The sequence below is a fragment of the Macaca mulatta genome, chromosome 5 (assembly GCF_049350105.2).
Source record: "Macaca mulatta isolate MMU2019108-1 chromosome 5, T2T-MMU8v2.0, whole genome shotgun sequence".
Classification (NCBI taxonomy): domain Eukaryota; kingdom Metazoa; phylum Chordata; class Mammalia; order Primates; family Cercopithecidae; genus Macaca; species Macaca mulatta.
Window position 1 is genome coordinate 108,754,190 of NC_133410.1, and position 60,183 is coordinate 108,814,372.

At 37.9% G+C, this 60,183-nt stretch overlaps 1 protein-coding gene across 1 annotated transcript; it reads right to left on the minus strand.

The window, feature by feature from the left end:
• Window positions 1-10,950: 10,950 nt before the first annotated feature.
• Window positions 10,951-30,241, minus strand: ADH7 (alcohol dehydrogenase 7 (class IV), mu or sigma polypeptide). Its single transcript, XM_015138868.3, has 9 exons — window positions 30,085-30,241; window positions 23,810-23,911; window positions 22,792-22,930; window positions 22,386-22,473; window positions 22,071-22,287; window positions 19,154-19,414; window positions 17,616-17,751; window positions 14,120-14,258; window positions 10,951-11,789 (listed from the first exon to the last, which is right to left on the minus strand). The coding sequence occupies exons 1-9, from the start codon at window positions 30,100-30,102 to the stop codon at window positions 11,765-11,767; spliced, it is 1,125 nt and encodes a 374-aa protein (XP_014994354.2). The 5' UTR covers window positions 30,103-30,241; the 3' UTR covers window positions 10,951-11,764.
• Window positions 30,242-60,183: the final 29,942 nt, after the last annotated feature.

Consider the following 60,183-nt stretch of genomic DNA (forward strand, 5'->3'; position numbering starts at 1 on the left):
TCCTCTCAATTCAATTGTGGAATCAGCTAAGAATTTGCCTAGTGTCCTTTGGGTACAACATGTTCTTTTAATACTAGGTACTGTTTTGAGAAAGAACTTAGAACATAATTCTTATTTTCTGACACTTTACATGTAAAATGGAATGGACTTTCAGTGAAGGCATCTGTCACTTTTCTGTACCCTATAGGGTAATAGACAAAGTCAGATGCATGGTGGAAAGAACTACTGGAACCTAAAGCTGGTGGTCTAGGTAATCGAGATTTTCCTTAATGAAGGGAATTTAACTCTGTGAGGGAGTAAGGAATAAAAAAAAATGGACAGGGGGCGGAGCAAGATGGCCGAATGGGAACAGCTCCAGTCTCCAACTCCCAGCGCGAGCGACACAGAAGACCGGTGATTTCTGCATTTTCAACTGAGGTACTGGGTTCATCTCACTGGGGAGTGCCGGACGATCGGTGCTGGTCAGCTGTTGCAGCCCGACCAGCGAGAGCTGAAGCAGGGCGAGGCATTGCCTCACCTGGGAAGCGCAAGGGGGAAGGGAATCCCTTTTCCTAGCCAGGGGAACTGAGACACACAACACCTGGAAAATCGGGTAACTCCCACCCCAACACTGCGCTTTAAGCAAACAGGCACACCAGGAGATCATATCCCACACCTGGCCAGGAGGGTCCCACACCCACGGAGCCTCCCTCATTGCTAGCACAGCAGTCTGTGATCTACCGGCAAGGCAGCAGCGAGGCTGGGGGAGGGGCGACCGCCATTGCTGAGGCTTAAGTAGGTAAACAAAGCTGCTGGGAAGCTCGAACTGGGTGGAGCTCACAGCAGCTCAAGGAAACCTGCCTGTCTCTGTAGACTCCACCTCTGGGGACAGGGCAATAACAAACGCAGCCGAAACCTCTGCAGACGCAAACGACTCTGTCTGACAGCTTTGAAGAGAGCAGTGGATCTCCCAACATGGAGGTTGAGATCTGAGAAGGGACAGACTCCCTGCTCAAGTGGGTCCCTGACCCCTGAGTAGCCTAACTGGGAGACATCCCCCACTAGGGGCAGTCTGACACCCCACACCTCACAGGGTGGAGTATACCCCTGAGAGGAAGCTTCCAAAGCAAGAATCAGACAGGTACACTTGCTGTTCAGAAATATTCTATCTTCTGCAGCCTCTGCTGCTGATACCCAGGCAAACAGGGTCTGGAGTGGACCTCAAGCAATCTCCAACAGACCTACAGCTGAGGGTCCTGACTGTTAGAAGGAAAACTATCAAACAGGAAGGGCACCTACACCAAAACCCCATCAGTACATCACCATCATCAAAGACCAGAGGCAGATAAAACCACAAAGATGGGGAAAAAGCAGGGCAGAAAAGCTGGAAATTCAAAAAATAAGGGCGCATCTCCCCCGGCAAAGGAGCGCAGCTCATCGCCAGCAACGGATCAAAGCTGGATGGAGAATGACTTTGACGAGATGAGAGAAGAAGGCTTCAGTCCATCAAATTTCTCAGAGCTAAAGGAGGAATTACGTACCCAGCGCAAAGAAACTAAAAATCTTGAAAAAAAAGTGGAAGAATTGATGACTAGAGTAATTAATGCAGAGAAGGTCCTAAACGAAATGAAAGAGATGAAAACCATGACACGAGAAATACGTGACAAATGCACAAGCTTCAGTAACTGACTCGATCAACTGGAAGAAAGAGTATCTGCGATTGAGGATCAAATGAATGAAATGAAGCGAGAAGAGAAACCAAAAGAAAAAAGAAGAAAAAGAAATGAACAAAGCCTGCAAGAAGTATGGGATTATGTAAAAAGACCAAATCTACGTCTGATTGGGGTGCCTGAAAGTGAGGGGGAAAATGGAACCAAGTTGGATACTCCTCGAGAAGAGCAACTCCAAGACACATAATTTCCAGATTCACAAAAGTTGAAATGAAGGAAAAAATCTTAAGGGCAGCCAGAGAGAAAGGTCGGGTTACCCACAAAAGGAAGCCCATCAGACTAACAACAGATCTCTTGGCAGAAACTCTACAAGCCAGAAGAGAGTGGGGGCCAATATTCAACATTCTTAAAGAAAAGAATTTTAAACCCAGAATTTCATATCCAGCCAAACTAAGTTTCATAAGTGAAGGAGAAATAAAATCCTTTACAGATAAGCAAATGCTTAGAGATTTTGTCACCACTAGGCCTGCCTTACAAGAGACCCTGAAGGAAGCACTAAACATGGAAAGGAACAACCGGCACCAGCCATTGCAAAAACATGCCAAAATGTAAAGACCATTGAGGCTAGGAAGAAACTGCATCAACTAACGAGCAAAATAACCAGTTAATATCATAATGGCAGGATCAAGTTCACACATAACAATCTTAACCTTAAATGTAAATGGACTAAATGCTCCAATTAAAAGACACAGACTGGCAAACTGGATAAAGAGTCAAGACCCACCAGTCTGCTGTATTCAGGAGACCCATCTCACACGCAGAGACATACATAGGCTCAAAATAAAGGGATGGAGGAAGATTTACCAAGCAAATGGAGAACAAAAAAAAGCGGGGGTTGCAATACTAGTCTCTGATAAAACAGACTTTAAACCATCAAAGATCAAAATAGACAAAGAAGGCCATTACATAATGGTAAAGGGATCAATTCAACAGGAAGAGCTAACTATCCTAAATATATATGCACCCAATACAGGAGCACCCAGATTCATAAAGCAAGTCCTTATAGACTTACAAAGAGACTTAGACTCCCATACAATAATAATGGGAGACTCAACACTCCACTGTCAACATTAGACAGATCCACGAGACAGAAAGTTAAGAAGGATATCCAGGAATTGAACTCATCTCTGCAGCAAGCAGACCTAATAGACATCTATAGAACTCCCACCGCAAATCAACAGAATATACATTCTTCTCAGCACCACATCGTACTTACTCCAAAATCGACCACGTAATTGGAAGTAAAGCACTCCTCAGCAAATGTACAAGAACAGAAATTATAACAAACTGTCTCTCAGACCACAGTGCAATCAAACTAGAACTCAGGACTAAGAAACTCAATCAAAACCGCTCAACTACATGGAAACTGAACAACCTGCTCCTGAATGACTACTGGGTACATAACGAAATGAAGGCAGAAATAAAGATGTTCTTTGAAACCAATGAGAACAAAGATACAACATACCAGAATCTCTGGGACACATTTAAAGCAGTGTGTAGGGGGAAATTTGTAGCACTAAATGCCCACAAGAGAAAGCAGGAAAGATCTAAAATTGACACTCTAACATCGCAATTAAAAGAACTAGAGAAGCAAGAGCAAACACATTCGAAAGCCAGCAGAAGGCAAGAAATAACTAAGATCAGAGCAGAACTGAAGGAGATAGAGACACAAAAAACTCTCCAAAAAATCAATGAATCCAGGAGTTGGTTTTTTGAAAAGATCAACAAAATTGACAGACCACTAGCCAGACTAATAAAGAAGAAAAGAGAGAAGAATCAAATCGACGCAATTAAAAATGGTAAAGGGGATATCACCACCGACCCCACAGAAATACAAACTACCATCAGAGAATACTATAAACACCTCTATGCAAATAAACTGGAAAATCTAGAAGAAATGGATAATTTCCTGGACACTTACACTCTTCCAAGACTAAACCAGGAAGAAGTTGAATCCCTGAATAGACCAATAGTAGGCTCTGAAATTGAGGCAATAATTAATAGCCTACCAACCAAAAAAAGTCCAGGACCAGATGGATTCACAGCTGAATTCTACCAGAGGTACAAGGAGGAGTTGGTACCATTCCTTCTGAAACTATTCCAATCAATAGAAAAAGAGGGAATCCTCCCTAACTCATTTTATGAGGCCAACATCATCCTGATACCAAAGCCTGGCAGAGACACAACAAAAAAAGAGAATTTTAGACCAATATCCCTGATGAACATCGATGCAAAAATCCTCAATAAAATACTGGCAAACCGGATTCAGCAACACATCAAAAAGCTTATCCACCATGATCAAGTGGGCTTCATCCCTGGGATGCGAGGCTGGTTCTACATTCGCAAATCAATAAACATAATCCAGCATATAAACAGAACCAAAGACAAGAACCACATGATTATCTCAATTGATGCAGAAAAGGCTTTTGACAAAATTCAACAGCCCTTCATGCTAAAAACGCTCAATAAATTCGGTATTGATGGAACGTACCTCAAAATAATAAGAGCTATCTATGACAAACCCACAGCCAATATCATACTGAATGGGCAAAAACTGGAAAAATTCCCTTTGAAAACTGGCACAAGACAGGGATGCACTCTCTCACCACTCCTATTCAACATAGTGTTGGAAGTTCTGGCTAGGGCAATTAGGCAAGAGAAAGAAATCAAGGGTATTCAGTGAGGAAAAGAAGAAGTCAAATTGTCCCTGTTTGCAGATGACATGATTGTATATTTAGAAAACCCTATTGTCTCAGCCCAAAATCTCCTTAAGCTGATAAGCAACTTCAGCAAAGTCTCAGGATACAAAATTAATGTGCAAAAATCACAAGCATTCTTATACACCAGTAACAGACAAACAGAGAGCCAAATCAGGAATGAACTTCCATTCACAATTGCTTCAAAGAGAATAAAATACCTAGGAATCCAACTGACAAGGGATGTAAAGGACCTCTTCAAGGAGAACTACAAACCACTGCTCAGTGAAATAAAAGAGGACACAAACAAATGGAAGAACATACCATGCTCATGGATAGGAAGAATCAATATCGTGAAAATGGCCATACTGCCCAAGGTAATTTATAGATTCAATGCCATCCCCATCAAGCTACCAATGAGTTTCTTCACAGAATTGGAAAAAACTGCTTTAAAGTTCATATGGAACCAAAAAAGAGCCCGCATCTCCAAGACAATCCTAAGTCAAAAGAACAAAGCTGGAGGCATCACGCTACCTGACTTCAAACTATACTACAAGGCTACAGTAACCAAAACAGCATGGTACTGGTACCAAAACAGAGATAGAGACCAATGGAACAGAACAGAGTCCTCAGAAATAATACCACACATCTACAGCCATCTGATCTTTGACAAACCTGAGAGAAACAAGAAATGGGGAAAGGATTCCCTATTTAATAAATGGTGCTGGGAAAATTGGCTTGCCATAAGTAGAAAGCTGAAACTGGATCCTTTCCTTACTCCTTATACGAAAATTAATTCAAGATGCATTAGAGACTTAAATGTTAGACCTAATACCATAAAAATCCTAGAGGAAAACCTAGGTAGTACCATTCAGGACATAGGCATGGGCAAAGACTTCATGTCTAAAACACCAAAAGCAACAGCAGCAAAAGCCAAAATTGACAAATCGGATCTCATTAAACTAAAGAGCTTCTGCACAGCAAAAGAAACTACCATCAGAGTGAACAGGCAACCTACAGAATGGGAGAAAATTTTTGCAATCTACTTGTCTGACAAAGGGCTAATATCCAGAACCTACAAAGAACTCAAACAAATTTACAAGAAAAAAACAAACAACCCCATCAAAAAGTGGGCAAAGGATATGAACAGACATTTCTCAAAAGAAGACATTCATACAGCCAACAGACACATGAAAAAATGCTCATCATCACTGGCCATCAGAGAAATGCAAATCAAAACCACAATGAGATACCATCTCACACCAGTTAGAATGGCGATCATTAAAAAGTCAGGAAACAACAGGTACTGGAGAGGATGTGGAGAAATAGGAACACTTTTACACTGTTGGTGGGATTGTAAACTAGTTCAACCATTATGGAAAACAGTATGGCGATTCCTCAAGGATCTAGAACTAGATGTACCATATGACCCAGCCATCCCATTACTGGGTATATACCCAAAGGATTATAAATTATGCTGCTATAAAGACACATGCACACGTATGTTTATTGCGGCACTATTCACAATAGCAAAGACTTGGAATCAACCCAAATGTCCATCAGTGACAGACTGGTTTAAGAAAATGTGGCACATGTACACCATGGAATACTATGCAGCCATAAAAAAGGATGAGTTTGTGTCCTTTGTAGGGACATGGATGCAGCTGGAAACCATCATTCTTAGCAAACTATCACAAGAACAGAAAACCAAACACCACATGTTCTCACTCATAGGTGGGAACTGAACAATGAGATCACTTGGACTCAGGAAGGGGAACATCACACACCGGGGCCTATCATGGGGAGGGGGGAGGGGGGAGGGGGGAGGGATTGCATTGGGAGTTATACCTGATGTAAATGACGAGTTGATGGGTGTAGCACACCAACATGGCACAAGTATACATATGTAACAAACCTGCACATTATGCACATGTACCCTACAACTTAAAGTATAATAATAATAAATAAATTTAAAAAAAAGAAAATTGAGGGAAGTTGGATCACTAATATGTTGCTGGTAGGGATATAAAATGATATAGGCACTCTGGAAAATAGTTCAGCAATTTCTTATAAAATTATGTATGCCTTACCACATGACCCAGCAATTACACTCTTTGGGATTTATCCTAGAGAAACAAAAACTTATATTCACACCAAAACCTGTACATGAATATTCACAGCAGCTTTATTCATCGCAGCCCAAATCTGGAATCTGGAAACAACCCAGATGTCTTCCAAGGAGTGAATGGTTAAGCAAACTGTGGCACATTCATAACAATATAGCAATACAGAGGAACAAAAATGTTTATACACATAATAACTTGCATAGATATCATGCTTTTATCCCTCATGGAGAGTGAGAAAAGCCCATTTTAAAAGGTTGCTACTGTACTATTCCATTTATATGACATTATTGAAATAACAAAATTGTAGGGGTAAGTAACAGATTAGTGATTGTCAGGGATTAATGATGTGGGGAGGGGAAGGGTGTGGCTGTGTGAAGGAGTAGCATGAGGAAAGCTGTGATTGTGAAACCGTTGTGATTCTTGATTGTGGCAGTGGTTACATGAATCTATACATATGATAAAATTGCATAGAACCATACACATACAAATTAGTGCATGTAAAACTTCAGAAACCTAAATAAACTCTACAGATTATACCAATGTTAATGTCTTGGTTTAGATACTGTTCTATAGCTACACAAGTTGTTATCATTGGGTAGGCTAAGTGAAGAATATGTGAGACCTCTCTGTACATTTTTTGAAACTCTAATTCTAAAATTGTTTCAAAAGAAAAAATAAAAATATTTTTAAAAATTAAAAAAAAAGGACAAATACCTATGCATGAAGAAGATGAATACTATAAACTAGTTTATGAGGCCTTGGTTAGTTACTTATTACATAAAAATATAAATAATTCTAGATGTAAAGAGGAATGAGAAACAAAGAAGAAATCTTTGCAGAGACTGGAGTTGAAGCCATGGGCAAGAGGGTACTCTTGGGAATGCTCTTCCTATATAGTCCTTTTTTTCCTCTAAATTAAAATAATTTCATATAAATTTTGGCACTAATCAAATCACATTATCTTCTGGAAATGTAGATAAGGAAGCTGGTTATTGAGATAAATGTATTATTGAGATAAAAACGTCCACAAGGATTTGGCATTTTTTTCAGCTTCATGAACCAAACAATATCACTAACGTTTTGCAGCAAATACCAGCAACACTGGCCCTTTTATAGTTTCCAACAATAAATGGGTGAGTTTTTTCCAAATTAATGACCTTTGGCCATGTTGTTCATTCACCTGAGAAAATTTTGCTCCTCGCTTCATAGAATTGGCTGTAGCTTATCCTTCCATGTAAGCTTAAATTTACCTCTTCAGAGAGGGCTTCAAATACCTTATAGAAAGCTGGAAATACCTTCCTGTTTTCCCTCTTTTATCTCTCTAACACAGCACCTTGATCATTGCCTTATTTATCATTTATAAAAATTGAAGTAATATACTTATATGTTTATTTACTTATTAAATCTCCTACTGTTACAGGATCCTTGGGGTGTCGCCTTGCCAGCCAGAAACCTCTGTGGCCAATGGTGCCTTTGCTTGTGTTTTGCTCTGGCCTGCTGGGCTCATTCTGCCCACTCGACCTGGCAGGCTATGCTCAACTCATGCTACTGGTCTGGGCCCCACACCTGTCAAGGGCGAGCCAGTCACGGAGTGATGAGGGGTGTGTGAGGAAGTGTGGGGTCTGGCAACTGCACACAGCCAGGCATGCTGGCTGCAGCAGGTGGGCAGCTCCAGGTGCTGGCATGAGCACCAGCTTCCTGCAAGTCTGTGGCTGGACCAGACATACCATAAGCAGCTTACACAGCTGACACCAAGAATGCAGTGGTGCCCGGAAGCTTGGAGACATCGGGAACCATAGAGTTCCAAAGAGGGTGTTACAGCCCTGGCTTAGGGAGCTCCCAGGTCTGGGGTCCCCAAAGGGTCACAGTTCTCCTCTCCATCTCTTTTCTCTCCTTGTCGCCCGCAACTTGGTGAGCAAGGGGCATGTTTCAGCCCTGTTGGTGTTACAGCTCTTTTACCCCGGCTATTCGGTGGGCCCCAAGTTTTTGTCCTGAGAACAGGAAGAATGAGGTACGCAGACAACTGAAGGGTGAGCAAGGCGAAGCAGAGCTTTATTGAGTGACAGAATAGCTCAGACGAGACCTGCAGTGGGTCACTCCTTTCTGCAGCCAGGGTGTCCCGAAGAGTGTTCAGTTCCTAGCAGAGAGGAGCTGCTATCACTACTAGACCATATGCTCTACAAGGGAAGATACTTTATCTGTTTTATTCATTACTGTATACCAAACACCTAGCTCAGTGCTTGATACATGGTTGAAATTAAAAAAAAAAAAAAATTGCCCAATGAATGTTCTCCACATATCAGTTAAATGATTAAAAGTCTAGACTATTCTTTAAAGAAGAAGCTGGATATTTCTTTTAGCATTCCTCTAGCTATTTATTGCTTACTTATATTTTGATTTATATTCAAGAACTCAGTTTGACAATGCTTTGTGGTTTCATTGACCAGAAATAAGAAATATGCAAAAATAATCAGATTTCCTGATCTCTTCTTAGAACCCGTGTTTTCAAAATGCTATTCATGTGCAAGTTACCCTGAGAAAGATAGTAGAAGGTCTTTCTCTTCATTATTTGGCCATGACAAGCTCAGACATGAGGAATGATTCCACAAAGTATCATAATAAATACTAAGTACATAAAATTGTCACATACGCAGCATATTTGTCAAATTATAATTTGTAGGAAGTAGGCACAAAGTGGATTTCATTTAAAAAGCTGTGATCTGACAATATAAATGTATTTATTCCTTATTGGATTTATTTCTTTTGATGCACCTATATTTACATATTGCTTTCAGTATCCTTATTTACATGTTTTTCAAAATTTGAGGCAAGAGAATTAAAGGAATTAATCCATTCTACATATTTTTCTTGTTAAAAATGCTTTTTCGGGGGACAGTTTTCCTTCCTTAATGGATTCTGGGATCCTAGCTATAGATATTGATAATGGACAGAGGAAATGTCTCCAAATGATTATTGGGTAGAGATTTTCTATACTTATCTATATCTATCTATCTATCTATCTATCTATCTATCTATCTATCTATCTATCATCTATTTACTGATATAAATACAGATATATATGAATACATAAAATATAATTCTTATAAGCTGTAACTATTCCTACTATTTTGAGAATTGCCATAGCTAAACCCAGTTGATGATGAAGATACTTCAAAATAATTATTTATACTTTTCAGCTATTTTTTTTAAACCTAGATTAAGCCTAGATTGACAAACTGGTAAAAGAAAAAGGAAATTTTACTCCTTGAGTTCATGACACTTTTCACTGGGAAATATTCATCATGTGAAATTGGTTCATAAATACCTGGACATTTTGCAATTTACCATGGTAGAAGTGTCCAATCTATATTATGCCCTAATATTGGAAGCCTCAATTTCTGCTATGACCACCCAACTTCTTATGTGTCTTATAAAGTATTTTTATGTTTTCAGGTGCTTCAACACTTTGTGTTTAACAAATAAAAGCTCAATAACAACATAAAACTGCCGGTTTAAAAATATATCACCACAAAACATTTTATACAATTTTTAAAATTTTCTGTTCTTGTGATAGTTTGCTGAGAATGATGGTTTTCAGCTGCATCCATGTCCCTACAAAGGACACAAACTCATCCTTCTTTATGGCTGCATAGTATTCCATGGTGTATATGTGCCACATTTTCTTAATCCAGTCTGTCACTGATGGACATTTGGGTTGATTCCAAGTCTTTGCTATTGTGAATAGTGCCGCAGTAAACATACGTGTGCATGTGTCTTTATAGCAGCATGATTTATAATCCTTTGGGTATATCCCCAGTAATAGGATGGCTACGTCATATGGTACTTCTAGTTCTAGATCCTTGAGGAATCGCCATACTGTTTTCTATAATGGTTGAACTAGTTTACAATCCCACCAACAGCGTAAAAGTGTTCCTATTTCTCCACATCCTCTCCAGCACCTGTTGTTTCCTGACTTTTTAATGATTGCCATTCTAACTGGTGTGAGATGGTATCTCATTGTGGTTTTGATTTGCATTTCTCTGATGGCCAGTGATGATGAGCATTTTTTCATGTGTCTATTGGCTGTATGCATGTCATGTTCTCACTCATAGGTGGGGACTGAAGAATGAGATCACTTGGACTCGGGAAGGGGAACATCACACACTGGGGCCTATCATGGGCCGGGGTGGGGGAGGGATTGCATTGGGAGTTATGCCTGATGTAAATGACGAGTTGATGGGTGCTGACGAGTTGATGGGTGCAGCACAGCAACATGGCACAAGTATACATATGTAACAAACCTGCATGTTATGCACATGTACCCTAGAACTTAAAGTATAATAATAAAAAAAAACAATTTTTAAAATTTTCTTAAGAATTTTAAACATGTTATAGATATATATAAATACATCAGTGTAGTTGTGAAAAACTAAAAACACTTTATTAAATGGAGTCACTATTAAGCACAGTGAATAGGGACTTAGGGGCTTGCAATTCTACTGTATCAAATTGAACATTATGATAAACATGATAATGTGATTCTAGCTCTATGTTTATATTCGGTATTACAAAAAGGAATATTTTCTAAAATATTAATATATGTCGGCAAATAACCTCAAATACACATATGATATACTTTTTCAGTTTCACCAAGTTATGTAATGATGATTCTTAATCGTTGAAAAATGTGCCCTTCCCTTAATCTTTTCTGCCTTTCTTAATCTAATCAAGTAATATGTATCATGGAATGAACTGATTTCAAAACCTAATCCAAGTTAACTCATAACAAGTGTTTAAAAAGTACACTTATATTCAAATCTAAAAAATTATAGTTTCAATGTGTTAAGTGAATATTACTCTAGGAGATGCATTTACTATATCTTTATATGCTATATCTGTTTTGAGATATATATCTGCAGCAGCTGGTTAAAGCTCTTAAAAATCTCCATTACAACATAGAAATCCAAGTCTATGTTTTTTAAAAAGATACAATTACAGCCTTACAAAATGTAAATTAAAAATATTAACATTGCTATTATACTAATTCCCAGATGCTCACAAGACTTTAAATGTTTATAAAGGTTAATAATCCTTTATAAGGGTTCTATGTCTTCAACAAATCTTCTACTTATGCTTGTATTTGTGAGACAGATACATGATTTCAGATGAGGGAACTGTCAAAAGAGAAACTCCAGTTCACCATGACAACACAGACCTCCTGCCACTTTGGATCTCAAAACGTCAGGACAGTTCGAATGCTGAAATGTAAAATGAGAGTTTTTAATGATTTGTTTTAATATCTTTCAAGAGAGGATAGTTTAAACAATTGTCTTTTCTATCTGTCATAGAAAATTCAAGTAAATTCTGTTATTGGAAATCCTTTGGACTCAAAGTCCTTACCAATTAGTTTTCTTCTTATGCAACTCTGATAAGGGTATCTGAGCTAATTTTGAACACATCAGTATAATTTCAGTATGCCAACAAGAGGAAAGTGGTTTTCAGGCTGAGGAGAAAGCATGAACAAGCCTAGGAACATATGAACAGGAAAGGTAATCCAGTGTGCTTAGATTTCTGGATGCCCAAGAGATCCTGCAAGTAGATGAGACCTACTTCCCTCACTTTATCCCAAAAGCCTCCTGCAGAGGGTGATAGAATGAATGCCAAATTCTTACCTGTTGAAAAAAAAATAGGTTTTAGTTCAATAACAAAGCTTTCAAAACCATGCTAAGACATTGACATTTTGGGGAATCTTGAGCTTGGCAGCTGAGTGAGAGACTAATTGGAATGTATTTTAATACGGAAGGGGCAAAATATATTATCTCACTACCGTGTCCATGTCAGAAATGATTAGACTGAATTAAAGCAATGAGCATGGGCAATGAAATGAGGGATGCTGAAGGAGAAACCAAGGGTTGCATCATCAAGGCTTAGCATTGGTTTGTATGTGGTAGGCAAGAGTGAAAAAGAAGTCAGACATGATGCTATGGTTTCTCATCTGTAAAAGGGGAATGCATAATACAATGACTGAGATAAAAATTACTGGCGAAAAAAATATTTTGAGTGTAGTTGATGTAAGTGGGACATTCAAATGGAGCTGTGCAGGAAGTAGATGGAAATTGAAGAGTTTAGGTTTACAAATATTAGTTTGGCTGTCCCTGCATTAAGATGATATTTGAAGCAAAATTCCTGAAAGCAGAATTTATGTTTCTCTGGAAAACAAATAGTAATTATTTTCCAAGCAGGCCATACTAAGTTTTTAGTTTTGCTTATCTGGGTAAAGTAGTATTGAGTGGTTCTGACAGTTTTTCTTACAGAATCCCATTGTTTACTTGCTTAAAAAAATGTATGTTCATAATATGATGATCCTGTAGGCTAGACCAGATGTGGAGACAAAACACAACATTGTAAAACTCTCAGGTAAAAAAAAAAAAAAAAAAAAATTAGTAAAAATTTGGATCTCAATATATAGATCCTTTTGCTAATGAAATCAAGTCCTTGGCACATAGTGAAAGCTTAATAATTATTTATAGACCCAATGAGTGAAAGTCATTTCATCTTGTAGACAGGCTTTTTGATTGCTGTTTGAGACCTCCATGAGGTGGATGTCGTAGATAAAATTTGCATGAATTCATACTTGACCTCAACCCTTGCCACACCCTCAGAAACAGCAAGAGTAAAAATCATCACACCCATGTTTACCCAGAGCTTGCCAAGCTCTGTCAGAGAAGTTTGTTATGTGGTCAAAAGAGCACAAGTTTTGCAATTAGTTTGTATCCTGGCACTACCCCAGGAGGTTTGATGAGTTTTTATTTGCTTTCACAACCTTAGTCTTCATCTAAAAATGGTAAAAATAATACCTGGCTTACAGGGATCTGAAAAATGCACATTTGAGAAAGCACTTTGAAAACTGTAAAATAAGGAAATGTTGTGGCCTACTTGAAATAACTAGCAGCTTTGTGATGAAATAAAAATAGCCACAATGAGATCAACTAGGTAAACAAACAAAATCCAAAAGATTTTAAAAACTTGATTAATATAGTACAATGGCATACTAAGTTGGTGATATGGTTAGACTTTGTGTCCCCACCCAAATCTCATTTTGAATTGTAATCCCTATAATCCCTACATGTCAAGGGAGAGACCAGGTGGAGGTAATTGAATCGGGGGCAGAGGCAGTTTCCCCCATGCTGTTGTCATGATAGTGAGTTCTCACAAGATCTGATGGTTTTGTAAGGGGCTCTTCCCCCTTTGCTTCCCCTCTTCTCCTTCCTGCAGCCTGTGAAGAAGTTGCCTTGCTTCCTCTTTGCCTTCCACCATGACTGTGGGTTTCCTGAAGCCTCCCAGCCATGCTGAACTGTGAGTCAATTGAATCTCTTTCCTTTATAAATGACCCAGTCTTGGGCAGTTTTTCTTAATAGCAGTATGAAAACAGACTAATACAGTGGGTAAAGAGAAGTAATTAACTGTATCAATCTGGCTAGATTAAATAATTAGAAATAAAATATGAAGAAAACAGGCACATTTATAAGTACTAAATTTTAAAAGTAGCCTGTGGAGAAGAGACAAGATCATCATAAGAAACAGTTACCTTTGTCCTGAGTTGAGTAGCTCAAATCCTTCATTGATTTTTTTAAATGGTAAAACATGAGTTATCAACTGGTCCAGGTCAAATTTCTTTGCCAGGAACTCAGTCACTAGTTTTGGGACATCATCTCTGCTTTTCAAACCTGTAAATAAGGACACATTTTCTCTTTAGACATTACTAAGTAATCTTTACCTTTTATTATCTTATGTTTATTCCTTCTCTTTCCTGTACTATCACCTTCCCTGTGTTAGATAATTCCCAGCAGTGTACAAATAAGCTGTATTTGCCCCAGCATAAGAAACAAAGGTTATGCAGCCATGAAAAAGAATGAGTTCATGTCCTTTGCAGGGACATGAATGAAACTGGAAACCATCATTCTCAGCAAACTAACACAGGAACACAAAACCAAATACTCTATGTTCTCACTCATAAGTGGGAGTTGAACAATGAGAACACATGGACACAGGGAAGGGAACGACACATACCAGGGTGTGTTGGTGGATGGGGGGCAAGGGGAGGGAGAGCATTAAGACAAATACCTAATGCATGCGGGGCTTAAAACCTAGATGATGGGTTGATGGGTGCAGCAAACCACCATGGCACTTGTATACCAATGTAACGAACCTGCACGTTCTGCACATGTATCCCAGAACTTAAAGTAAAATAAAAATAAAACCAAATTAAAAAGAAACAAAGGTTTAAAACAACTCTTTTGATACCCACATCTTTTTCCATTCACCCCATATCTTTGCTCTGTAAAGAGAAATTTCTTTACTTTACAGAAAGAATTGTCTCCAGTTCATTCTTTCTGGATCCTGTTCCTTTCCTCTCATCCTCTCTGAGCCCACTCTGATTATGCTCTTGCCCCCAGCACTGTCCTGTAACAGCTATCATCAAGGTAATCTTTGAGCTCCATTTTGACCCAGACAAGGGTCATTTCTCAGTCCTGCTCTTATATGAACTGTTAGGTAGAATTGATACTGTTGGTGGCTCCCCTTTTCTCAAACACTGTATTCCCTTAGCTTCTAGATACTACATCATCACCATCATCATTGTCATTTTCCTTGCTCACTAGTTACTTCTTCCACAGATCTTTGCTGGATCCTCTACATCTCTCAGACCTCTAACTCTAAAGATTCCTAGGGCTTGGTCCTTGGTCCATTTCTCCTCTTTATCTACATTTACTTCTAGGGTGGCTGCTTCTGGTCTTGTGGCTTTCGATATACTCCACTTAAAACACTTAGGTTTGTATACCCATCCTAAACCTCTACCTGTGCTACAGACTCATACCCAATTGCCTACATTTTATAGACATCTTTATTCAGATATCTCTGTGAGTGTAACCTGCCCCAAACCACTCCTGGTATCTACCACTTCCATCATAGCCCCCAGTCTATTCCTTCCATAGTCTTCCTTCTCAATAAATGATGATAGTGACATGATTCCTGTCGCTTAGGCCCCAAAATCTTGGATTCTACTCTTTTTGCCATGCAATAACTATTTCAGCAAATCTTGTTGGCTGTGTCTTCAAAATGTATCCAAGATCTGATTACTTCTCACCAGCCCCATCACTCCAAGCCAGCATCCTTTCCTTCCAGCATTATAATAACTTCTTCCATGATCTCCCTGCTTGTGCTCTTTGCCCCATATAGAGTATTCCTCATATTGCAGCCAGAGGGAGAGTGTTAAAATGGAAGTCAGATCAGGTGACACTTCTCTCAGAAGCCTCTATGGTTTTATTTCTCTCTCAGAATAAACTCCTAAAACCTTGCAATGGCCCAAAGGCCCCATATAATATAAGGTCCTCTGATCCCAGCTGTGACTGTTCTTCTGTCTTCACTCCATTGTAGCCATACTGACCGTTTCCCCATTCTTATGGTTCTTGCCAACACCCTTTTGTATTTACTATGTTCCCTTCCTGGAATATTCTTTCCCAAGATTTTTGAATATCTTATTTGTGTTTTTGCCTCAATGTTACCTTATCAAGGAGACCTTCCCCGAGCTTTATAAAATAGCATTCACCTCCACCTCCACCCTGGTCCTCTGGCACTGCCTATTACCCATCCTCTATTTTTACCTTTGCACTTGTAACCATATGGTGTACTCTGCATTCATTTATTTATTGTCAGTCTCTCTATACCAAAATGAGAGGATTCTCACACTTCCTGAGATCAGGGACTTGGTATGTTTTGTCTCTTCTCCCTTCCTAGCTCCTGGAATGGTACACTGTATACACAGCGGTGCCTGTACTCAGTATACACTCAACAAATATTTGCTGAATAATTGAATTGTATCTCTAATATTCCTGAATAATCTATAATCTTCCCACTTCCCACAAATAGTCAAAGCAAGGAGGTTTAACTTATATCTCTTATTGTTTTGTTCTTCAATTCAAGTTTTATTTTCCCTCAGAAGCCTTCTCTATAAAATCTCATCCATACCTACTGGCCTCTTGCTTTTGTTATGCCCCAAGTAATGTTGCAGAAAGAGGAAAAATTTTGTTCTCCCATGGACCAGTTTTAAATTTCAGTTCTCAACTTGAGAGCTATAGGGGCAAAAAACTTAATAGTTCCAAGTCTCAGTTTTATTATTCATTAAGTAGCTTCCTCGGAGAGTTACTGAGAAATAAAATAAACTAACATATTAATGTAAAACTTTTAACGTAGAATAAATGCGAAAAAGCTCCTCTTATAATTTGTTTTATAATATCTATAGCTACACTTATTTTCATATCTTTCTTTTATATTTGTTTTTGTATCCTTCACTATATTATGTACTTCTCTAAGTGAAGAACAATCATTTTCTCCTTTTTATACTCTTAACAAGTACTTGAACAGTGACTATTCTCTTATATTGTTTAAGGCAGACTCCAATATTAGAAGTACTCTAAAGCACCCAGTACAGCTCTGTATGAAGGCACTAGAAAACGAGACTTTGTGGAGGAGGGAAATAAAAGGATTCACTGTGTCACCTGCCTTGAGCAGAGTGACCCTGGCTCCATCTTTCCTAAAACAATATTAATTGTTGAGTGATAATCTAAGTCCTTCCAGTGTGAATCTGAACTGTTCCCATAAAATGTGACAATTCTTTTTTAGGTTGTTGTTCGTTTTGGCTTTGGGTCCGGGATTTTTGTTGGTGCTATTATGAATCGAATAAATTCATTTTAATACACATTCTTGCATATATTAATAAAAATGGATTAAATCAGAACTTCCTGTCACATAATTCATCCCTATAGAAACACTACTGGTGTCTCTCATTCAGGCCTTTGGGGAACTTCAGTTGCAGATGCTAATATCAAAAATGTGTCCACCAATATTAGTCCTACATCAAGGTGAGCAGTGGAGAATTATCTTTTGTGTTTTTATTGTCACAGTTCCATTTTAGATCCCTTCATACTCATTCTTGGAAGAAAGGCCTGAGGAAACAGGCTTCTCCCACTTGCCAAGCAACAGAGTGAAAGCCATCACTCCCCATCCAGAGGCTTTGCTTTCCTCACCTCCAAAGACACATCCCTTCCACGTGCGTCCAGTGAAGAGCAACATCGGGTCGTAGGTGAGCATCTTGGCTGATGGAGGAGCTCCTACTACCACGCTGGTCCCATAGTTCATATGGCAGGATGCCAGAGCATCAATCTGAGTTTAAAATAGAGGAGATCATTTGCTTCCTATGTCTCTTATAGTGTAACATAAGCTCTGAAATGACCTATGTACTATGGCAAAGTCATGGAATTAAATTAAGCCATCTTCTGTTTTTTACTTGCTTTAAAAATGTTTCAGTGCAACTTTAGTCCTTAATTAAATTTCTATACACATTTGCCCTTTAAGGCAGAAAACGGCAATCAATGTGGTCAGTGTTCATGGCATTTTCAGTGTACCATGGACTAAAACACAGGGAAAATTCTTGTGATATTTTCATACCAATATCACCACTTCAGATAAGCCTTAGAAAGCCATTTGAACTAAACTAAATTGAATTAATATACCAAATCATTTAGCATAGTTTTCTTTTTTAGTCTCAAAATTAAATAAAATACTAAAATGTGGTACAAAAGAGTCTGTTTTCTTGGGAGCATTTCTGAGACTAATCTCTCATTTTCTGGTCATTAGCTCATCCAGTTATTAATAGTTTAATACTTGCTAGATTGGAGCGACAGATGGCATTGTTTTTAGAGACCAGCCTTCATCAAGTAGCGACTGGAAATCAATAGGCTCTAATAATATATCCAGTATCATGTATGGCTTCATAAACTTATGACCTAAAATGCTATTTGTTGATATGAAATAAATCTAAGTGATTCACTAGGAAAAGAATATGACACAATGATAAATTAAGGACTATTTATTCCTAAATTACCAAAAGCATTAGGTGATTTAATCTGCTACTCAATCTTGAGCAAAAGTGGCTTTATTCCATTTTTCCAAGTCTCCTTACGCTACGCCAGGCTGGAGCTTTCTAGTCCCAGGAACCCTGGATCTGTTTTACAGGTCTAACTGAAGGTCTGGTGTTGCAGGTTGCTATACAGGAGGCATGGTTAGAAAACTGAAGGTTCATATTCTAGGGAAATTCAGATGAGGGCAAACAAAGCTCAGGTGTAAAGAGTGAGAAGGTCGATGGATCACAGATTTGGGGGAAGAGACCACAACATTTGGAATAATCCCTTTTCACCTCTCCTCAGTCACCTTCTGATGCTTACTTTGCTGACATTCAAGAGACAGAATCGCTTTTGCCAAGAAATCTACATACACAAGGAAGGTCATACTTAAAACAATTATCTAGAAGGGTTAACTACCTTGCCCTCTGGTCAGCTGAGAGTTGTATGATATGGTATTTAACTTTGATCCAGCGAACCTGCTCTTAAGTATTTGACTTTTTAGGCAAAATCGCTATGTGATTATCAGTTTTTGCCTCAGTAAAACTGACAATCACAGAGATATTTCCATTATTAACTATTAATAAAGTTATAGAGAATTAAATTTACCTTGTGCATATCTAATAACTTGGGTATTTTGTGGCTTCTCAAATTTTGGGTCTTACCATGGTTTCAAGACGCCCAATAACTTCAAAGGTGTACCCCACATTGTTGCCTGTCATTTCTGACAGCACCTCACTGATGGGTTTGGTAGAGTCCTTGGGGCTGATACACTCAGTGGCACCTACAGCCATGGCCTTCTCAAATTTGTCTTTGTTGAGGTCAATCCCAATGATCCTAGATGCACCAGCTGACTTACAGCCCATGATGACTGACAGGCCAACTCCTCCCAGGCCAAAGACGACACAAGTGGAACCAGGTTTGACCTGTGGAGAGGAATGTTCTTGAACATGTTAGGTGTTAGGGTCAAAAAGTGAAACCTGAAAAGGGCCTCCAGTTAAAACCACAAATCATGAGTGAACTCCCATTCACAATTGCTACAAAGAGAATAAAATATCTAGGAATACAACTTACAAAGGATATGAAGGACCTCTTCAAGGAGAACTACAAACCACTGCTCAAGGAAATAAGAGAGGACAGAAACAAATGGAAAAACATTCCATGCTCATGGATAGGAAGAATCAATATCAAGAAAATGGCCATACGGCCCAAAGTAATTTATAGATTCAATGTTATCCCCATCAAGCTACTTTCTTCACAGAATTAGAAAAAACTACTTTAAATTTCATATGGAACCAAAAAAGAGCCCATATAGCCAAGACAATCCTAAGCAAAAAGAATAAAGCTAGAGGCATCACACTACTTGACTTCAAACTATACTACAAGGCTACAGTAACAAAAACAGCATGCTACTGGTACCAAAACAGATACATAGACCAATGGAACAGAACAGAGGCCTCAGAAATAACACCACACATCTACAATCATTTGCTCTTCAACAAATCTGACAAAAACAAGCAATGGGGAAAGGATTCCCTATTTAATAAATGATGCTAGGAAAACTGACTAGCCATATACAAAAAAACTCAAACTGGATCCTTTCCTTACATCTTATACAAAAATTAACTCAAGATGGATTATACACTTAAATGTAAAACCCAAAACCATAAAAACCCTAGAAGAAAACCTAGGCAATAGCATTCAGAACATAGGCATGGGCAAAGACTTCATGACAAAAACACCAAAAGCAATTGCAACAAAAGCCAAAATTGACAAATGGGATCTAATTAAACTAAAGAACTTCTGCAAAGCAAAAGAAACTATCATCAGAGTGAACAGGCAACCTACAGAATGGGAGGAAATTTTTGTGATCTATCCATCTGACAAAGGTCTAATATCCAGAATTTACAAGGAACGTAAACAAATATACAAGAAAAAAATGAAGAACCCCATTCAAAAGTGGGCAAAGGATATGAGCAGACAGTTCTCAAAAGAAGACATTTATGTGGCCAATAAGCATAGGAAAAAAGCTCAACATCACTGATCATTAGAGAAATGCAAATCAAACCCACCGTGGGATACCATCTCATGCCAGTCAGAATGATGATTACTAAAAAGTCAGGAAACAATAGATGCTGGCAAAGCTATGGAGAAATAAGAAAGCTTTTATACTGCTGGTGAGAATATAAATTAGTTCAACCATTGTGGAAGACAGTATGGTAAATCCTTAAGGATCTAGAACCAGAAATATCATTTGTCCCAGCCATCCCATTACTGGGTATACACCCAAAGGAATATAAATCATTCTACTGTAAAGACACATGCACACATATGTTTACTGCAGCACTATTTACAATAGCAAAGACTTGGAACCAACCCAAATGCCCATCAATGACATACTGAATAAAGAAAACGTAGTACATATACACCATGGAATATTATGCAGCCCTAAAAAGAAATGAGATCATGTCCTTTGTTGGGACATGGATGAAACTGGAAGCCATAATCCTCAGCAAACTAACACAGGAACAGAAAACCAAACACCGCATGTTCTCACTCATAAGTGGGAGTTGAACAATGAGAACACATGGTCAAAGAGAGAGGAACAATACACACCAGGGCCTGTTGGGGGATAGGGGATGAGGGGAGGGAACTTAGAGGATGAGGAGCAGCAAACCACCATGGCACACGTATACCTGTGTAACAAACCTGCACGTTCTGCACATATATCCCATTTTTTAATAGAAGAAATTAAAAAATCATAACTCTGAGTCATTTGTAAATAAATTTAGATACACATATACATTTTAGAAATTTGAATCTGAAGGAGATGTGGAAGAAACAAAAATTAAATCTAGAAATTTAATTTTCAATTATGTTTCTTGATAAAGGTTTTTTCTTTTATACTGTATTAGGTCAAAGATTCTTAATTCCTTGAACTCCAATTTCCTTGTGAAATTCATGTGATTAATTTAAAATTCCAAGGATCCTATCTAACATCATAGTTGATGTAAAAATGTATATTGAGAAATCAGTTTTGGTGAACTGTAACAGCATTACTGATTATAGGCAACAAACACTACTGTATTTTATTTCTGATATGCATCATAGGTGGTAATCCAAATGATTAATGATTTTATTGATCTTTATATTATCTATAACAGGTGATTTGACATAATTATACTTTTTTTCTGAGGAGTTGGTAATGTACTTATGACTCTATTTTGTAGTTATACAATAATTCTTACTTAGCTGACAAGAAACTAGGAGTAAAAGTTCTGACAAAAAGCCTGAAATACTGAGATCATTCTACCTTAACAAACTTAATAGACGGGGAAGGGACATATTTTAAAGATGGAGAAATGGTGCAGTTTGCAAATATAATCAATAAATATTCTCAAGCGTAAAAAAAACAAAAATTCTAATCTGAATTTCGTATTTTTCTTTCAGTTGATTTGGCAGCCTGATATGCAATATATTTTTTAAATCTTTTTTTTTTTCCCAAAACTCTTCAAGATTCCAAGGACATCATTTAAGAAAAGGAAGTAAGAAACAAAGAAACTAGCCTACCCTGTTTCTTACCTTGCCAGTTTTAACAGCAGCCCCATATCCAGTGGAAAACCCACAGCCAATTAAACAGACTTTCTCAGGGGGAGCTGCGTCATCAATCTTAGCAACCGAGGATTCATCCACCACTGTGTACTCAGTAAATGTACTAGTGTTCATGAAGTGATAGACCGGTTTGCCCTTGCATGTAAATCTGGTGGTGCCATCAGCCAGTACTCCACGACCAGTAATACTATTTGATACATCAAATACATGTATTAATTAACTCAATTCAAAAATTAGCACAGGAACAATTTGAATAACATTAAAGTAAAAATGACTGAAACCTACTCGCTCCTAATGCAAAGGTTGCCATCTGGGTTGCGGCAAGCATTGCATTCTCTACATTGTGGCAGAAAGAGAGGGATGACTTTGTCACCTATAGGAAAAAAAATCATGATATAAGATGCTGTTCATTAATGTTAAAATATGAAATTAACAAATGTGAATTGAGCCCATACTGTAGGTAAAACTTTTAAAAAGATAGTCTAAGGTTTATAAAAACCATAAGGTTTGCCTTCTAAAAGTTGAGGTTTTGCCAAATTAAACATTACTCAGTAAAATCCATTCTTGTATCCTTTTATTTCCCTGAATAGCGTTAAGGATCCCTCTAATAATTCCTAGTGTGTGCTATTTCCTTTGATAGGCTAATCAAAGCCTAATTATTTCAAACTTGTGGCTTGACACCTGCATATACCTGGTTGTACTGTAGTCACTCCTTCTCCAATGCTTTCTACAATCCCAGTTGCTTCATGTCCCACAATCACTGGAAACTTAGACACCATTGTTCCTTTTATCACATGGTCATCTGTGCGACAGATTCCTGTGGCCAAAATCTGTGTTCAAAGACAAAAACATTGCACCAATCAACAATCTGATCATTTCATTGTTGGGAGAATATTTAACTTCTTGAGGAAATTATAATTGTTTAGTCAATATCATTGCCTAATGTAACAACATTTACTCTTAGATGATTCTGAGCCAAAAATCAACCATCAGACAAGATCCCTCTCTGATGGAACTTATAATATTGCTCCCTCAAACCCTAGGTTGACTCTTGGTGCCTTTCTATAATAAATTGGTGCTCTTGCGAGGGAACCAGAATGCAGATATTACCATGTGATGGCCCGAAAGTAGATTTTTATAGCTAGGTCCTTCTTGGGCTCTCTTAACAAAGAACAGAGGAAATGACATACAAGAGCAAAATCTTACTGCTACTCTAGTGCTCAGGTAACAGTAAGAGGGTCAAAGAAAGATTGGTAGCAATTCCTACTCAACAACTGATATGCAAAGCCAAGGTTAAGCTCTGTCCAAAGAAAGGGAGGAAAATGTTCCATGAAGTTGTCATTTCTCCAGGCACAAGTGAGTTCTTCATTCTTTGTGAAAAGTAATCTCAAAATAATCTGCTTCCAGAAGATTTTTTTAAAAGTCTTTAGCTATGATTATTAACCATTTTTAAATTAGATGCTATATGAATAAAAATTCAACAAATCAAAGGTATAATAAAGCACGTTGTTTTTTAAAGGGATAATGAACTCATTAATTTCACATCGACTACAACCAGATCCTTAACAATATATAAGAGCAAGTAAAGGAATTAATACTCCAAACATAGGAAGCATCTCCTTATTTAAGAATCCAGTCTCACAATAGTGCTATATTCAATATAAGTTTGATAACGCTTTTGGCTTAAGTTCTCTAGGGCTCACGCTTACCTTAATGCGAACTTCTTTGGTCTTTGGTGGGGCAACTTCTATTTCCTCAATGGAGAAGGGTTGCTTCTGCTCCCAAAGCACAGCTGCTTTGCATTTAATAACCTAAGAAATAGGCAAGTGTTATAATGGGTCCAAATTATGCCTTTAAACACAGACTCCTTGAATAGTATATATATGAACAGAAGAGCATATATAATATTCTAAGTTTTCCAGAATGATTTTCATCAAACACTAGAATTATAAGCCTTGTGTATGCCTTTGTTTAAGGTATGAGAAATGCAGCCCAGAGTGACTAAATGTTGAAGCCATGGTCACCTAGCACATGAGATGCAGAGATGGACTAGACCTGAGGTACTTTTCCCAACTTATTGACTTTTGTTTGCTGTTCACATAATATCCCTCCCCCAAAAAATAGGTTATTTTGTTACAATTTCAAATCTAATAGATTAACAAAATTGTCCTCTGTATATCACTTATTCACAAGAGACAAATTTATAAAACAGAAAATGCTGCTGGCTTGTCTGTATTTAAACCAGTATTTAATAACTGTATATAATCATAGCAATGGTGAAGAAATGAGACTATTAGCATGGTAAGGTTGAAGGGAACCATGAACATCATGAAGCATATAGATTATGACTGTGAGTTCCCAGGTGACTGAATTTGTGTCTGCATCTCTGTATCCCTTTTGCACCTAGCCCAGTTCTTTTTTGTTTTTTGAGACAGAGTCTTGCTCTGCCGCCCAGGCTGGAGTGCAGTGGCGTGATCTTGGCTCACTGCAAGCTCCGCCTCCCGGGTTCACGCCATTCTCCTGCCTCAGCCTCCCGAGTAGCTGGGACTACAGGCGCCCGCCACCTCGCCCAGCTAGTTTTTTTGTATTTTTTAGTAGAGACGGGGTTTCACCGTGTCAGCCAGGATGGCTAGCCCAGTTCTTGCACCTGGTAGGGCTTGATAGGCAGGTTAAAGCTTGTCATCTTATAGTAGTGGAAACTAGGTGTGGAGATACCAGTGACTGGCGTCCAGTTATTCAACTGGTTATGCTGTAGTTATTCAATTAAATGATTTTGTGAAGATTATTGAATTCTGACAGAGAGAGAGAGACACAGAGACAGAGACACACAGAGAAACTGTTTCCACCTTCCTCCCTCCAAATCTGTCTAGGACTCCTATAAAATATTTTAATTAATTTATTCAGATGCAAAATAAGTTACCTTCCTCTTGTCAACAAACACAACGGTCCTAGAGAGCTCCTATGGATTCTTAAGTGGCTCTTTTGTAAAAGATTAAATGTGAAAAATGATACACTGGTAACAGATGGGTGGCTGAAAGCCATCAGTAGTTCACTTTAATATTTACCCTCTGCCTTACTAATGAAAATGTTATGGGTTACAGTGTAATATGACCCAATGTTGAAGTTAGAAATCTCCCACCACATTCCCAAACAAATTCAAGGTGGATTGATTGTTAAGATTTTTATTTTTTTGTTATTTTTTTTTTTTAGATGGAATCTTGTTCTGTCGCTAGGCTGGAGTGCAGTGGCGCGATCTGGGCTCACTGCAACCTCTGCCTCTCAGGTTCAGCAATTCCCGTGGCTCAGCCTCCCTAGTAGCTGAGACTACAGGTGTGCACCACCATACCCAGCTAATATGTTTTTGTATTTTAGTAGAGACAGGGTTTCACCATGTTCGCCAGGATGGTCTCGATCTCCTGACCTTGTGATCTGCCCACCTCAGCCTCCCAAAGAGCTGGGATTACAGCTGTGAGCCACCGTGCTTGGCCTGAGATTTATTTTTAAAGTCAAACTATTTTATCAATCAATGAAGATGTAAATATCAATCATATTGAGCATGGAATAACTTTTATGCTTAAGAGTGATAGAAAAAATAACAAAGGACAAGCAATGGGGAAAGAATGCTCTACTCAATAAATGGTGCTGGGATAACTGGCTAGCCATATGCAGAAGACTGAAGCCAGACCCCTTCCTTATATCATATATAAAATTAACTTAAGATGTGACTTAAATCTAAAACCCAAAACTATAAAACCCCTGGAAGATAACCTAGGGAATACCATTCTGAACATAGGACCTGGTAAAGACTTAATGAAAAAGATGCCAAAAGCAATTGCAACAAAAACAAAAATTGGCAAATGGGACCTAATTTCACTAAAGAACTTCTGTGCAGCAAGAGAAACCAACAACAGAGTACACAGACAACATACAGAATTGGAGAAAATATTTGCAAACTATGCATCCAACGAAGGTCTAATATCCGGCATCTATAAGGAACTTAAACAAAATAGTAAGCAAAAAACAAACAACGCCATTAAAAAAGTGGGCAAAGGATATGAACAGATGTTTTTCAAAACAAAACATATATATGGCCAACAAGCATATGAAAAAATACTCGACATCACTGATCATTAGAGAAATACAAATCAAAACCACAATGAGGTAATATCTCATACCAGTCAGAATGATTATTGTTAAAAAGTCAAAAAAATAAACTGGTGAGTTTGGGGCGAAAAGGGAACACTTATGCTCTACTGGTGGGAAGGTTAATTAGTTCAGTGATTGTGGAAAGCAGTCTGGCCATTTCTCAAAGAACTTAAAACAGGATTAACATTTGACCCAGCAATCCCATTATTGGGTACATACCCAAAGGAATATAAATCGTCCTATCATAAAGACACATGTATGCATATGTTCACTAAAGCACTATTCACAATAGCAAAGACATGGAATCCATCTTAGTGTCCATCAATGCTAGACTGGATAAAGAAAATGTGGTACATATATACCACGGAATACTGTGCAGCCATATAAAAAATAAGATCACGTCCTTTGCAGGAACATGGATGGAGCTGGAGGCCATTATCCTAAGCGAATGAACGCAGAAATGTTGGGGTCTGCGTGTTTCCTAAACAAAGGAATGAACACACAAGACAACACAGGACAATACAAACATGGGGGCCGCGCCGAACGACACACTCTGCTTTGTTTTATACAGTCGCTTGTAGAATGTTGCCAAGTCACAAAGACACATTGTTGTTTTTCTGACCATTCCCTGACTTTCTGGATTTTCAAGATGTTTACACATAAATCAGCCCCCAGGGTCTGCTGTTTGCAGCTGGCTCCTTTGTCCTCCCTGTTTGCAGGGAAGGAACGCCCTGCTTTGTTTGCAAGAGCAGGACTTATCAGGAACGTCTCGTTTGGGAGCATGTGGTCCTCTACACAGAAACAGAAAACTAAATAACTACATGTTCTCATTTATGTACCTTGAGTACATAGGTACTCAAGCTAAATATTGAGTACCTATGGACACAAAGAAAGGAACAATGGATACCAGGGCCCATTTGAGGGTGGAAGGTGGAGGGAGGGTAGGGATCGAAAAACCACCAATTAGGTACCATGCTTATTATCTGGGTGACAAAATAATTTGTACACCAAACCTCACAATACACAATTTGCCTATGTAGCAAACCTGCACATGTACCCCTGAACCTAAAATAAAAGTTAAAAAAAGTCATAAAGGAAACAGCTTCTAAGAATTAAAATTTTGTATGTTGAGAAATAGTAAATTTTCCACATTGACAACAAGTAGTACTGAGGGAAAATATTAAAGCAAAATAGATAAAAGTTACCACATTTGATAAATACAATGCTTACTCAAATTTACAGAGGAAGCGTTAACAACTTCACTCCTAACACTCCTTCCCACTTCCACATACCACACTTACACCCTGGGAGATAACATGGCAGGCAAAGGACCTATGGAAAAAACTGCAACAGATTAATGAATAGATTGTGACATATTTGTCCTCACTCATAAAAATGCCTTTTTTAAAAAATAAAAATTAGATACAATTCTCTGCCTTTCAAGTCTATAATGAAGTTTTAATTTTTTTTTAATACAATATCACACTCTGTTGCCTAGATTGTACTCTAGCTCCTGGGCTCAAGTTATCTTCCCATCTCAGCCTCCCCAGTAGCTGGGACTACAGGCACAAGCCACCGTGCTCTGATAATGACTTTTTACCTAATGAGAACTTAATGAGAATACACAGTATTGTCAGAGAAATAGTAAAATGGGCCATCTTACCTATGTCAACCCTTTAGAAAGTAATTTGCATGGTACATCAAGATACTTAAGGATGTTGTGACATGTTTACCCTGTAATTCCATTTTTAAAGCCTACCTCGAGAAAATACTATCTTTAGAAAAATCTCTCTATATGGTAGATGTAATCACAGCACTATTTATAAAGGAAAATATGTGAACAATAATAGAGGAATGATGAAATAAATTGTGTAAGTGCAGAAAATTAGACATTTAAAAATGTTTATAAATTGTAATAAATTGAAAAAATGTTTAAGTTGGAAAAATAGGATCAAAATATTTGTATATTGTATGAGTACGGCTACTTAAACTATGGATGGAAAAATAGAAGGAAACACACAAACAAAAATGATAGTCTGGGAATGTGATATTATGATTGATTTTTTTCCCTCTTATTTTCTGACCTTCCAAATTTTCTAGAATATTCACTGGTATGGGATGAATTGTGTCTCCCTCCGAATTCATATGTTGAAGTCCTAACCCCCAGTACCTCAGAAGGTGACTGTATTTGGAGATGGGGTCTTTCAAGAAGTAATTAATTTAAAATGTGGTGATCAGGGTGGAACCTAATCCAATATGGCTGGTGTCTTTATTAGAAGGGGAGATTAGGATACAAACAAAAAGGGAAGATCGTGTGAAGACAGGGAGAAGAGGGTCATCCACAAAAGGACACAGGCCTCAAAAGAAACCAACCCTGATGACACCTTAATCTCAGAATACTTGCCTTCAGATGTACAAGAAAACAAATTTCTGCTGTTTAAGCCATTCAGTCTGTGATACTTTGTTATGGAAGCCCTAGGAAACTAATACAGTTATCTTTTACTGTTTTTAATGAAAAAGAACACATTTATTATAAAGAGAAAAAAATCAATCCCAATGTAAAGGGAAACTCCTTTCATGAACTACACTGGGGCACTACAGCACCTTGGGAAATATATAATCCTTATGCAAACTACACTATTGCATGACAATATATCAAAATTATATAGCTTTTATAGTCTTTATATATTATACGTTGTATTATTAATTATAATTGGAAAGCGCTGCCTTGAGGCTACTTTCTACATCATTAGAAATGTTCTTACAAAGGATGAATATCCACTTTCTAGAAATAGTGTAACCAGACCTGAAGCATCTGTTGGGTGGTTAAAGTTGCAAATTTTTAAGATTCCTTTCAGTTCTAAGATTCATTAATTTCCATGGATAGAGTTGCTAGCTTCTGTAGTGCAAAATTAAATTCCTAAGTAATCTAGTTTTGCTGGATTTCTGACCCAAATTAGGATGGTTTTATTCCAGTTCTACTCAATTCTAGTAAAAATTATTTCAAATTCTAACATCATAGAGTTTCCTGACTTGTCACATTACCCAGACTTCACATGTCATCTTTATTTTTCCAAAACCTTAAGCAGGCTAAATGCAAAATTGTTCAAGTTAAAACAAAACAAACAAAAGCACTTAGTCCTTTAAGCAATTACGTACCCATTTAAAGCAAGGAATTATACTGACCTACTTTCAAATAAAAAAAAGAAAGTAAAGCTATTTCTAAAGTTAATACCAACTCTGCTGACTCTGTTGTTTTTAAAACAATAAACATAATTTACCAATAACATAGTTTGATTTTAAAGAATTTTAAAATATATATTTTGATAAAAACTACATTTGTAAGAAACCTAAAAATCATGACACTTTCTTGTCCATTTTGCATCCCAGAATTAGCATTTTCCATTCTTAATGGCAGGAATGTTTCTTCCAACATCTGGGCATGAGACCCTGGTCTCCCATTGAACTACTGCAGTGAGGGCAGCGCATGCTACTGAGACGATTGAAGTGTCCTTGTGGAAACATTTTGCTTCCTGGAGCAATTGCCCAGCTATCCTGAAATCAAATTATGAATAATGACAACATAAATCACATTTCTCTATTTTCCTCCAATGTCTTGCTAACATTGGATACGCTATTTCCAACTTACCCCTGCTTCCACTGACATTCTCTGAAACACTGTACCCAGTGTTTCCCTCACTGTATGCCTGCTCATGAGGCATTTCATTCCTCAAGGAATATCTCCAAGTGTTTAATTACTTTAATGGATTCAAAGTTCTAAGTATCAGTCTCACACCATTAGGTCATGATGAGGAGGAGATAGAAATGTTCCACTTACTTTTCCAGCAGTACCCATCCTGTCTTTGTCTTGGATCTGTATTTCTGCAAACAAAGACTTTTACTGACTGAATCTCAGTTCACTCTGTTGTAAATAACAGCATCTTGTTCCTTCACATAAATAGTCTGGCTCCAAAGTTCTGCCTTCAACAATATGACTCACAGCTGTTACAACTTCCCAATGGTCTGCAAGCCCCACCCTTTGCAAACCAACTTATAAAAAGAAATACAGTAACTACTATGATCAAACCAAGAGGAGGGATCTAACAAAAACAGGATAATCAAAGCTACTGACAAGGGCTGAAAGCATTCATGCCCACCTTATTTTGAAGGATATAAAAACAGGTTAGGTTACATCAGTTCAACACAATCATGAAAAAATGTATTGTGTGTTTAAGTGCAGGGTGCTTTGCCTAGAGATTTTAGAGATGCATGTGTACATTTCTACTTCTTTATACTCTACTTCATTCTGCAAAGACTTGATGTGGTTTCTGGTGTTAAACATAAATGAAAATAGAGCCAAGGAAATGTAAAATAATTGCAACAGTGGGTCAAGTTTCGGCAGGAGAAGTTGAGATGATATAAAATATCAATATGGATGACTATGGTTTCTAAGTATTTTAGGTATAGAAAATTAAGTAAAACTTTCTGTGTCTGCACATAGAGAAATTATCATTTGACCCCGAATCACATTAACCACAGGGTTGTCTCATATCGTTGTACAGTTTGTTTATGCCACCAATGTAACACAGTGCAGGGGCTCAAGAGAAATTGAAATCCAGCCTGCATACTGGCTCTCAAATGCCAGAGGGTTTTCATTTACTTGGGAAAGTACCTAGGTCTTCTTCAGTAGCTGTTTAACCATTACAGACCACTATTTCTTAATATAAGTTGCAATGGCACCAGAAGCTTCTGGATCTACTATTTGATAGGAGAATGTCCAGTATAGATGTTATTTTTGACAGTAGGTGGTCAGCATACTGGTACACCATCACCTCCAAGAAAACTTTACACAAAGGAGATTTTACTCTTGTTAAGTGATCCGGTGAAGCAGGCTTTCTAAGTCTTCAGGCAAAGCTGTTCAAGCTATGAAATCCAGAACCTGGGCTCTTAACAACCCGGAGATGAAATTTGTTAAGAGTTCATTTTTTAGATACAAACAAAAGTTTCTTTTTGAAAATCAGTATACATTTTTTCCACAAATCTCTCTCTCAATATAATATAGTAAATGTACATCCAATTTAACATATATTATGTCAAATTCAGAATTTGTAATTAGAATTTGTTACTATAACTCATTAGCCAAATTAAATCCACCAGGAAAGAGCATTGCCAGTTGATTTGGCTTGTGAGTAAGCACCATCGCTTTAGCAGTAAATGCTGAAGAACTCCAGTATGTTTGCCAGTACGGTAAGACAAAGTTAAACAGGCATGGACAAGAACAGGTATTCTTAGTCTCAACTTTCAAACAAAAACGTGTTTACTTATGCACAAAAGTAAATGCATTCAAACATGGGTAGTGACAGCACAAATGCAAAAGCACTGAATTGATAAACTCCCTCTTAAGGGCTTGGCAAAACTTTGTAGCATATTAATCTAAAAATTGTTTTACACAAAATAATGTATCATGTGAAGTTTAATATCTGAATAAGTCTTATGGTCCTAATCCAGTCTCCATGAGACTTGACTGGATGATAAAGTACCAAAAGCTGAATCTTGGAAGGTAAAAAAAAAAAATTGATCAGTTTGAATATATAGCAGCTAAGTCTTAATTTTAGGTTTAGAGGATTTACCAGATGACTCTTTCTTCTAAACACCATATTTCTATGAAATTCTGGGGAACTCTCAGGGTACTCAATCTCCTAGTTACCGTGAGCCTGGTCCTACTCCCAAAGTTTACAAAAGCCTTTAATGATTACCTCAAAGCACCCATGCAACTGTAATTTCCTCAGTTCAAGATACAGGGGAACTTAGAGGAACTTTGAAAAGTGTGCTACAGGAATATGGGCTTTGGAATTAGATCCACTTGGTTCAGGACCTGGAGCCTTGCTTGAATATGTATGACTTCAGTTTCCATATTCATAAAATGAGACTAATGAATAGCCACGTTACATAGATGTCCTGAGGATTGGTGGTGAGGGTAGGAAAGCACTGAAGTATACTGCCTGGCTCATAATCAGTAGCAGATGTCATTATTATTAACTTGACCACAGTTGGCTGCTTGGATTATTATTATTATTATTATGGATTGGTTGCTCAAATATTCAAATATGTAACCACTTGAGACCAAAAGTCTTGGAGTCCTGGCTCAGTAAAACTGTCTTGCAGCAATTGACTGTGAGGTCCTGGAAGCCACTAGAATTTCCTAAGAGTTTGAGGACTAAGTCTTTTGAACCTGGAAGTGCTACCAGAAATTTAGATGAAACCAAAGAGGCAAAATACGATCCACACAGGGGTTGACCAGCCATTGGTGTGCACAGAATTGAGGGAGTTCCCAGGACGCAAGATTTTCAGTTCCCAAACCAGGAGAGTCCCAGGCAAATGGAGCCTAGTTGGTCACCCTTTCCACACTCTGCATCACCTGTAAGTGTGGGAGTCTGTGAGTGTGGGAAGCTTACAGGGTCATGTTATCAGCGCTACTCTCCCACAGCCTTGCTCCTTCACCCTTTGGTAACGGCTTTCTGTTACGGACTCTGTCCAGAAGTGTTCTCACTCCAGTCTCATAATGACAGCAGAGAAGTGAAAGAGTCACTGCAGTCAGCAGAGCTAGGTATCTGCTCCAGTAGGGACTGGTAGGCACTTATGGTGAGAAAACTAAATGCTCCAACTTTCACAAAGGGAGGAAATAATACCCACTTCAGGGCTTGCTGTAAAGCACAAGTGTGGAAGCGCTTATTAAACTGTCAAACACTCAGTAACTGAAAATTAAATAGGTATTTCCCTAAGGTTAAGAAGGGAAGAAAGGATCTCTGTTTATTGCTAAATCATTCTTAATAGCATAAATAGTTATGCAATTGTACTTACTGAGTGGCATATAACTAGTCACCCAGTATTAGGGTGAATGCTGCTCACTTACACTCCACCTTAGTAAACTCCAAACCTTGAGGGTGGGGTTTTATTCTTGCCATTGTCTCTAAAATTTTCTTTCTCCAACACTGAAAACTCAGGTGGTAAATCCTATGGCTAGATGCAAGCTGAAACTCATTCTTTCATACCATCAATTCTGCCAAGTCAACTGGGAATGAGGCTGTGCCAGGAGTAGGGCAGAGATCGGGCCTCTGCAGCTCTGCCCAGATTTGTCATGCTTTTGCTAATCCTTGTTCAGGCACACTGTGCCAGCTTTCAGAACTGCCATGTGAGATCGTGCCTAGTAGTTTCAGAAAATTTGCTTCTGCACACACACCCTACTCAAGAAAAGAATCCAAAGCAGATTTTTCACAACGTGAGGGCTTCACATCTGCTCCACATAAACTCTCCATTTCACTCAGCTCATGAAATCAGTGTGCTGGCTGATGGGAATTTCATTTCAAGGAGGTCAAGGATTGTGAAAAAAATAAACCCAAGTTTTTTGGGTTTTTTTTCCTATTCATTATCTCCCACCCCCGCCCCCACTAAAAAAAAAACAAAACAAAAAAACAAAACAAAACCACAGGAGAATCAGTTTTGTGATGTATGCGACTAAAGATACGTTGCAAATGACCCCAAGGCGCTAAGGCCTAGCAGTTCTTTACAGAGACTGAGCCTAAGGGTTGTTTCTGGCAGGGAAGGACTGGCATCAAAACACAGCAACTAGAAAGAGAGTGTGCCTAAAAACTGGAAGATGGGAGGCACAACCTTGCGAAGAAGACAGACATGGCTCTGGGAAGTGCTCAGTATCTCATTAAGTCAAGTTAAATGTCCTCTCTTTGCATCTGTTTCTGGAGGTCCCCTCAGGACTCATGTCACTGAAATATAGAGTTGGCACCTGGAATGGTATGGTAGCACCAGAAGTGGCCTTGGACCAATTGTTCATTGCAGAGCTTTGCACATACTTAGTACCTCACCTCATGCTGCAGCAGTGTGGTCGGGGCAAGCCTGGAAGAAAGCTCAGTGACTCCCTACCACACCTCAACTCTTGAAGTTTTGCTTTAACCTGTTTCATATTGGCAAGCCTTTATTTGGAAAAAAGAGGTTCCTCAGGGTTTCTGTAGGAAGGAGGAAGGAACCCCTTGTATTTTCTAAAGCCCGGAGGTAGAAACATGAGTACTCTTAAGTCTAACTTGGTATCTATATGGAGAAGAGATTTCTAATCTTAAATAGGTTAACTTATGAAGGTTTTGAGCTGCTTATCATGAAAAGGTCACAACCATCTGCAAGTAACAATACAGACCAAATTCCTGCATTGTGGGAGAGGTTAGACTAACTTCAGTATTACCTTAGACATGAAAAATAAGAACTGATCATTGGAAATGCAAGGGATAGTGAAGAGTACACATTTAGGCTGCAGCCAGCAGACGTCATTGTGACTTCCTTCATTCACCCCAGTGAGTTGCTATTTCTGGCTGCTAGAGATCGGAAGCCAGAATGGATCCAAACGTGGATCAACATATCCCAGGAGGTGAACTGGAAAGTCTTTGGAAGTCTAAGTCTTCAAAAATAATTATATCACATGAACCTTGAAATGTAGAGTATTTGCAAGAATGGGGGAGGAAGGTAAAAGAGAGGAAGAGGAGGCACAAACAATTTGCTAACAGGTTGGTACAAAAGTAATCCATTACTTTTAATATAAAAACTGCAATTACTAACCTAATACAATATTAAAAATGTGATAAAAACCACAATACTCATTAACTTATTAACCTTTCTCTTTCATCTTATTGAACTGGTGAAAGTTTCACTGCTGTCTGGGCCTTCCGAGAACAAAGGAAATGCTGCTCTCACAGTGAACCAGGGATTTCTGTTTTGCTCTCCAGCCAGGTGCTCCATCAGTTTTATATTGTTTTTAAGGTGGTTAAGGGAAGATCCAGGATAATATTGAATCTCATCTCCTTGGGATTCTTATAGTATGATAAGGTTATCTTGGGTCTAAAAAAAATTCTCAGCTCTGTAAGTTTGAGAGCCTGATTTTGATTAGATTCTGAGTTTGATTAGATTCTGGAATCTGAGTTTGATTAGATTCTGGAATCTGATTCATATTAACCATGTACATGAAAAACTGATAAACAAGGTACCAATTTGTAATGTCTGGCACTATAACTTTGAACAGATTCTGCATAAGAAACATGATTGGTAGATGTAACATTCAAAATATTCAAAATATTTATCAACCCAAAATATATGCACATTGATCAATCAGTGGATCCACAACTTAGTTTAATAGATGCCAGGGCATATTGGATAGATGTCAGCGTTGGAAATGAGTGAGGGTTAATATTTGAGTAATCCTACTACCTGCCAGACACTAAAATATAATCAATTTTTGTGAGTTATTTTATTGAAAACTCACAATGATCCTTTGAGGAACGCACTTAAGAAACAAGGGCATAGAGATTTTAGATAACTTCCTCTTGGTCCCACAGGTAGTAAAATGTAGTTTGAGGAAGGCATTTAAGAAACTGGACTCTCCCTGCTTGCAGATGAAATGATCCTATATCTAGGAAACCCCATCATTTTAGCCCAAAAGCTTTTTAAGCCAATAAGCAACTTTGGTAAAGTCCCAGGATACAAAATTAATGCACAAAAATCGCTAGCAACTGTACACCAACAACAATCAAGATGAGATGAGAGCGAAATCACAAATGAGCTCCCATTCACAGTTGCCACAAAAAGAAAAAAGTATCTAGGAATACAGCTAACAAGGGAGGTGAAAGATCTGTATAAGGAGAACTAAAAACCACTGCTCAAAGAAATCATAGATGACATAAACAAATGGAAAAATATTCCGTGTTCATGGATAGGAAAAATCAATATCATTAAAATTGCCATAGTGCCCAAAGCAATTTATACAGTCAATGCTATTCCCATTAAACTACCAATGACATTCCTCACAGAACTAGAGAAAACTATTTTAAAATTCATATTGAACCAAAAAAGAGCCCAAATAGCCAAGGCAACTCTAAGCAAAAAGAATAAAGTTAGAGGCATCCTGCTACTCAATTTCAAACTATACTACAGGGCCACGGTAACCAAAAAAGCATGGTACTGGTACAAAAACAGACACATAGACCACTGGAACAGAGCAGAGAACCCAGAAACAAGACCACACACCTACAATTATCTGATCTTCAATAAACCTGACAAAAACAAGCAATAGGGAAAGAATTCCCTATTCAATAAATGGTGCTGGAATAACAGGCTAGGCATATGCAGAAAATTAAAACTAGGCCCCTTCCTTAAGCCATGTAGAAAAATTAAGTCAAGATGGATTAAAGACTTAAATGTAAAACCCAAGAGTATAAAAGCTCTGGAAGACAATCTAGGCAGTATCATTCAGGACATAGGCACAGGCAAAGACTTCATGAGGAAGATGCAAAAAGCAATTGCAACAAAAGCAAAAATTGACAAATGGTATCTAATTAAACTCAAGAGCTTCTGCACAGCAAAAGAAACTATCAACAGAGTACACAGACAACCTATAGAATGGGAGAAAATTTTTACAAATTATGCATCTGACAAAAATCTAATATACAGCATTATAAGAAGCTTAAAGTTACAAGGAAAAAACACCATTAAAAAGTGGGCAAAGAAAGTTTGGTAAAATTAATCTGATGTTAGATAATAAAGAAAGAAGCTTTGCTTAAATTGGAAAAAAAAAAAAAAAAAAGTGGGCAAAGAAGATGAACAGACATTTGTCAAAAGAAGACATACATGTGGCCAGCAATCGTATGAAAAAAAGCTCAACGTCACTGATCGTTAAAGAAATGCGATTCCTCAAGGATCTAGAACTAGATGTACCATATGACCCAACCATCCCATTACTGGGTATATACCCAAAGGATTATAAATTATGCTGCTATAAAGACACATGCACACGTATGTTTATTGCAGCACTATTCACAATAGCAAAGACTTGGAATCAACCCAAATGTCCATCAGTGACAGATTGGATTAAGAAAATGTGGCACATATACACCATGGAATACTATGCAGCCATCAAAAAGGATGAGTTTGCGTCCTTTGTAGGGACATGGATGCAGCTGGAAACCACCATTCTTAGCAAACTATCACAAGAACAGAAAACCAAACACCGCATGTTCTCACTCATAGGTGGGAACTGAACAATAAGATCACTCGGACTCAGGAAGGGGAACATCACACACAGGGGCCTATCATGGGGAGGGGGAGGGGGGAGGGATTGCATTGGGAGTTATGCCTGATGTAAATGATGAGTTGATGGATGCAGCACACCAACATGGCACAAGTATACATATGTAACAAACCTGCACATTATGCACATGTACCCTACAACTTAAAGTATAATAATAATAAATAAATTAAAAAAAAAAAAAGAAATGCAAATCAAAACCACAATGAGATACCATCTCACACTAGTCAGAATAGCCGTTATTAAAAAGTCAAAAAATAACAGATGTTGGCGAGGTTCTGGAGAAAAAGGAGTGCTTATACACTGTTGGCGGGAGTGTAAATTAGTTCAGCCATTGTGGAAAACAGTGTGGTGTTTCCTCAAAGACCTAAAGACAGAACTGCCATTCGACCCAGCAATCCCATTACTGAGTATATACCCAAAGGAATATAAATTGTTCTATTATAAAGACACATGCACATGTATGTTTACTATAGCACCATTCACAATAGCAAAGACATGGAATCAACCTAAATGTCCATTAATGGTAGACTGGATAAAGAAAATGTGGTACGTACACACCATGGAATACTATGCAGCCATTATAATGAATGAGATTATGTCCTTTGCTGTGACATGGATAGAGCTGGAGGCCATTATCCTTAGCAAACTAATGCAGGAACAGAAAACCAAATGCCACATGTTCTCACTTATAAGTGGGAGCTAAATGATGGGAACACATGGACACGTAGAGGGGAAGAACACACACTGGGGCTTATAAGAGGGTAGAGGGTGGGAGGAGGGAGGGTATCAGGAAAAATAACTAATGGGTACTAGGCTTAATAACTGAGTGATGAAATAATCTGCACAACACCACCCCATGACATATGTTTACCTACGTAACAAACCTGCACATGTATTCCTGAACTTAATAAAAAAGAAACTGAAGTCAGAGATTTTAGATAACTTGTCCCTGTTCCCACAGGTAGTAAAATGAAGTCTGGTTTTACACACAGGTCCATGTGTACCATACTGTAAAATGTACCTCCTTCTGGTAAATTCACACAGGAAACAAATTTAGATCAAATGGTCAATTAATGCTGATATCAGAGCAAAGAATGTCTTTTTAATGACTGCCAGGGCTATCTCTAAAAAATAAAAGCTAGAATTTTATTTATGTAATTTAGCTGGACAGGGATAGAATATCTAAGCTGTCTGTACCTTCAGGGTTATTATTCTTTATGTGGATCTGGCTGTTTGGCAGTAATTGACAGAAATGAAGCTTAAATAACAACAAGGCCTGTTATTCTGGAGCAATGTTTTTCAACTTCACTGCACATTAGAAAGAATTGAGAAGCCGTTACAAAACACAATACCAGAACAACATCCACATGATTCCCCTTTCAATAAACACAAGTTTTGGGACATCTTCCCAAGTGACCCAGTGTGAAGCCTATCTGGGACCACTATTCTTCCATACTAGCAGTGCCACCCAAAGCATGGTCCTAGCCCAGCATCAACCCTCTGATTATGAGTGGTCCGTGAGGAGATGGACCTCAAAACTAAGAGTGTTTAGAAACTTCTATAGAAACTTGACAAATTAAGTTTATATCTGTTAAATGTCGTAAAAATATAGAGTAGTATTTTGCTTTTCATTTTATTTTTCTAGTAATCCATTTTTATTATATTTTATAAAAGGATCAGTCCGTGATGGACTGGAGGAGGAATAGAATGTGTCTTCACCACGGATAGTTTAAGAAACACAGCTCAAAACCATGTATTAGATCACCCTAGTTCATTCCAAAGACTATGCTTTGTGAGATATGCCCCTGTACTTTCTGTCCTTCCAAGACTGGCACTGCATCCTCTCACTTATTGTGTCATTATCGAGGTAAAGCATAGCATCCTCAAAGGGTTGGCTTGTCTTTGCCAGTTTCCTCTCAGATAACATAGGTGTGCTCTCTCACTTCTTCTATAATTTGCCTGGAAAAAATGGAAATGTATGAGTATAAAATGCACATTTATTCTAACGGATAAAAGCAAAAGGAAGAGTCCAATTGAACCTTAAGGAGTAGCTGCCTGTCTGATATGAAATCTGAGGTTACTCAGCTAAACACACCTCTGGAGGAAAGAGCCCTGTACATTATTGAAGAACTATGGTCAGACAACACTGTGGCCTTGTATATACTTATATATTTTTTGGTCCTAGGAATGAAGTTTTGTGACAAGATTGAGTCTTATGACAGTGCTGACTCAGGACGAGACCAGGAATTATATAACTATGAGGAAGCTGGTGGCTAAATTGAGGTCAGAGCTATAATTGTGTAAGAGAGCTCTAAATTGACAAGAAGCTGTGGTTTGTCCTGGATTTCTTCAAAATGAACAACTTCTAGTTTTAAAATAAAAAGGTTTAACTCCTCCTAAACTACAGCGAAGTAATTAAATAAATTAAAAATCAATGCATAGACTGGTAAAGGCTTTTGGCATTGTTGTTGTTGATGTCACTTCCATATTTGAGACCTAGTGTTGGAAATGTAACTTGGACACTGAAATGGAAGAATTTCGGAAATATTTCAGTGCTTTATGAAAAAAGTAGAACAGGATATTTTATATCAAAAGATGCTTGAAAGTCAGAGATCTGGCCAAATTTGTGCAATTGTGTAAGGAGAGTAGGTAACCTCCTTTTATCTGAAATTATGGTCTGTAATTTGCCAGAAATTACCTTGATTAAATTATGCTCTATATCTTTCTCTTTTTAACTGAATGTTCCTTCAATTAATCATAGCTAATGTTTCTTAGATCACTAAATAATTATCTCATTTGATTATAAAACTCTTACAAAGCAGATGATATTGTTCATTTTAGAGAAAGAGACTGAGACACAATTTAAAATAAACCTCAAGGTATTCTCAAAGGGGAAATGATATGCTACATGGGTGATATGAAACCTATTGGTGGATTGTGGAAATATTTATAAAATAGTTGAACAAAGGGGATAAATAAGAAGAAGGAAAAAGGAGAAAAAGAGGAAAGGAAATGAGCTGGAAGCCAGCAAGTGGTCTAAGTCCTAACACCAAGTTCTAAGTTGAGCCATCATCATTTAATCAAGTAATGGAGTATCCCTTGATTAAAATTATAAGTATTAGGTTTAAATATTTACAATTTTAAGTATTTAAAAGTTCTGCCTGGTAGAACTTTCATCTACTAAGTAGTTTACATTAAGTATCAGTATAGTCAGTATTATCATCATGAAGCCCCCTAAATGGGAGTTTCTGTGTCCTCTGAGGACATCCAGAGAGCCGAAGGCAGTCTCTTGCTCACAGAATCTCAGCATCAAAAGGAAAGAAAGGGCTCCCAAATTCAAACTCAGGCATAGTCAGGCTAGTGTGGGTTTAGCAAACTCTTGGAAAAACCATTGAGATTATTACTCATGGTTCAATCTCCATTTTTTTTTTTTTTTTTTTTTTTTTTTTTGTTCTGCTGAATCCTCAAAGAGCCAGCTACCTGCTTTCCTCCATTGCTGTCATCACCTGGGCCCCTGTAGAAACAAACTTGTAGTCAGGTGCTATAAAAAGAATTTAGATTTAAGGGAAAACAGATCAGAATTTTCATGTCAGATGTATCGGCTACAACACTTCAGACAAATGACTTAATTTCTTGTACCCACATTTTTTCTCATCTGCCAAATGGAGAAGACAATGTAATTTTTATGAGGAGACCACATTGAAGTGTTTAAAAGTTTCATCTCTGGACTCTGACATCCATTTAAGAATATTGTTACCTTTGATAAACTAATTTCTGCAAGTCTCAATTTCTTCACCTGTAAAATGAGGATAATACCAATTTAGTACTTCTTTCACAAAACTGTTACAAAGATTTAATGAGATACCATTTATGAAAGGCTTGAAATATTCTCTAAAAACCTGTTTATGATCAACAAGTGTTAACTTTTATTATCATTACTGAACCTCAGTGATAAGCCTGCCCACTGCAAGCTAATTGCCCTTCTTAGGATACCACCAGGCAAGCTTTGAATAATTTATATGCACATTATTTTCTCTGAGCTGCCACTCTTAAATGTGCATTCAAATGACGAAAGCCTAGCTTTGTAGTTCTTTTCTCTTTAGATAAATGGGCTTGCACATATATATATAGGCTTAGGGTGTGGGCAAAATCTCAAGAAAGCTCGAATGATGCCTTGTGCTCTTGTAAGACCCAGCTGGGAAGAAAGGAGGTGTATTGGATTGAATAGCATTCCTCCAAAATTCATGTATGCCAGAACCTCAGAATGTGGACTTATTTGAGAATAGAGTCCTTGCAGATGTAATGTAAGTAGTTAAGATGAGGTCATATTGAATTAGAGTGAGCTCTAGATTCAAAGATTAGTGTCCTTATATGAAGGCTAGGTGAAGATGCAAAGAGACACACAGAAGAGAACAGCATGTGACCACAGAGGCAGAGATTGGAGTGATACATCCACAAGCCAAAGGATGCCAAAGATTGCTGGGAACTATCAGAAGCTAGGGGAAAGGCTTGGAACAGATTCTGCCTCAGAGACTCCAGGAGTATCCAATCCTGATAACACTTTGATTTTGGACTTCTGGTGTTCAGAAACTATGAGAGAACAAATTTCAGTTATTTTAAGCTACCAAGTTTGTGTACCTTGTTATGGCAGCCCTATGAAATGAACACAAAGGGGGTCTCTAACCGAAAGGAATATTATAGGATCTCTCCTCTCCAGGCAGGGTCAACAAGGAGGAGTGAAGAAAGTGTGTGTATAGGAGTACCAAATGTATCCATAAAAACACAGGACATGAGAAAGTGGGTCCTGGAAGACACTGTAAGGGCAGGTACACATTCTGTTACATCAGTGGCTCATTGGGCAACTGAGGGTAGTTCTGTAATATCCCAAGAAGGGGGCCAGTCATGAAGAGGCAGGGAAACATAATCATATTGAAAGGAACAAAGTATTTATACATGGGGCTGCCCAAGTACTGCAAGGGTGACTCTCCATACAGATTCAGAGTCTGGGCACTCCAGCCAACACTCACTCACAAATCCTTTTAAGCATATAGCAAAAAGATGACCACCTTCTTACACTTCAAAGACGATACTGATACCTAAATGTAAACTACTTAGTAAATGAAAGTTCTACCAGCCAGTTTTAAATCAAATGCTTACAATTTTTTTTTTTTTTTTGAGATGGAGTCTTGCTCTGTCGCCCAGGCTAGAGTGCAGTGGCGCTATCTCAGCTCACTGCAACCTCCACCTCCCGGGTTCAAGGGATTCTCCTGCCTCAGCCTCCTGAGTAGCTGGGACTACAGGTGCGTGCCACCATGCCCAGCTAATTTTTTATTTTTAGTAGAGACGGGGTTTCACCATCTTGGCCAGGCTGGTCTCGAACTCCTGACCTTGTGATCCACCCACCTTGGCCTCCCAAGGTGCTGGGATTACAGGCGTGAGCCACCGCGCCCAGCCAAATGCTTACAATTTTAATCAAAGGATAGCCCATTAACCAAACAATTCATTTTATGAAGTGTTTTTTTTTGTTTTGTTTATTTCACATATCTAGGAGACACCTTACCAAGACCACATTTATTTTAACACTTCCTAGGAGACCTTTCTTGTCAAACTCGACCAGACTTATTCAACAAACAGCAATTCTTATAAGCAGTGGAAAAGAGCTGAGTCACAGTGAGAGTGACAGTTCCCTTTGCAGCTGAAGAAACCACCAGCTGTGATTAACTGCTTGACTAGTCCTCCAGTGTGAAGGATCAGAATGGGATCAAGAAGCCTTGGCTGGGCTTTGAGAAAGAAGAGAACTGACTGAATCGAACTGGAGTCTGGGAAACTCAGTTCACAGGTTCTCCTAAAAGTTACAAATGTCACAAGTGTGAGTGACCATTCATTTACTTAATCAGGCAATAAATCTTTTATTCATTCAATGAGATTTTTTATTAGTTTCTACTGTGGGCCTAGGTGCCGGCATATTGGTGGTGGGGTCAGATACTAAAATGATTCTGAGACAGTTTCTGTTCCAGTAGGCTTAGAATATAATAGATTCTCCACAATCTTTTTTTTTTTTTTTCCATAGTCTCTCATCCCCATATAATCCGATCTTTAAAAGAGAAGAGCCACCTGAGGAGTGGCTGGAGAGCTGTCCATTCAAATTTCCCTTATTGCTGAAATGTTGCTAAATGGAGTTTGACATTGACTTCTAGTTGCCAATCACTCTCTCCAATGTGAAACAGAGCAGCAACTCAGTGCAGGTTCATTTGGGTACTGAAGGACAATCAAAACCTAACTACAGGATGATTGATCTGTGATACCTTCAGAGAACAATCTTAATCAAAAAGAGAAATATGAAAGTGATCAGAATCAAAATGGAATCATGTATGTTTAAAACAAACAAATAAACACAAAAACCCCAACAAACAGAGATGGGGAGGGCTATGAAGAGAGGCTTCTCACACTAATATGCCAGATAACAAAAACTCCCACGAAAGACTCTACAGAAACCACAACGATGCCGAAAAGTCATTACAACCTTAAAAATACTTCTGTGAGGATATCTGCCCAGCAACTAACTGCCTGTCCAAACTCAGACTGGCATCACCTTTGTTATTAATCTTTGTAGCCAAAGATAATTATCTCAAAACAATTATAAAATTCTGCTCATTATTGTTAACGTTTACTTTAGGTTCAGGGGTACATGTGAAGGTTTGTTACATAGGTAAACTCAGTTCATGGAGGTTTGTTGTACAGATTATTTCGTCACCTGGGAATTAAGCCAGTACTGAATAGTTATCTTTGCTGCTCTTCTCCCTCCTCCCAACCTTCACCCTCAAGAACAGCCCAGTATCTGTTGTTTCCTTCTTTGTGTTCATGCTCATCATTTACCTCCCACTTACAAGTGAGAACATGCAGTAGTTGGTTTTCTGTCCCTGTGTTAGTTTACTGAGCATAATAGCCTCCAGCCCCATCCATGTTCCTGCAAAAGACTAATCTCATTCCTTTTTTTATGGTTGCATAGTATTCCATGGTGTATATATACCACATTTTCTTTATCCAGTCTACCACTGATGGGCATTTAGGTTGATATCATGTCTTTGCTATTGTGAAATGTGCTGCAACGAACATGTGTGTGCATATGTCTCTATATAGAACAATTTATATTGCTTTGGGTATATACCCAGTAATGGGATTGCTGGGTAAAATGGTAGTTCTGACTTCAGGTTTTTGAGGAATCACCACACTGTCTTCCACAGAGGTTGAGCTAATTTACACTTCCACCAACAGTGTATAAGCATTGCCTTTTCTCCACAACCTCGCCAGCATTTTTTTTTTCTTTACTTTTTAATAGTAGCCATTCTGACTGGTATGAGATTGTATCTCATTGTGGTTTCAATTTGCATTTTTCTAATGATCAGTGATGTTGAACTTTTTCCACATGATTGTTGGCCACATGTATGTCTTCTTTTGAGAAGTATCTGTTTTTGCCTTTTGCCTACTTTTTAATGGGGTTGTTTGTTTTTATATTGTAAATTTGTTTAAGTTTCTTATGGGCACTGGCTATTAGATCTTTGTCAGATGCACAGTTTGTAACTATTTTCTCCCATTCTATAGGTTGTTTTTGTATTCTGTTGATAGTATCTTTTGCTGTGCTGAAGCTCTTGAGTTTAATTAGATTCCATTTGTCAGTTTTTGCTTATGTTGCAATTGCTTTTGGTGCCTTTGTCATAAAATCTTTGCCCATTCCTATGTCCAGGATGGTATTGCCTAGGTTGTCTTCCAGAGTTTTTATAGTTTCGAGTTTTACATTTAAGTCTTTAATTCATCTTTAGTTAATTTTTGTATATGGCATAAGGAAGGGGTCCAGTTTTAATTTTCTGCATATGGCTGGCCAGTTATCCCAGTACCATTTATTGAATAGGGAGACTTTTCCCCATTGCTTGTTTTTGTTGAAGATCAGGTGGTCATAGATGTACAGCTTTATATCTGGGTTTGCTATTCAGTTCCATTGGTCTATGTGCCTGTTTTTGTACCAATACCATGCTATTTTGGTTACCGTCACCCTGTAGTATGGTTTGAAGTTGGGTAACATGATTCCTCTAGCTTTGTTTTCCTGTTTGTTTGTTTTTGTTTTTTTCCCCTTAGGATTGTGTTGGCTATTCAGGTTGGTTTTTGGTTCCATATAAATTTTAAAATATCTTTTTCTAGTTGAAGAATGTCATTGATAGATTGATAAGAATAGCATTGAATCTGTAAATTGGTTTGGGTGGTATGGCCATTTCAATGATATTAATTTTTCCTATCCATGAACGTGGAATGTTTTTCCCATTTGTTTGTGTTATCTCTGATTTCTTTGAGCAGTGTTTTGAATTCTCATTGTGGACATCTTTCACCTCCCTGGTTAGCTGTATTCCTAAGTATTTTATTCTTTTTGTGGCAATTGTGAATGAGATTCCTTTCTGATTTCACTCTTGGCTTGGTTATTGTTGGTATATAGGAATGCTAGTGATTTTTGCACATTAATTTTGTATCCTGTGACTTTGCTGAAGTTGTTTATCAACTGAAGGAGCTTTTGGGCTGAGACTATGGGATTTTCTTAGATATAGAATTATGTCATCTGTAAACAGATAGCTTGACTTCCTCTCTTCCTATTTGGATGCCTTTTATTTCTTTTCTTGCCCAATTACTGTGGCTAGGACTTCCAATACTATGTTGAATAGGAGTGGTGAAAGAGGGCATCCTTGTCTTGTGCTGGTGTTCAAGGGGAATGGTTCCAGCATTTGCCTATTCAGTATAATGTTGGGTGTGGGCTTGCCATAAATGGCTCTTATTATTTTGAAGTACGTCCCTTCAATACCTAGTTTATTGAGAGTTTTAACATGAAGTCATGTTGAATTTTATCAAAAGCCTTTTCTGCATCTACTGAGATAAAAATGTGTTTTTTCTTTAGTTCAGTTTATGTGATGAATCACATTTATTGATTTGCCTATGTTGAACCAACCTTGGTCATCCCAGGGATTAAGCCTATTTGATCATGGTGAATTAGCTTTTTGATGTGCTGCTGGATTCAATTTGCAAGTATTTTGTTGAGGATTTTTGCATTGATATTAATCAAGGATATTAGCCTGAAGTTTTCTTTTCTTGTTGTGTCTATGACAGTTTTTGGTATCAGAATAATGCTGGCCTCATAGAATGAGTTGGGGAGGAGTCCTGTCTCCTCCATTTTTTGGAACAGTTTTTGTAAGAATGATAACAGCTCTTCTTTGCACATCTGGTAGAATTTGTGAATCCATCAGGTCCTAGGCTTTATTTTAGTTAGTCAGATATTTATTACTAATTCAATTTTAGAACTCGTTGTTGGTCTGTTTAGGAAATCAATTTCTTCCTGGTTCAGTCTTGGGAGAGTGTATGTGTCCAGGAATTTATCCATCTCTTCTAGATTTTCTAGTTTGTGTGTGTAGAGGTGTTTGTTGTAGTTTCTGATGGTTACTTACAGTCCCATGGGGTCAGTGGTAACATTCCCTTCATCATTTCAGATTGTGTTTATTTGGATCTTTTCTCTTTTCTTCTTTATTATTCTAGCTAGTGGTCTATCTTATTAATTTTTTTTTTTTTTTTTTTTAAACAAGCCCTTAGATTCACTGATCTTTTGAATGGCTTTTCATGTCTCAATTTCCTTCAGTTAAGGTTTCATTTTGGTTATTTCTTATCTTCTGCTAGTTTGGGGTTTTTTTCTTGCTTCTCTAATTTTTTTCAGTTGTGATATTAGGTTCTTAACTTGAGATCTTTCTGAATTTTTTATATGGGCATTTAGTGCAATGAATTTCCCTTTGAACACTGCCTTAGTTATGTCCCAGAGATTCTGGAATGTGGTATCTTTGTTCTCATTAGTTTCAAAAGCTTATTGATTTCTGCCTAAATTTCATTACTTATCCAAAAATAATTCAGGAGCACATTGTTTAATTTTCATGTAATTGCATGGTTTTGAATTATTTTCTTAGTCTTGACTTCTGTTTTTATTGCACTATGGTCTGAGAGTGTGTTTGGTATGATGTAGATTTTTTTTGCATTTGCTAAGGATTGTTCTATGTCCAATTACATGGTCAATTTTAGGGTATGTGCCATATAGCAAAGAGAAGAATGTATACTCTGTTGTTTTGGTGTGGAGAGTTCTGTAGAAGTGTATCAGATCCATTTGGTCCAATGTTTAGTTCAGATCCTGCATATCTCTGTACCAGGGTCTAACCTCCCGCTTTGCTGGAGTTGTAAACTTTTGCTGGAAAGCCCAGAGAACTTGAATATCTAAGGATCCTGCATCTCTGATGTCCTCCATCATCTTGCCTGAGCAGCTGCTCTGCTGGGAGTCCACGCAGCTCTGTGTATCAGAAGGCCCCAGTGGAATGGGTTCATGAGGGGATCTCCTGACCCAAGGATTGCAAAGATCTGTGAGAGAAGCATGCATTCTCGAGGTTGCACATTAGCTCACTGCTTCCTGTGAGTGTTTAATCAACTTTTATATCAATAATCTTTTGTCCCCAAATAACTCTACTTTCCAAAAAGAAGAGTAAACATTAAATCTAGGCTAATTTATTCTCAGCAAAAACATACTCTATGAAGAATTACCAGTCCACATTTTTGTATTCTTTCAATGAAAGACATTTTCTTGAACATCATGTTTTAGTCTCTAAAATTGTAATGTCACTTTTGATTAAAAAGTAGTATTTTTCATATTTTAAAGCTTATCTGTTTTTTAAGTCCCTTTGAATTCCCTTAGCATTTCTATAAGCTCAACTGCTCCTCTAGTTTTGGTCTTCTCATATTTCCTTATCAATTTCTCCACTACAGATGAGAGATATTATGAAGGAATGCTAGCCAATGTCATTTATCAGAGAGACAACTAGAATAATACTTTAATCACATGCTGCTTTAAATCAGGCCAGTGCTAGCAAGCAAATTTGGGGTCTGAGTCTAATAGACATTAGTTGAATTCTGACTCTGATACTTAGCAGCTGACCATAATAAGTTACTAACCCCATCTAGATCTCAGTTTAAACTTTTGTGAAAAGGGAATGTTTTAATACCATACAGGGATTATGTAGGAATATGATGAGAACACCCAAAGTGCATAGGTAATTCTGTTATACTGTGCCTCATACAAAGTGACAGCTTTCCTGTTTCTTCATAGAAACAATTTTTATTCTCTTTTATTGTTTTATACAAAATTCCTAAAGCAAACAATCAAATTTATCTTGAGGAGATTCCTTATGACAGTTAGAAATTTTTCATCCAAGAAACAGAAATACTCTAAAATAAAACTCTGTGTGTGTGTGTGTGTGTGTGTGTGTTTTAAAAAATCCAAAATAGCAAGAAGTTTAGAGGTTGGTGATTGCTGACCTTGGTCTAGGACCCTAGTGATGTCAGGACTTTGGGCTGGCTTTTGTCCTTCGTCTCATGCTAGCAAGATGGCTGCTGCAGTTGCAAACATCTCATCCTCACACAAACACAAAAATCCAGAAAAGTACTAAATAGGACATTCCCATTCACATGTCTCCTTCTTTTCATGGAAAGCAATCTTTCATAGAAAACATCCTGGTGATGTCCCTTCACAACTTTTCACCAGAACTAGCTGTGAAACCTAGACTAGCAGCAGGGAAGGGGATACTTGCCTTGAGATGTATGGCAAAAAAAGCTCAGATTCTGTTACTCAAGTAGAAAGGAAATACCTGGAAAATGGTCTGTGAGCCATACCGTTGTGTCTAGGACCACAGTCCTTAATGTTGAAACTATTATGGACAGTAAGGAGAAATAAATCAGTCCCTAAATAAATCAGATCAAATCCAGGAGTTGATCTGACACTCACAGCAAGTTCAGATGTTCTTTGTTAAACTTAAATAACTTCCTAAAATACCAACATTACACAAATCTGCTGTGTGACCATAATGGATTAAGAAAAACATGGCCACTCTATAATCATGTCAGAGCATGCATACACACATGTCAACCTACATGATCATTGTTCAAATCACAAAAGTGACCAAACATCATACTTTCCTAATGTGGAAGTGTGAAAAAAATGTCTGCAGTTTTTGAATCCTCCTCCCCTCAGGAGGTAGAGCTTTCCCTCCTTTGGGTGGCTGGACTTAGTGACTTGATTCTAATGATTAGAATCAGGTGGAGGTGACAATGTGTAGTTCTAAGACTCTATCATAAAACTCTTTGGACCTTATTCCTTCTGTGCTCTCTTCTCCGTCACAATGGGGTATGCCATGTCACGAGCAGTCCTGTAGACAGGAACTGGAGCCTTCTGTCAACAGCCACTTGAAAGAGTTGGAAGCTCAACTTTGGCTCCCGTCTTCTAGGACTGCAGCTCCAGCGGACAGCTTCAATGAGACCTCAAGAAACACCTTGAGCCAGAACTATGCAGCTAATCCTTTCCTGGATATCTGATCCTTAGAAAGAGTGAGAGACAACTAACTGGTGATTGCTTTAAGCTGCTAAGTTTTGGGATAATTTGCTGCACAGAAAAGATAACTACAATATCTGGTTAAATGAGTAACTGCTGCTTCTTTACCAATTACAGGTTCATTTCTACTTTATTCCTCTTGCCTTCTTGATAAATGCTATTAAAATGCCCAATCATAGAATTGCCCCTGCTTCCTGACAGCATACATTCCTAGGCAAAGCTCTACTTCCTTAAACCCTTTGCAGACTCATCTAACACAAACACAACTCTTATAATAACTTCTTTCTGAAATCCTCTTATGAGATACCTCACAGTTCCCAAAGTCATGCTGTCTCTTGTTGCAACAAGCAAACCCAAATCTTTCTTCGATTTCAGGTGTCTCCCTGGTGAACTTCAACTAAAGTAATCAAAAGTAGTTTGGATTTGTATTGGATAATAAGCTTTCTGCACTATGCATAAATGGAAATCAATTCAAACTGTTAAGAGATAGGATTATACAAATGTTAGCTAATATTTATTGAATGTTTATCATGTGCCAGATGCAAGGCTAAGAGCTTTACATGCATTATGTCGTTTCATTTTTATAAAATAACTTTATGAAGTGGTTGATATTAGTATCCCCATATCACAGATAAGCAAATTGAAGTGTTGCTAGGTTAAGTAACTAATCCAATATCACACAGCTAAGCAGTGGTGGAATCTGAATCCAGACTTTATCAAGACCAACATTTCTAACCATTAATAGATTATCCCCCACCAATGTGTACCATAATACTGACTTAAATCTAACAGCCAGTGATTCCATATCTCCTCAGCCTGATAGCCAACTAACTTAGCACCCCACTAACTGGCACTGTTTGGAGTTCTACCTTTTCCGATCATCTAGAAATAGATTTCAAGTGTTCTTTATTGATTCCCCTCAGGGACAGCACAAGGGAAGAGTGGTAAGAATTTTATGGCTAAAGCAATTTTAAAAACCATGTATGAAACCTTCTCTTCTATAATAGTCACAAATCTGGACTCCAAATCCTATACAGACTCGATTCTTAGGATATTTAAATGCAGAAACTTTTTCTGGGAAATAAATATATATTCTATTTCTTTTTCTAATCCAGTAAGTAATCACAAGAAGAAATCATAAATATATTAAACAATTTTACTGTTTCTTATTTGTTTCTATGTATTACTTTTCACAAAAGGCAATTTCCCCCTAGAGCTGGAAAAATAAAGGAGCAGAGGCCTGGAGACTCTTGGCATGGTGGAGGAGCACAGGAGGTGAGGACAGCCTTGGGGTAAAGGACAGCCCCCAAGGAAGATGAGCTGCTTCCAGGGAACAGACTCTGAGAGAAGAGGTATACACATTTTAACCAAAAGAAGAAAACCAGGAAATTGGAGTTGTCTGAATGAGCAATCATTCCTAAGGAATGCTGTGAGGTGAAACCTGATTCCTGTCTCAGACTCCCCCAACACCTTCCTATCTCTGCCTTAGTCTGCAAAGATTCTTAACTACCATTCCTTCATTCCACTCATTCATTTAGCTACCAATTACCCTAAAAGTGGCACAACATTGTACTATGTGCAACATAAAGGACACATTTACAGTATAGCAGAGAACATAAGACATTGTCCTATGAAAAGTTTAGTAAGACAATAAGCAACTAACATTAATCAAACAAGGAGCATTGTATTCATTCAGAGGCAAGGGCACTGGAATCTGGGATGGGCTTGGAAACAGGTGAGCTCACAGAATGACTCTTGCCTGTGGCTAGTGCCAGATATAATTATGCATATTTAGTCATGAATCTCCTGTTTCCTTAGTTTCTGCCTTGTCTGCCCACTAGATTGCCTCACACAACACACACACACAAAAGAGCTCCCTCCTTGAAATGTTTTGAGATCTAGGTCTTTCTTACATCCTCTCTCCTGACTTATAACCTTCCTTCTGTTCTTGTTTTGCTCCATGTAAGGAGAGAGCTCACCAACCCATCTGACAAACTAATTTGGGCTCATGGATTAAAATGGCACTATGCTGGGAAATGTGCCAGCTAAAGGTTGATTCTGTTATTGGGACTTTGAGAAAGGCATCGAGTCGGTCTGAGGCCGTCATGCCATGGTTGCACCATACCCTGCCTATTCTGTTCCTTTGGGGAGCCCAGCTTCAGGAACCCCACCTCAGTTTACGTTAAAACACAGCCCTGTGTAAATATATCTCCCTCCATCCACCCCATTGAAGGAGTGAAAGTCAACAAAACAAATTAGGTAAGTCTAAACTGATTCAGCAAGACAGGCCAATTATTAACTTCTTTTGAGTGTGCCATTACATTGGAGTATTTCCTTTTAAAGAGAAAAATGAGAGAAGACTGAGCAACGTCAATGTTTTTATACTTTGAAATATCATGTTATAAAAATGATTTATCTAAAAAATATTAACTATATTTTTTCTTCTTATTCTTTCAGGTCTTTCTAGATAAAATTATTTGCTTAGTCATTTTCAGTTTGGCTCATTTTCAGTGTTTTATGGTGAAAATAAAACAGGTTTTGGAGTTAGACTCTAAGCTTGGCCAGGTACTAACTACATACCTTGGAAGAGGTACTGCATTTTTCAGAGACCCAGTAAATAAGGCATGTCTTGAAGAGGTATTATAAACGTAGAACAACATAATGCAGTTAAATTGCACACTGTAATAGGTACTTACTAGGACAGTTTTATTTGTGATTGCTAATCATTATTTTGGAGGGTAATACCTTTCATTTTTCAACCAAAGTACCTAAAGATTATATATATTATATAATATATATATTCTGATATAGAAATTTTCTGATATATATCTGCATTTATATGATATATATATTATATATACACACTTTTTTTTTTTTTGAGACAGGGTCACACTCTTTCACCCAGGCTGGAGTGCAGTGGCTTGATCGCAGCTTACTGCAACCTCCATTCCAGGTTCAAGTGATTCTCCTGCCTCAGCCTCCCAAGTAGTTGGGATTACAGGTACATTCCACCATGCCTGGTGAGACAGGGTTTCACTATGTTGACCAGGCTAGTCTCGAACACCTGACCTCAAGTGAGTCACCTGCCTTGGCCTCCCAAAGTGCTGGGATTATAGGTATCAGCCACCATGCCCGGACCTAAAGATATATTTTAAGTCAATATAAGTCTTCTGGGTAGCACCAACTTCCTTTCCCTGCTCCCCTGTCCATTCTGCTCTGTAACTGGGTGGGCTAACTGACTCAGGTGGACTAGTCAAGGGCTTTCTTGCCCCCTTGGCTGCATTTTGGCCAAGGGAGAAGTCAGTCGGAGGCTGAGAAACAGAGTGCAGGAGAAGAGTGAGGCAGAGTCAGGTTGTGGTATTATTCCCTAGATGCCTCTTGGGTGGCTCCCTCTACCCAGTGAATCTCTGTCCTGAGGCCCCCTTCATAGAGCCCTGCCTCTCTCCAGCTTCCAGCAAGTGCTTCCTCCACTGCCCCCACATATACCAGCTCCAGGGTACCAGACCCTTTCTGGTTGCTTTTACAAAATGCTGTCCATAGGTTTATAAATAAGCTGTTAAACTCTTTGCAATAACTCACCTTGATGACACCACCTATTTATTTCCTACTAAAGCCAGAAATGACACAATGATTGTTATATTTTCTACTATTATTGCTTCCAAACTGCGTTGGCTTTTGTTTCAATAACCTATAGGTATTATCAGTCAGATTCTTTCATGAAGCCTCCATAGATAACAGAAATATGTGCTCTGGAGGAACAGAAGCTTTGGTTTCAAACACAAGTTGGTTCTGGTCATGACTCTGCCGCCTTCCAAACTAAGTGATCCATCCACAACTTCTTTATAGGCCTCAGTTTTCTCACCTGTAAAATATGGGTAATAAAAGTTCCTGCCTCGTAGGATGGTTGTGGGGGTTAAATGGAATAAATGCATATAAATTGCTTAATGGAATCTAGAACATTGTGATCATTCAATCGGCATTAGTTATTAATATTATTAAGCTAGGAAAAAGAAAATGATGTCCCCCCAGCCGACCATAAATGAGCAGCTGGGCTGTCGAATTTGCCTTTAATATTGCAACATTTCTGGTATTGGTCAAGCTACTGAAAACTCAGTATTGTATAAGCCCAACACGACAGGGAACAGGGTGACCTGGCATTGGTGTAGTGGTCAGTGCCCTCTGGCCCTGGAGCAAGTCTTTGAGGTATGGTTCTAGCTATTTTTCTCAACCCTGGCTCTTCATCAATCACCAGGGAAGGCTTTTGAAACATAAACTGTTGACTGGACTTCAGAGCCTACACGATTTTGCAAAGCTCCTCAGGTGCTTCTGATGTTTGACTGAAGTGCAAAAAATCTTTATTCCAAGGGTCATTGGTACTGTCCTGGGCAGAAGTGGTCCTGGGTTATGCTCTGTAGGTTTCCTCTAGTCCATAGCCAGAGAGGACCAACATATCTTCAGAGAAAGCAAATACTTAGAAAAGGGTTTCTTGTTTCTAAAGGAGGGTTAGGAGGATAATATTTATCCTTGAGGCAGGGTTACCAGCCACAGATTAGAAGTAGGAGAAGCCTCTTCAACTTGGAATAAAGGTCTGGTACCAGAGATTAATAAATTCAGTATTCTCGGAGGGAAACTCTCAAACTGCTGACTTTTGCACATGGTCTGTTACTGTCCAGGTGTTTCAGGGTTACTGCAACTACCCAAACGCCAACTTTTCTGGAAGGACAGTGCCTGTCACTGACTGGAGATCCTTTGTGTCTCCCCCTCTTCCCTTGCCCTCCTTTCCTACAGCCTACTGTCCAGCCAGAAGAGTCTATCTCTAAGTCAGTACCTTTCATTTCACCAACTCCACACTTGTCTTATGTATTCATTCATTAAATCACTCATTCACTCAGTAAATATTTATTGAACTATCACAGAGGGTAAATCCCACTTAAATATCTGGAGAATCTTCTGCAAAAAGTCCCCAAGTGGTCCTTTGGTATTCCCAGGAGTGAGAAGCACTCTTCTAAATATTCTCGTCCTGGAATTAAAAACTTAAGAGTCAAGCATAATCCATATTTCTCTGGCACTTGTGAGTTTGTAAAGCATTTTTGTAGGGATTATTTTAATTGTTAACTCTGCTTGTCTAGGGGTGTATTATTATAAGTATTTGTAGCTCATCTTTAGTGAAGAAAAAATGGAAGAATATTGAGGTAGGTTGCAGAATGTCAATTATTGAGGTAGGATGCAGATTGTCAATTATGTCAGTGGAAGTAACGTATTGCAGAATGTTCCAACTTATCAATAATGTCTTATTGAAAGGGCTATACAGTAGCCTTTATTTTTACCTTCTGAGGGTTTTTAGTTCAGGGAGGTAAATGGCCACAGCCTTTCCTGCCTCCAATCTTGTGTTCCACCGCTTCTCTTCTCTAGCTGACTGGGCACCGTGATGGCTGTGCCTGGTGTGTTACCACCACCTAGTGGTGAATATAGCACTTAAACCCTGTGACTGGAATAAAGATTTTAGAAGAGAATATATAGGTAGAGTTAGATTAACATCGGTTTGAAAAGTCTTGAATTTCTCTTCCCACTCCAGAAAGCCACCCTGATATAGATATATTCTTTTGACAAGGGCTCACTGCACCCTCCAACCCCTGGGTTCAAACAATTCTCCTGCCTCAGCCTCCCAGGTAGCTGGTATTACAGGCATTCCCCACCATGCCCAGCTAATTATTTTTTGTATTTTTAGTAGAGACGTGGTTTCACCATGTTGGCCAGGATGCTCTCGAACCCTTGACCTCAAATGATCTGCCCTCCTCAGCATCCCAGAGTGCTGGGATTATAGGGGTGAGCCACTGCACCCAGGCTTGATTTGTATTTTTCTGATTATTAGGGATGTTGAGTACCTTTTAATGTACCTGTTAGATATTTTTATGTGCTTTTTGTAGAAATGTCTACGTCAAGTCCTTTGCCCATTTTAAAAGCAGGTTATATATGTTTGTATGAGCTCTTTACAAACTTTGAATATTAACATCCAATCTGGTACAAGGTTTACAAATTTTTTTCCCAATCTGTAGATTGTATTTTCATTTTGTTGGTTCCTTCCTTTGCTATGTGGAAGCCTTTCAGTTTAATATAGTTCCCTTTGTTCATTTTTGGGACTAAATCCAGTTTCTCAGCACCATTCATTAAAGAAACTATCCCTTCCTCATTGTATTTTCTTGGTGCCCTTGTTGAAAATTAATTTGGATTTGGATTTATTTATTTCTGGGCTCTCTATTCTGTTCTACTGGTCGATGTGTCTGTTTTTATGCCTGTAGCATGCTATTTGGGTTGCTATAGCTTTGTAGTATATTTTGAGGTCAGATCATGTGATACCTGCAGCTTTCTTCCTTTTGCTCAGGATTGCTTTGGCTGTTGAGGGTTTTGTAGTTCTATATACATTTTACAATTTTTTTCTATTTCTGCGAAGAATGTCATTGGTATTTTGGTAGGAATTGCGCTGAATCTGTAGATTGCTTTGAGTAGTATGGTCACTTGAACAATGTTAATTCTGTTGATCTGTGAACATGGGACGTCTTTACAGTTGTTTGTATTCTTTTCAATTTCTTTAACTGTTTTGTAGTTTGCCTTGCAGAGGTCTTTCGCCTTCTTGGTTAAATTTATTTTTTAATATTTTATTTTATTTTTTGATGCTATTGTAAATGAGATTTTTTTTTCAGCTAGGTCATTATTTGTATATAGAATGTCACAAATTTTGTATGCTGATTTTATATCTTGCAACTTTACTAAATTTATTTATTATATTAACGGTTTTCTGGTGGAACCTTTGGGGTTTTCTACGTATAGGATCATGTCATCTGAAAATAGAGATAATTTTACTTCTTCATTTCCAAATGGATACCTTTTATTTCTTTAAAAGTGTTATCAAGAACAATTAATTAGTTTTCCCCCATTGATTAGGATGTTAGCTGGGAGTTTTTATAGATGACCTTTAAGTTGAGGAACTTTCCCTTTATGTCTAAACGTTAAGAGTTTTTATCAAGAAAAATCTTGAACTTTGTCAAATGCTGTATCTGCATCAATTGATAAGATCATTTTATTTTTGTCTTTCAGTCTGTTAATATGATGTATGATATTGATTGATTTCCATATGTTAAACCAGCCTTGCATACCAGGAATAAATCCCCCTATGTAGTTATTTTTGGCTGTTTTGACTTTTAGCTTTTATACTATAGATGTACAAAGCATCATAACAGTATTGGCATATTCTGAATTTGACTATATATTTAACTTTACTAGTGAATTTTATATTTAATCTTTAATTTCCTAGTTATTGCATTATAAAAAGCAAAAAGGAACAGGTGAAATTAATCTCAGTAACATATTTAATCTAACCGGGTATATCCAAAAATATTATTTCATCATGTAATTAAGATCAAAAACTATAAATCAAATATTTTGCATTACACGCATAGCATACCTTAATTGGGACTAGCATACTTCAAGTGTTTAATAGCCACATGTGGCTAGTGGTTACATTGGACAGTATGCCTCTAGAGTTTCTATATTCTCTACATTTATATCACTTTAATTTTTATAATGAAAATTTATTCTTATATTACTTTTACAACTAAAAAGTGAATAAGAAAAGAATAGAAATTGAAGAAACAGAAGTTTTTGCTGTCCAATCTAAAAACAAATTTTTAAAAACCAGTAATATACTCATGGAGGAAAGTTAGAAAATAAAGACTAAAATAAATCCATCAAATTAGCTGTCATCCTATGTCCAGAAAAACCACATTTAGGCTGGGCACTGTGGTTCACATCTGTAATCTCAGCACTTTGGTTGGCCAAGACGGGAGGATCACTTGAGCCCAGGAGCTTGAGACCAGCCTGGTCTCAAGACCCTGTCTCAAAAAAAAGAAAGAAAGAAAGAAGGAAACAAACAAACAAAAGAAAAGAAATCAGAAAAAACACATTTAACACTTTGGAGAATTTTCTTTCAGGCCTTTTCCCATAAAGTATATAATATCTATAGTACCCTTTATTTTAGGAGTTTTCTCTCTTCCATTTATAGGAACATGTATCTGTTGATGGTTAAATGCCCTTGGGTGTCCTGGCTATTGAAAAATGATTATAAAACTTTTAGAGGCTGAAAGAAAATTATGATGGAGTCCAGATGAGACTCCTTTGACTAGAAGAGATTTGGAAACTATGTGTGAACATGTACGCACTTTTGCTTTTCTCTTTTAAGACAGCCAAAATGTGTGTGTGTGTGTGTGTGTGTGTGTGTGTGTGTGTGTGTGTGTGTGTCTATGTGTTAACCTTCAAACAACTCACCCCACCAAAATGTTTTAAGCCTTGATTTTATGTTCATCCTTGGACTGCTGCTGGGTTATTTCCCTTTATTTTAATTATTGGAGGTGTGGTAATGGAGGTTGCTTAAACCACTGTGTTGACACATCCTGGAGATGGGAGTTGGTGAGGAATTCTCTTGACACTGACTGCAGCCAGGTACGAAGATGAATGGAACTCACAGCAGCTAAAATCTCTCCTTCACATTTTACTGTTTTGTGTTTCATTAGTTTTGTTTTTTAAACTTTTTAAAAATACTTTTCATGAGGTAAAATAGCAATCTGGTTTTTGGAAAGACACCAATTATGTATGGCTATGTTCACATTTATACTAGAAATTATTGTTTTCTTATCTCCTTACCTCCAAACAGAGAGCCTTTCTATTTATTTTTTCCAAAAAAGAGCAGCATTGTATCAAATGAAATGTGTTCCAAAAGGAACTATTCCATTAGTCATACATTTTCCATAATTCTTATGGCAGGATTTCAGGGCATTCAACTTGTTTAAGTGCAGAGAATGAAAAAGAGAGACTTTTTCATATAAAGACATCATTTAAATATGAAGTCAGATTGCTTAGCAATCCCTGGCAAAACCAATCTCCTCCCACCAGTTAAAATGATCTCTTTTTATCACAATCTGTCCATTAAAATGACCCCCTTTTGGGAGAAAATTACTTACAAATAAAAATAAATGTTCTGTGCACCTAAAAGATCCCCATGAAGTTTCAATAACTGGGTTTAAGTGCAGAGGAAAGCACCTCAACAAATAATCAAAAGGCAAAATAAACCATAGAGATAAAGCTCAGTGATGAGTAGCAGTGCCGGAGACTAACTGAATATGTGCTGGAAGTCTCATTTTGCTTTTGCTTTGCCGACAGCTGCATTTTCCAACCAACTCAAAGAGCAATGAAGAGAACTCTTTTTCTTGACTGAACTCTATGCAAGTGGGGAACGTTATTTGTTAGTAAGATGAAGGATGGAAATGACCATGTCACCTTAGATGATTTCCTTCCTAATCATCAAGGAAGCAACAGTAAGAAGAATCAGACTTATATTTAAGCTTTGGAAAGGCCAAATTTTTAAAAGTTTAGGAAAAATACGTTAGAGCCCATGGCTATGTACTCAAGACAATAAGTTATTAAGAGGGGAGGAATATTTGAAGTATGAAACTCTGACAATGGATTCTGCAAATGATCTCTGTGAGGAAGAATAGGGATACACATGTAATGATTCCAATATGGCTGCACTAGATCTCTTAAAACAGACTTCTCAAAGAAAAGAACAACAAATTAAAGGAGAGCCCTGCTATCCAGGATAATAAAATGGAGTCTCAGGACCTATAAGAACAGTGTCTCAAAGATAAAGACCAAAAGAATGACTTGAGACTTTCTTTAAAAAGAAGAAAATTAAAGGCAAATAAGGAGGCTTTCAATGTGGTTAATGTTATAATGCTATGTCTCAAACAAGGAAAAAGGAAGAGAAGAGTAAACAGAGAAAGCAGAATTACTCAGGTCATTTTCCTTACATCTTTTCAATAAGGAAAACTCTGGTAGGTCGATCATGGGTAGACTAAACATTAAGAAACAAATTCTAATACAGGTCAAATGATGGTAAGATAGCAAGTGGCAGGTTTGAATGCTGGAAAATTATATTCTGGGATAGTAAAAGAAGCTATCTTTGTGGTTGCGGATACATTGAGGAAGGAGAGAGCTATCTAAAGGGTGAAGATGAGAAACTGCCACTTTTCTGAAAGGGCAATGGCTGCCTTTTCTTGTGTGACATTTCCCCTCACTGGAAGTGGTACTGTAGCAACAGCAAGAAGGGGATTCCCTGCTCTTACATAGTGGCTGGATTAGATCATCTTAAAGGCCTCATCCCAACTCTGAGAGGCTATTAAAATTCAGATTCCCAGCAACTGATGGGTTGCTGTATTACTCCATTCTCATGCTGCTAATAAATACATACCAAAGACTGGGTAATTTATAAAGGAAAGAGGTTTAATGAACTC

Coding starts and splice junctions, on each gene's coding strand:
- ADH7 (XM_015138868.3), bottom strand. Junction 19,415..22,070: donor CTGCTGTTAAAACTGGCAAG/GTAAGAAACAGG, acceptor TCCTCTCCACAG/GTCAAACCTGGTTCCACTTG. Junction 11,790..14,119: donor CTACTCAACTCAGGACAAAG/GTAACTGTTTCT, acceptor TTTACATTTCAG/CATTCGAACTGTCCTGACGT.